This window comes from Peromyscus californicus, unplaced genomic scaffold (genome assembly GCF_007827085.1).
Source record: "Peromyscus californicus insignis strain IS unplaced genomic scaffold, ASM782708v3 Scaffold_19__1_contigs__length_69161282, whole genome shotgun sequence".
Taxonomy (NCBI): Eukaryota; Metazoa; Chordata; class Mammalia; order Rodentia; family Cricetidae; genus Peromyscus; species Peromyscus californicus.
Window position 1 is genome coordinate 28971874 of NW_026294491.1, and position 72089 is coordinate 29043962.

Sequence of the window (72089 nt, forward strand, 5' to 3'; positions counted from 1 at the left end):
GCCTCATACCTTTTATTCATTAATAATTATTATTTCTGGGTTTTAACTTGTTATTATTGTCTCACTGTCCTTTTCTCCTTAGCCCACATTTTTTGCTCCTAACAAAAATATCAACTTCATGAAGACAAGTATCCATTTATTTGTGTATCTTCAGATCCTGGAACAACACATGGCTGACATTCAATAAAAACTGTTGAACAAATAAGTAGAAAAACTTACGTAGAAACTGATGTAGCTTTTCAAGGGTTTGTGGGTCTTAGTTCAATTTAGCCTGGGGGCCAAATGTTTCAGAGTTGACTAGACTTATGCCAGCAAACTGGAAAGACCACCAGTTGTATAACGTGGAATTGTTCAATACTTTACATTTTGGAAAACTGACTAGGTAAGATGAAGGTGTGGTTATGGAAAGTCTTAGATATATGTTGCTATCATCAGCAGATAGTCGGAACATATAAACAGACAGACTACTCATTCATCTCTGATGATGGGAGGGTAGGGTGTGGAAAGAAGGGGTGGGTTTTATTTTCCTGGTGATGTCCCCCTCTTCTCCAAGGAGGAGTAATGGATCCTTACTTATAAAAGGGATGAGCATGAGAACACTTCAAATCATAGCAATAGTCAATGTGAGATTTCAGAATAATTCAATTTGTTCCAGTATGAATAACAATGTGTGTCTGGGCAGACATTCATATTGATCAGTGCATTTGTTAAATTTCAAGGCAGAAACACCTTAAAGATTATTTACAACATTTACAGAAAATTTGAAATCAAGATACATCAATTCACCATCAATGTCAAATAGTTAAGAGACAAAGCAGAACTGAGAGCAATATCTCCTAACACAGGAGCTAAAATAACAGAATTAGTCTTTTCAGAATCTGCTAATGGGCTAGTCAGATGAATGATAAAACCTGCTTTCATATTGGATATTGTTTTTAAAGATTTTAACTTTTAAAGCTTGAATTAGGAGGTAGAATTCATTCAAATTATGGATTTTAGTTTTTTCTCTTGGATAGCCATGTTTCTGAATAACTGTGATATCAGAATTGTTTTGCATGTAATAGACAAAAAAAAAAAAGAGTAAGAGTTTAGGCCAAAGTTGAGAGAGTCTTGGCTGGCCTCAAATTTGTGATACTCCTGCCTCTACCTCCTTCTGTAAATCCTACCAACGTGTGCCACCACAACTGGAAAAGTGAATATGTATGGATAAAGGGGTGTACTGTGTGACGCTCTGTGTCATATTGCAGCTTCCATGATGAGATTTTCCCCCTTCTTCCTTTTCTTCACCTTTTTTTTTCCTCTTAAATTTTATTTTGTTTTATTTTTGGAGGGGAAGGGAGGAGGGACATGGAGGGATCGGGAGGCATGATATGAAAGACACGAAAGAATAAATAAAAGTTTTTAAAAAAGATGAGAGGGTCCCAACTGTGCTTTTCCCTTCCTGAGACATTTGTGTATCTCCAGTTTTACAAGTGAACATTCTGGATTTTTTGGTGTTCTCTCCAAAAAGGAAAATGTGGGAAAAATCTTTGCTAAACATTTAACTATGTGAGTTGGAGTAAAATGACAAGAACTCTGCTGTAAAATGGACCCTATATAGGTTAGGTTTCTCCTAAGGGCTGATGTTGATTCAGACGCATGGTATCCACTGTGCGCTTTGGCTCCGTGAACACAAACAAATGGTTTAACACAGCAACATTCTCTCATTGGCTCAGCCCCCATTGTTCGCTGCACTTAATCACAGCTCACAGTTGATGCCGATGGCTATCTATGCCTGGGACATTTTAACCTATATAGAATTAGACAATTTGCAATATTTTCTTGATGTTATTTTTTTTTTTAAATTTCAAGTAATATTGTTTGGTTGCCATTAGCACTTGGCCCCACCCCTCCCTGTCACTCATGTGCTTTTTAAAGGCCAGATTTGGTTAGTTATCAAATTTTAAACTTTACAATATCAGTATCATATCACTTTTACAACTCTGTAAGATTCTTTGAGTAAGATATGGTGATGCATACCTATAATCCTAGTACTTGGAAGGTAGAAGCATGAGGTCATCCTCAGCTACATAGTGAATTTGAGGCCAGCCTGGGCTATGTGAGACCCATGTCTCAAATAAAAAAGAAAATTTAAAACATTATATGCTCTCATTCAAATAATCAGCAAAACATATGGCAACTAAACTAAACCTTTTCACTGCCATTTCCAAGGCTCCAAGGGCTTTTTTCAGTTTTTATTTCTTCCTTTGCACCCAAAGTACTCTTGGCTTGGCAGGTAGTATTTATCAAAAATCCAACATACACAGTGAGGTAAACTCAGCCTTCTTAGTTAAGGTCATTGTTATACATAGAGTTTAATTTGCATGCACATGGGGCAGCCTGAAAACTCTGTTCAGCTGTGTCTGTGAAGCAAATATGATCTGTAAGCCAGTGCATATTAAAACAGGACTTTAGCTTCTTCATCCATTATGTAGATCCATAATGACAATGATGATAAAGTAGATAGATGTCCCATTTTGTCACATTTTTCTCTGCTGGAGAACGGAGTTTATGATTCTATGTCTTCCTGTCTACCATATGAACTTGTATATATCTTATAGCTTACTAATAAGAGGGACATGCCATCCTTATCAGCAAGACTGAGACCCACACAAGTGTGTAAGTGGTAAAGGACACACAGCTGTCAATAAATACATGTGCCTTCCTCTGTAGGGCCAGCCTTAGTTGCTATTAAGTTATGCTGTACCCAACCGAATAGGATATAACCAAACTAGAGTGAGTCTTCTAGAGCATAAAGATGTTCAAATCAAAAGTACTGCATAGCTGAAACAGACCTCTATAGTTTCGATAATTCTAAAAATCTTCCTGTGACAGTAAGCATGATTCCTAGATCTTGTTTCTTGTGGGTTAATTCAGCTGCATCCTGTGCTATTAAAGCCTGTTTGCAGTTACTTCTTTTGCTGTATGCTCTACTCCAAATTCTGTCTTTAAATCCAAATCCTCCTTGGTTTATGTGTTTTATTGCTTTCAGATAACAAATGGTAAAATCAACACTCAAGCATGGCTTCAGGACACACAACATGATAGCTTTTAAACATAGGTCACTATAGCTTTCCAACTAAAAATCAAAACAGAATCATCATGATTTATTATTCATTTTGGAGAATCTGAATCTTATTTGAGAGACTACGAATAACATAAGACAGCATGGCTGTATTCACTGCGCTGTGTGGGACTTCATTTGCTGATGGTACACTCTTGGGAGGGGCATCATTTTCCTCTAGCTTCCTAGGTTTCTTTAGAATTTCCACTGCCATCCCCAATAACAGTGATTAAACCTGGGATTTCACACAGGCTAGGCAAGCATGCTACCCAGTGAACTATATCCCCAGCCAGTTTTTAAAAATCTTCCTCTTATAGATCAGCAGTTCTCAATCTGTGGGTCATGACCCCTTTGGGGATCAAATGACCCTTTTGCAGGGGTTGCTTTTAGGTATTTTTTCAAGGCTAAACAGATATATTTAGATAGATAGATAGATGGTTTTCAAACACTTCAAAGACCTACAGAATATGGCACTTAATATGTTTAATAACATAAGGCTTTTCACGACAGTGAGACAAGTCTGCTCCTGACAGCACCAATTTTCTTCAGAGAAGATAATGGGCATCAAAGAAACTCCATATGGAGTTTGTTTTCCTTATAGTAAAATCTAGCCATTTGGACAAAAAAACTGCCCTTGCCTCAATTGCTGACAGTATACTGTCCAAACTGAACCAGCAGGACTCAAAAGAAAGCAACTCCCAGACCTTGCCAAGAGAAGGTAGGACAGTCCTTCAAAATTCCCTGCTTCTCAAAAAAAGTCTGTCAGATATACTAGGCCTGTAGGCCAAAGATGGATGTCCCAACATTACAGAAGAACTTAGGGTGACTGTACAGGTAGTCAGATGTCCCTGGATATATTAATATTATTATTAATAATAATAATATAGATAATATTTCACCCTTCTGGGGTCTTTGTTGGAGTTAAAGACTAAATAATTAGATTTCAAGTTTTCCTTAGTTATGATAAGAGGTAAATTAGGTATAAAACTTTAGATTAACAAAGATAAAATAGATAATAGAACATTTTTCTCTAGTTTTGCCAAAGACAAATGGACTAGTATTATAACTGTAATTCTTACTTGTTAACTGTTTTTGTTGTATATAATTTTACTGTGCTAAAGTTAAAACCTTCTGTTTTAATTAGAGAAAATGTGGGAAATGTGGAATATTCCTTTACACTGTGTGAATGTATGTCACTGTGATTGGTTTAATAAAGAAGCTGACTGGCCAATATCTGAACAGGATAATGTTAGGTGGGAGAGCCAAACTGAGAACTCTGGGAGAAAGAAGGGTAGAGCTGGGGAGCTGCTAGCAGATGCAGAGAGAAGATGGGCATGCCATATTGAAAAAAGGTAAAGTATAGATAAAAATATGGGTTAACTTAAATGTAAGAGTTAGCTAGTAACAAGCCTGAGCTATTGGACAAACATTTGTAATAATAAAAAAAGACCATCAGAAAACATAAATATTTACATTATGATTCACAACAGTAGCAAAAATATTGTTATGGAGTAGTAATGAAAATAATTTTACAGTTGAGGGTCACCACAACATGAGGAACTATGTTAAAGGATCACAGCATTAGGAATGTTGAGAACCATTGATTTAGATAATGACTCACTAAATTGCCCAGGGTGGCCTTGGGCTCACTCTGCAGCCTGGGCAGACTTTGTGTTTCTAATTTAGTCCTGAAAAGGTGGAATTTCAGGCCTGTGCCACCAGTTTGACTATGCTCTTATGTTTTCTGTATTTTCATTTTTGTTAATTTCATTTCTAATAATTCCCAATTGTAGCATGTTTGAGATAAAGCAGAATTGTATGCCAATTATGGACATATGGAAGAATATCATCCAATGATGATGAATATGATATTCACCATATTTCCCTGTCAGACATACTTTTCATTCTTCCATAAACTTCCTCCTCCTTTTATATATCTACAGACATAATACTTATGTTTAAAGCATAACAGGTTCAAGTTCTTCTGAGGCTACATACAAATTTGATTTTAAAGACTCCCTGAAAGTGCTAGACAAGAAACAGGAAACTGTCCTTGGAGCATACTGAGAACCAGTTTGTCATTATGTATTGGCTGTATGTCCTGCATCAACAGTGATCAGGCAGCCTTGTTTTTTAAGATATATATTTTTATATTAATGGAATGGACAGTTTGTTGATTTATTTAATTCAAAAGAAGGACCTGTATATAATGTTTTATCTGAGAAAATATGAATCTTGTTATGAGGCAAGATGTATAGGTTGCCCCAAGACTTTATAAGCTGCAGTTTTCCCACTTGACATTTAAGTATCTTTCTATACATTGTTTATTTCACTTTCATTGTGTAATTGTCTTCAAGCACCATTTATATCTAAAGAGAGGCCCCCAAAACATCAAATATAGACATGATATCTTGAATTACAATGGCATAATTTAATACAATATCATCACATTTAAACACATACATATATACTTGTAAATCTACTTATTATGAGTATAATTCTGTATAATATTTTGACAGATAAAAATATAGGTTTTGGAACCATTATATGCATTTGTCTATGCAGTAGCAAACATACATTATGGCAAACTTAGAATAAATTATACATGATATCAGAGTAAATTTTGTAGAAGGATAAAAAGGAAAATGATGATTTATGTTTAAAATATAATGCTAATTCATTATTTACAAATAAAAATTTCTATACATATTATAGTAAATCCACTCATTTCAAGCTTACATTCATATGATATTCACATAAAATTCATTACTTTAAGTATAGCAATGAAATTGGATTTGGCACTGAGCACTTGACAGCTTGTTGAAATATCACTCCAGCTACAAGCCTGATGTTCTGAACATGTGGAGGGGAACACAATTTACCTAAGAAATATGGTGCAATCATTGGTAAAGTGTAGAAGTAAAACTCCTATCTTGTTCTGATGCTATGTAAGGGTATTACCTCCCAAGTGAGAGTGAAACACCTGGGCTATTTTGATTTCACTGGGGATGAATTTGAAAATGAGGTCAACTGCATGAGTCTGGAATAACTTACAGATGTCTCCATGCCAAAACAGAGCACACCTTCGGCAACTTGAATCTTATTCCCTTGCTTGGAAATCAGGGAGAAATCATGCCAGAGTGCATGATGAATGTCTTGGGATTCTTCATTCAACCTTTTGATATTTTAATACTTTAAATATCATCTTACTTCTCTTTAGCAAGTTTAATGGGTATGTGATTTTTGGTAACTGCTTTGATAGTGTGTACTGGTGCTTCAAAAACAAAACAAAAATACACTGTTTATTAGTTTATACTCTATTTAGCTTTAGTATTCTGAGGTAAGGCAAATGTTTCTCTCCTAATTACCATTAATATTATTTTTTCACTGTAATTACATAAGGTTATTTGGACAATTGTTGACTAAGAACATTACAATGTAATGTCTGTGAAAAGAGCCTACTTCGCTGTGGGCTCTACAGTACGAGTAAGGCTTAATGACATGCATAATGGAAGCACATACCTCAGCCATCTGAGGGAGGACATGTGATGATGAGGCAGGCAAAATTCACTCTTTTGTCTGTGCTGGGAGACCTGGTGGGTCTGAGATACCATATTCACCAGAAATTGCATCCCTGTCCTTAATACTTTTTTATGCTAAGTTTTATCTTTTTTGGTCTGTGTTTTCCTTGACTCTTTTCTCACCCCACATTGAGAATCTCAGACTCCACACTTGCAAGTACAAGACTGGTAGATGAAGGAATTCTCTATTCCTTAAGCGTATACATGATTCACTGAAGAGGCTCAAGTATTGAGATAACACTGAAAAAGAGAACATTCCAATATGTAAAATCATTTAACTTCACAGTTTGAAAATCACACTGGGATTTTAAGCCACATGTTTCAAACAAAGGAGGTCTGCCTGTTCATGATTTGAGACAGTTCCAATTGTAACCTATAGACAAGAGTTCTAGGGCTCGGAGCACAAGGTTTGTACTTAATGCTGAATACTACAAACAGGAACAGAATTACATTTAACCATTGACCTCTGGAAAGTCATGTGCACACAAGATATTAAAATGATGGCTTCTTCTCTTTAGGATTTGTTTTTACTTTTTTGTTTTCTATGACATTTTGAAATTCAGTATATACACTTGTGGGGATCTTTCCAGCCCCTAAAAGTGGCTTATGTGTAAAAGGGCCCGGAGCAGATCCTTAACACTAAACTATTCTATTCATGAATGTCCAGAAATGAGTGGGGTTTGTTGTCCAGTCTCTCTGTGAGTTGTTTGGGAATGGCTGGTAATAAATATGCAGTGAATGCAAGCTGTTGCAGTAATCATCACCTGCAACAGGTGTTAGACAATGGCCTTTCTTTACATATGGCTCAACTTTGTCTCCAGGACTGACTTGGAAAATAAGCCAAGACACTATATTTGTAAGGTGTGACAATACTTAATATACTAGAGCTGGAGATAGAAATATGTTTTTCCTCTTCCCCTTTTCTTAATTTTCTTCTAGACTTATTGCTGTAATGCTGCCCAATAACCTTCCATGCTTTGCTTCGGGCACTTTTCTTTGAGCATATGGCAATTGTGGACGTCCTCAAAGAGTTCAGTGCTTTTTTTTCCCATCCCAACATGGACTCTATTTTCCATCATTTACACATAAAATGTCTCTATTAAATAAATTTTTGTTTGTGTTGCTTGTGCTTAGAATAATATATGGCCTCACTGAAAAAAAAAACACAACAAATTGTGGAGCTGGGTGTGTAGCTCAGTAGGCGAGCCCTTACCTAGCATGTGAAAGGCCCTGTTGTGTTAGATCTCCAGCACCACACAAAAACAAAATTAGAAGAGAGAAAGAGAGGGAGAGTTTGGAAAGAGTGAGTGGAGAGAGGGAGGGAGAAACATGGAGAAGGGGACAGAGAGACGAAGGGATGGTTGGATGGAAGGATGGATGGAGAGAGAGAGAGAGAGAGAGAGAGAGAGAGAGAGAGAGAGAGAGAGAGAGAGAGAGATCATGCAGAAGAGCAAGAAAGGGTAAGTAAGTAAGAGAGTGCACACTGGAAACTGAGCAAATGTCACATTCAAATCATGGAAGAGCAGGCTAATCCATACATGGAGAGAAGTAAATTGATTAACTCACTGCATCGTTTACAGTAGTGGTTGCAAATCAATGCAGTCTATGTGTTGTAGCAATTAAACTGATGTCCAGAGCATTAGCCAGCAAAGATGATCAGAACCATTCAGTCTCCTTTCCATGGGCTCGTTAATAGATACTTCCTCTTTCCATAATAAAGATAAGTAATATTTGGCCATTTTCTTTGGCTGGGGCTTTACTCACTTTTATATGCTTAACAAAGCTATTTAAAACTAAAAGTCCTGTGATGAGAAATAAAACTGTTGCTTTCACACTTCCTTCCTTCTCACTGTGCAATTATTTTTTTTTCTGAACTCGTCCATTATAACTTCTTTATTCCTGCAAATATTTTCCCCTCTAAACATTTATATTTTTAATATGTGTTAGATATGCTCCAAACCTTCTTTCCAGGACTATCCTACAGCAACGCTCTGTTCTGTATGGTTTTGATGGGGTCATTGTAAGTTATCTTCAGTTCCAGATCCCTCTGGACTAGAATCAACATCAAGGAGGGCCTCTTTATTGGTGAAAGTTGAGCTGAGGGTTAGGCTCTGTCGAGGCTTCACAGGTGCAAGTTCATTTAATTTGATGTTCTCATTTCTGACTAGAATAGTCTTGTCCATGTTCTCTTCACTGTGCCTCGAGACGACGGCATCGAATACATCGAGTTTCGGAGGCAAGGTTCCACTTTCAAATAGGTATTTGGCTAGATAAGAAACGCAAATGTTGGTCAAGAATGAGGTAACCATAGAGAGTGTTTTAAAGGGGAATCTCTGATTGTATATACCATTCTTGTCAGAGTAATAACCAGGGTAGAAGATTAGGGGCTGCAAGTACAGATATGGCTCTCCTCCAGTGATTCTCAGGAAAAGTCCAAAAATGTAACCTGCAACAGCCCCGTAAGTGTTGGTTCCTTTGATGAAGAGGACACAGAGCAGCTGTGGGAAGATGATGATGTAGACGAGGTCAGAGCTCAGGTACCAGAGCCCATACACCGTCTTCGTCAGCAAGGCCATGGCTGTTGCAGATGCTCCAAACACAAACACCGTGATCCTCATGACCCACACAATTTCTTTGTCTGATGCCTGTGAGGAATCAGGGCAGGGTCAGCTTTGCAAACAATGTGCTGGCTCTTTAATTGATGAACAGGATAAATGTCTACGCTTTAAAAACTGATCTTATGCAGTCCCCCCCATCCCCAGGTTCAAAGCTGGTGTAATCTATGGCACTTGGGTACAAGGGCTTCTTGTACCATATGAATGAAGTGAGACTATGGAGCCTTTCTCTGAATGGACAGGCACAAACTGAGATGACCTAAGGTCAGATGTCACACATAAACTATGGCAAGGTAAGATCTCACTTACCCACATGAGGCACTGGGAGTATGACCACCTTTAAGGATTGTCTTTTGTAAGAGTCCTACCATTTTTAAAGATAACTAGTTTTTTGGTGCCTTAAACCAGGTACTTCTAGGGAATTCCCTTGGTGGTAAAACATCAAAGGGCCATTTTTTTTTCTACATTGCATTTGTATGTAAACACGTGTGTGTAAAGGCATATGCTATGCTGCTTATGAGGAGGTCAGAAGACAATTTACAAGAGTCAGTTCTGACTATTTGGGTTCCAGGGATGGAACTTGGGTCACCAAGCTTGGTGGCAAGCACATTCTCCCTACTGAGCCATCTCATTGGCTCCAGTGGACTTATTTTGCTGACTATGACCTAAGAAACCCGTTGAGAAGCCAAGCTTTATATGACAGAGGAACACTCTTGAGAGGGATTCATTATCCCCCAAGGACCACAGTAGCAAACTGTCCTAGAACCATTTGGCTCCATAAAGAAAATCAAATTGAAAGGCTACTGTGTGCTAGAGGTATCCTTCAGAATTCAAAGACCACAGCAGTTGTTACAAAAATAGTGTTAAGTAGCTCACCATGACTAATGGCTACCAGAACTCTCTAGGACCCTAGCATATTTAATCAGATTAAATGATTTTCTAAAATTTTTGAAGTTGTATTTTCTTTCACCAGAAAGACAAGAGGTTTAAGATATAGTAAAATGGCAATCTCTTATGAAATGGTTACACCAACATGTTCCCTTTAGTGTGAAAATAAACAATAGCATGCATTGCTATGATTCATTTACAGGATAAATAAATTCACTACATTTAAATATGTGTATTCAACCAAATATAAGGGCTGGATTGCAATATAGACTCAATGTGTATACACAGATTGAGTATCCTTTATCCAAAATGCCCGAGAGCTTAAGTGTTTTATATCCAGAGGGGTTTATTTTTATATTTTGTAATATTTGCATGTTCATAATGAGATACATTAGAAAGGAAACTCAAGTTTAAAACAGAAAACAATTTACATTTTATATATACCTTGTAGGTATGGGATGAAGGTAATTTTGTAAATGAAACAAGGTTTCATAGTATGGCACCTTCCACTTGTGACATCTAGCTGATTTTCAAAATGTTTGGGATTTGGGAACATTCCAAATTTGCCATTTCAGCTGATAGAGATTTAACTTGTTTTATATAAATATATAATATATATATATATATTATATTTGTTTATATATTATATATATATATATAATATGTATTACATCTAATGCAGTGGTAATGACAAAAAATAATAATGACAGATTAGAAGGCTGGTCTTACATTTTGTCTGAAGGAAAGCTGGTAGATATTCCGAGCAAACATGGAACTCGCAGATAGGATGGAAGAGTCGGCTGAGGACATCACAGCAGCAGAAACAGCCCCAAGCCCAAAGAAGGAAATGTACACAGGGCAGAGGTACTGCAGCACGATCGGGAGAATCATGTCTCCTTCCTCCTTGGTCTTGGGATCTGGAAACCCATACGCAGTCTGGTTCCAGTCTGTGGAGCAGAAACAACCATCACAACTGAGAGTCTCTGTGTCGTCTACTGAGGTGGGAAGTCCATATGCTGGTCATGTAAGATGTCTGACCTGCCTGGCTCCTGTGCATGTTGATAGCATTCAGGCTTAGTCACACCTGCTGGGCCCTGGCACGCAGATATTCTTTGTGTGCAGTGGGGCATACTTAGAATCACAGAAAACAAACTTTCCTAAACCAAACATTTCCTTTAGACCACTTGGAACTGAATGAATGCCTACAGTTCATTCTGTGAGGCCCAGGGACCTGTGCACACACAGAGATCACAGCAGATTTTTTTTTCCCACTCACCCTTTTCCTGAAGATACTGTAACAGCCTCTGAAGATAATGTAACAGCCTTGGAGCTGCTTTTGAGTTAATTTTCTCCCAAGTAATTCTATCTTACAGAGGGTTTTCTTTAGGGGGAAGGGGGCAGCTTCTTTTCATTCATGAGGCTCAGGTTTCTTGGAGGTCTTCAAATTTGGTCTAATAGAATGACTTAAAAATGTCAGGTTATATTTGAATACACTGCTTCCACTTTGTTATTTGTGTGTGTGTGTGTGTGTGTACATGTGTGCCCATGCATGTACAGCACTCAAGTCAGCTATAGCATACTAGTATGGAGGTCAAAAGACAATCTGTAGAAGTCAGTTCGCTCCTTCTACCATTGGTTCCAAGGATGGAACTTGGGTGACCAAGTTCAGTGTCAAGTGCCTTTACCCTTGGGCCATCTCACTGCCCCTGTGTTGTCTGGTTTGGTTGCAGCCTGTGTTGAAGAAGACAAGGGACTCGGATATGTACATTAGTTAGCTTCTTTGATACTTGGTGATCTTCCTTAACGTTGTAATGTCAGGACCAAGCCGTAGTGGGTTCCTTGGATGCTGCCATTCCCCCACTTCCCATTATAGTCATCATTAAAGCCATGGCCATATTCTAATAGGGCTAATGCTGCAACTGAGGGAGTTACTAAAGATCATTACCAAGAACATACACTAAATCCAAGAAAACAGTAGGCTGTATGCTGGTTTTGTTACCCTGCTTACACCTGCATAAACACACAGAGGAGGTGACTGAAGCAAATCATAGTTTCTTTTTACAGAAGCAGATACTGATGAGGACCTTCGCCAATGTTTTTATCATTTAGTTATTGTTTTATGTCATGTATGAATGTGGAAGGGGAAGATTATTATACAAATCATGACTTCTGTTTTAAAAATTAAAATCAAAATAAACCAAAATAATTCAATAAATGCCATTACTTTTATAAGAGACAACAGGGTGGATGGTGAACAAATTCAAATCTGTCTTAATTACCTCTGCTTAGAGAATGCTTCTCAATATGGGTTAATATTACATATTTTCATTCCATATGCTGAAAACTGCCTCCTAATCACACTTAAAACAGCCGTAACATAGTTCTGAAGTTCATAAAATGCTCTATTGACCACACATCTCAGCCTCTGCCATTATGCTTTTATGATCTTGTGTTTGTCCCTCCCCTGGGTCTTTGAAACCCCTATCCTCAAGGTGATGTTATTGATAGTAGGCAGGGAGATGTTTAGGATTCAAAGGTAGAACTCTCCTGACCATGGTCAGTGTCCTTACAGGGGCTCTTGCTTCCTCTTTCTACCATGGGAGAAACTTGAGAGACAGGAATGATTAAGTTCAAGAAAATTAAAGATAAGACTTCAGAAATGTTTCATAGAAGCCAACAGGGAAATAAACATTTTATATTGCTTTTTCTGTTGTCTTAGCATTTTGTTTATCTTTACCAATATATTTACTGTTTAGTTTCTGAAGGGAAAATAAATATCCCTCTGGGCGAGCCAACTATTGAAAAGGCTAAAATCTCAAGTTCACAGTGGTCCGTGGAGACCAAATATGATCAGGATTGTCTCCTAAGTCAGTGGCTTGCAATTTCTGCTTTTCTTTGTTTCACCGGGGGTCTGTAGAAAGTTTTCAGTGTCCGTTTTTACCATTTGTAGTTAGACGCACCATGGAGTAGCCAACAATGGAGTGGTATTTATAAGTCCCTCCCCATCCCTCAGGTTATGTACTACTGTGTGGATCACAGTTGATCTCCTGTTTGACAGAATACAGTTGCTGATACACCAAAGTTGGGTGTTTCCAAATGTTTCATCATTGAGTGAGCAACAAAAACCAAGTAGAGATCATGGAACTAGAATTCCATTTGCTGAATGATGTAACAAAGGCATAGTAGGGCCATGCAGAAAGAATTCATTTACTGTGCGGGGGTGGAGGGGGGGTGGGGGGTGGGGGGGTGGGGGGGTGGGGGGGAGGGAATGGGATGTGAGATAGAGAGAACAGCCTTTCGGGATTTGGGACACGCCCTTGCAAATGTGACAAGGTGCAGGAGGCTTACCTGTGGAGGCTCCAATGGCTCCTATGCATATGGCAGGTAGAGCCATCACCAGGCACCCAAACGCTGCGAGGAAGGACAGCACCTGAGCGTAGGTGGCTGAGGATGAAGACAGAACCCTCTGGAAGTAGGCTTGCCAAGGGATTCCACCCAGCATCTGCACGAGAACCCAGGGATTCAAAGTAAGCCAAATGAAGGAGGAGGCAAAGGAGAGGGTTCTCTTTTAGGAGCTTTGTAATACTGCATCCATCAACTGCATTTAGAATAGTTTTAGTAGAGTTGTGAAGTGTGGAACACACTCCACAGATGACAAACCCAACTGCTGCCACTGTGCTTGCTGAGTTGTGAAGTTTGGGCCACTTCCACATTTCTCAGGTTAAATTCTGGTCTTCTGGTTGAAGGAATCCGTGTCATTATTGCCTCTGGGTGAATTCATTGTATCATGAAAATGGAGTCAGCATGAATCTAGTTAGTATCCTTGTTAATAAAACAAAAGAGCAATAAAAAAGTGAAGGGAGGTTAATTGTCTTTTCTACTAAGTAAGGATATAGCAAAAATGTGTTGTCTATGAAGGACCAGCCCATACCAAGCACAGTCTGCCAGTGCCTCAGTTCTGGACTTTGGTTGGTTCCAAGCCATCCAAGTAATGGTAGCTTGTTAAAACAGCCAGAGAATATCAATGTGTGCCAATGGTGATTTTTTTTTTAAACACTGGAGTCCCTTTGTGACTATGCTAGCTGGTCTTGTCTTTTCCTTAATTTATCTGCTTTTAGTGCCTTAAAATTATACAGAAGTCTTCAGTTTATATTGGGATGGAAATCATGCAGCCCAATAATGTCTATAGACATTGAGCATGTTGTGGGCATAAGAGTGGAGTGGAAAGACACTGTTTTCACACTTCTCTGGGAGAATCAATGCACTGTGGCATTTTACTAAGAGGAGTGTACACAAAGCTCAATGATGCATTAAAGGGAGTATCAGAAATTTTGTCTATATTCATTTTTACTGAATACCTTACTGTGATGTGGTTTTTCAATTAAATGACATATATGTTAGCACAGAGTTTGTAAACAATTGGCAAATGTTCATAGGTACACCAGAAGTATGCTGAAAATTTTCACTGAAGACATAAAATCAAAAAGATTGGTGGCATTAAATTGCAGTATAATTGGCTACAAGACATCTGCATGGAAACAAAACTGAGAAACAATTATTTGGGGGTTGAGAGATAAGGAGATAAGTGGATGCCTACATATTGATGAGGAAAGCCTACAGAAATGACATCTGAGTTGGACCTTTAAGAAGATGAAAGTCCCTTGAAGAGATGTTAATATGAAAAAGAGTAAAAACACCATGATATCCAGGTACTGTGAGACCATTGCATACATCATCATGATACCCAAGCAGCTGTGGGACCACTGCACACATTACCATGATACCCAGGCAGCTGTGGGACCACTGCATACACCATCATGATACCCAGGAGATTCTATTGCTCTGCTTTAATTCCTAGCTCAGCACAAGGTTGATAGTCAACAAGATGCCTGCTTCTGCCTTTCATCATTCCATGGAACTATAAACACACTGGCAGGCAGTGTCATTTCACTTCTCACTCTTTATATTTATAAATATAAAGTACACCAGGAAAAAGAAAGCAAAGGAGTTATCTTCACAATTTTTAGGAGGGAAGCCACTATTGGGAACATAATTTTCCCCAAGTTTTCCTGCCTTTTATTGGGAAATTCTTACTGGGAAAAATGCACCCACTCTGAGGGTTGAGAAATTGCTAGTACTTAGCAAAGTGTCACACACATAAACTTATAAAATATTATCCATTCTCTAAAGAAGAAATAAAAATAACCAGTTTCCCCTTCACTGTGCTACAAGAAGTAACCAGATACTAGTCAGATTCGATGTGTTATTTTCATATATAATCTCTTTAGTTAGCAGAGGCATAAAATCTGGTAGAGTTTGCATAGTTTTCCACCCTTCCTTAGCATGCACTCTGCCACAATTTCCCCCATGCCCTTCTCTGATAGGGCTGTCACACCAGGGTTCTATGTGTTTTAAGCCACCTCTACTTCTTGAGGACTCCTCTTTTGGAGCAACTCCCTAGTGATGCTTCCCAACTTACCTCATGCACTGAGTGCCTAGACATGAGGCTCCAGCCTTGCAAGACAGGAGTCAATTCAGATATGGCATGAATCAGCAGGTGAAGCTTTAAGTATACATGTGAAAAATCCTAAAAATGTCTTTGATTTTATGAACAATGAGACCACATTTCTCAGATCACAGTGTCACTTACCAACAACAGAAAATTATCAAGCCAGGTGTAGACTTCAATTGGTTCAATGGTTCCCAGCCAAGGACTCTGGTATTTGGTGTGTACAGCAGTGAATCCAATGTCGGTGACTGCAGGATGTGACAGGGCAAAGGGCACACTGATCCACTGAAACAAAGAGTGACATTGGAGCATTAGCTATGAACTTAACTGTCCTAGATATGCACAAGTCATGTTCCTAGTTCATCTTTCTCAGAACTGGCACAGCTTGATAGTTTCTCTTTCTCAGACAGAGAAGGATCTAAAATTATGTTCTCTATAAAATGCCATGAAACAGGGGTTTAGAAAAACATGAAAAAAACCACATTGACTACTCATGTGTTTGACGATATCGGATCATATAAATCATAGAAGCAGTCAGCTGAATCTTTAGGGGAAAAAAGCACACACACACACACACACACACACACACACACACACACACACACTTTAGTTTTCTGTGAATTGGTCAAAGATATACATCCATTAATATGATAGGGAAAGAGGTGATTGAAAGATGTGCCACACATTGGTAGAAAGGGACAGAGTTGAAGGCGTCAGGGGGAAATGAGATAAGAAGTGTCCACACACTATTCAACTTATGGCAGGCTTTGTGGAGTGAAACCACTGTGAGCCAAAAATGCTTTTAACCCACAAGACCTACCAAACACTACTGCTCAGCAATAAAGAACACTGAAATATGTTGGTTGTTTCCCTGTGTGGTTGTGTGGTGGACTTGGAACTGCAGTTTTCTGTAACTGCTGAGAATCAGAGAGGGTTGAGCTGAGTTTTTCAAGTGCAGGAAAAGAGGCAATTTCAAACTTCAAATAGTGTTTTCTTTTGATTGTGCTTGGCTTTTGGACCATTGTAAAGTCAAATATCCTAAATGGAAATATCAATTAAAGTATCATTTACATATGGTGTGTGTGTGTGTGTGTGTGTGTGTGTGTGTGTGTGTGTGTGTGTGTGTGTGTTTGTGTGTTTGTGTTCAGATTTGTTGGGCAACAAGGTTTGCTTGTAGAGGGGTGGCTTCTGGAAATTAGAGACAAAGATAGACTCAAGAAGAAAACCCTGAGTTTCAAGCTAAAGGATTTTAATTTTGTTTTGTAGGTAACTGGAAGATCGAGGACATTCTCTAAAGCTTGACAAATATTTAGATGTAATGTCATGGATATTAACATGCGTTTCAACACAGAAACAAATAGGAGTGCCACAAGTGGTCTCTTCTACCTCCTGACAAAGGTCTGAAGGCCAACAGAGACACTGGCAATTGAAAGATGTTAGTAAGAACAGGGAGGTAGAGTCAACAGCCTCTGAGTTAGAACAGGGAACAGAAGCCAGAAAGGGAAAACTAAGTGAACCAAGTGTTCAGTTTCAGATCTCCAAGGATGATTACAAAACCCACAGAATCATGGAGTATGAGAAGGTATGGTTAAAGTATAAACTGATTATATATGCTTGTATAGGAATTAAAGCGGGAAAATAAACTATATTTAGACAGACAATTCTATAGTGCTTTAATTAAGAAACCCATAAGTATATAGTATTCTTTACTGAATAAAACACACATGATCTTGTTTAACCAAGGAATAAAAAGACTAGTTAACCCCCCATAACTTATCCACTTAGTTATGCCTTATGGCCAAAAAATTTCCAACATATATCCCTACATAGGTTTGCCCTTCCACTCCTACACCAACACACTTGACTCATGAGTCTGTATGGCTTAAGATCTGGTCTCATGCAAAGCAATGAGGCAGGATATATATCATTGGTAGACAGATTCATCCCCTGGGGTTGGGCTTCTTGAGATAACAAGTGCATCAATTATGAGAGCTGCCATCACCGCACTGACCTCGCCTCTGACACTCCTGGAGAACCGATTTTGTGTTCTCTGCTTTGTTTATGGATGGTTATAATGATGCTGAGTAAAAACCGGAATTCTGCACATCCACTTAATTTGGGCAATTTAAAAATAAGGAGTGGGAATTCCTGAGCAAATTAAATTTTCCTCAAATTTAATTTTACAATGTGTGAATGGCACTTTATAACACAAACAGTGTCTAGGAGATGAATGAGAAATGCAGGTTTTGTGACTAGATGGGAATTAATATTTACTGTGTAAGTCAGATTGCAGTCAATGGATTCCTCTGGGACATTGTTATTGATGATACAAAGTTACAATAAGAAGTTATAAGAGTCATTTTTTCATCTCCAAACATGGAGGGTAAAAACTAAAATGATCAGTAGAGATTTTTACTATAAGAAAAATAAATAACAGAGAAGAAAATGGGGATATTTTGATCCTGATTGGGAAAGTGAGTACATATGCTTTCTCTGTGGCTCTGTATAAGGACAGTTGACATGATGCTTGTATTTAATGAGACTGTGCACATGGACCCATATCAGCCCATGACATAGAATGAGCACACATTTGTATTTATTCTTCTTCTATATGAATTAGGTGTTGTATACTATCTTAAATGTAATTGTTATTTTGCATTTTAAGGTTTGAGGATGCAAAGTGTCAAAAGTAGACTAGAATGTATTTAACATGCCCAGAGTGCTTTCACTGTCGTCCTGATATTACTCATGGTGATTGTATTCTTTACCTAATAAGAGGAGTGTGATCTGATTTACCTAGAAATACTAGAAATAGTAAATCTTGCTAATCCCTTATGTAAGTAATCCCCTCATTTTTAGATCCCTGCCATAGCTTCCATGTCCTGCCAGTCACCCTATAGTAACTAATAGAAGATGAGGAGAAGTGTTTTGTCCACATTACCACTGAATTAATTTTGCTCATGAGAAGAAAGTGTTGCCGCTGAATACCAAAGAGGGTCACTAGTAAATCTGATCCAAACTAATAGGGGTGGAAAGCAGGACACAGATATTTGTAGCAGTTAGAGTTAGGGCATCCCTTTCTGTCAAACACTAACAAAAATAAGCAGGGCTTTTGATTTAGCCAGTTCATAGAGAAAAAAGTTAGTATTTCAAATAATATTAAATCTACTGTGTATTTTTCATGATGGAAAATTATATATCCACTGATTTTTTTCTGATTTACAATAAATATTATTTTTAAGCAGGAAATAAGGCACGCAGGGAGGGAGGGAAGGAGGAAGGGAGGGAAGAAAGGAGGGAGGGAGAAAGGGAGGAGAGGAGGGAGGGGGAAAGGGAGGAGAGGAGGGAGGGAGAAAGGGAGGAGAGGAGGGAGGGAGAAAGGGAGGAGAGGAGGGAGGGAGTGAGAGAGAGAGGGGGAGGGAGGGAGAGAGAGAGGGGGAGGGAGGGAGAGAGGAAGGAGATAAAATATGAGGGTGGTGTCACTTACCAGTCCTATAAAGATGCAGAAGAGTTGCACAACATCAGTATACGCCACAGAGTAGAGCCCGCCCACCAGGGTGTAAAGAATGGCAATGAGTGCAGAGACGATGACCGATGCGTTCACATCCACATCAATGATCACGCTGATGGTGGCTCCTAGAAGGAAATGACCGGGCATCTCAGTGGTCAAGGAACACACGTGATTCTGCCTCCAAAGTGAAGTCACAGCAGATATGTCCCAGGGGCTTGTAAGGTGCACAGGATGACACCAGTGGAAAAGAACTGTTGTACGGAAATTTTTAAGCCTTAGTAAATCAAGTGTATCTCTCTACACACAGCAGGATACACTTGGAGTTGGTGTTTTGCTAGTTAATCTATGTAAGGCATATCTAAAACACATGACAACTGAACAACTAGAAATATGGATAAATACAACTCCATTCTCAGAACTTGCAATGCTTTGACTGTATGAAATTCTGACTTACTTAAACATGTACAGCAGACCTCCTTACATCCATGAGAAGTCTTTCTGAGAGGCATGCGCACCCTTTTCTGTAATTTACAGTCAATTCTTATTTCTATTTTGCCTTCTGCTAGCCCACAACAACAGACAAACCCTACAAGATGCCAAAGAACTCGGCCAAATTTATAGGACAAAATAATAAAGTTGGTAAGTGGAATTACCATTTCTTTTCTTTCTCAAAGTCTCCAGAGATCTCTTTAAATTGTTTAGTTGGTAAATATGTGCCTTCTACTCAGAACATACTGAGAATCTTGGCTTTGAAAAATCATAGTTTAGGGACTGGAGAGATGGATCAGGGGTTAAGAGCACATTTTGCTCTTACAGAGGACCCTGGTTCAGTTCCCAGCACCCAAATGGTGGCTCACAACCATCCATAACTAAAGGTCCAGGAGATCTGGCACTCTCTTCTGACTTTCATCAGCACCAGGCACACAGTGCACATACATACATACATTCCGGAAAAAATATTCAAACACACAAAATAAACAAATCTAAAATAAAAAAGAGAAAACTCATAGTTTTAGTAGCTTTCATCTTCAATATTTTTGCTTTCTTGCCTTATGGCATTGTTTGTTGGTGCCTGTCTTTCCACTGAGAATTTTATGAATGGGCAGTTTGGAACACTGCTGGCTCTTCCTATTCCTTAACAGGAAAGCTCATAGTGTATACCAAATACCAGGGAGAAGCATGCATTATTTAAAGAGCAACTCAGGCTGTTCTAAAACAGCAATAGAAAATACTTTAAGCTTTGACCATGCTAATAGAACAATTTTCTTGAGTAAAAAGAGCAATATAATAAAGACCTATTACTCAAGTACAAAAGAGGTCAATTATTTATTAGTGCTTTTAACAAATGGTGGAAATATTGTATGGACATTTAATGGGGTGTGTTTTCTTTTTCTGAAGTTTGTTTTCCATGTTGGAATTTTTATTGCAAATCTCTGTCATTCTTTTGGTGAAGTTTTCTGCTTTCATAACATTTCCAAGTTATAATGCCATAATTATAAGCAATTTAATCACAGGCAAAGTGATTAACTAGTCTTTGGAGATGCTACTTTGGTTGCAACTTATTGACTTTAGAGCAGTCATCTGACTTTCTATCAAAACTATATTTGGGTTGATTTTTTCTCTGAAAATATTTTCTATATGATTACATTAATTGTAGTGAGGAAAAACTGCATCTACCAACCTGTTGGTGTAAAGTTATGAAACAAATTGTTGAATTTAGCTACTAGAAATACAAGCATACATTTCATTCAAGCATCCTAAGGTGTTATCAACAGTTTTGATTCATTCCTGACTCAAAATTATGATGAGCCGGGCAGTGGTTGTGTACACCTTTAATCCCAGCACTCGGGAGGCAGAGGCAGGCAGATCTCTGTGGGTTTGAGGCCAGCCTGTCTACAGAGTGAGATCCAGGACAGGCACCAAAACTACACAGAGAAACCTTGTCTCATAAAACAAACAAACAAACAAACAAAATTATAATCAGACATAGCCTGGCAGCACCAGGCTCGTATTAACTGGTATTGACTGGTATTGGCTGGTATCCCAGTGGAGTATGATTCAGCAATTTAATGTCAAATCAGAGGACACAGTAAGCAAGGAAGAAGATGTAGCAGAAGTCACATGATTCAGAGAACTTTCACAATGTCAGTGTTACCCATCCAGTGACTGATGCACTGTTCCATGAGGCCACAAGTCTTGCTTAATGTAGTAAACAGAACGTGAGAAGGATAAATGCTTGGGTCATGTCTGGAAGAGGTTATTTAGGAAAGAAAAGTGAGTGAATACCAGACAAAGGAGTGACGGTATAGGTGAAACCTGTGAATGCAACCATCCTCAAGGGGTTCTGTGGAGCTACTTACACCTGGTATGTACAGTGAGAATGATCTCTTTGATAGCTATATTACCTTAAATAAATGTTTATTGTAATTACAGAGAAAAGATTCTCCTATGTTTTCATTCCCCATGCCCATTCATAGTGAGGTGGAAATGAATACAGATAGAGTTTATATTTGTTCTTAAGTGTCCCAAGATTATTTCTTGCAAACACTACTTTTGAAATATAGCCAGCAATTATACCTAAAGAACAGAGGCAATAACTTTATAATACACATACACTGCTAGAATGTAGATTTCTACCAAGGACAGTAGCATATGTATATTTGTTGCTTATAGTGCGTGTGTGTGTGTGTGTGTGTGTGTGTGTGTGTGTGTGTGTGTGTCTATCTGTTACTTCATATGTGTGTCTCTAAAGAGAGACTGTTAACATGTTTTCATACATCCTGAAATATATATATATATATATATATATATATATATATATATATACATAGACAAACATCTATCTAATTATATCTAATTACAGAGTTTATCTGCTGTTGTTTTGTATTTGTAAAATGCCATAGAAACTCCAGCTCATTAATTCTATTTACCTTTCGGGACTGTTGTTCAGGATCTCTATTCAGCCAGAGTGAGCATTTTGTATTCTGTTGTTCAGCCCACTCTTTCCTGTCATACCTCAGCAGGTAGGCTGTTCTTAAACCCCAAATTTCTAATGCCAAAACCCGTGGCAAACAAAATTCCCTTGTTTCTCAGCTAATGAGAGTGAGGTTGTGGGGACTGTTCTTTTTATACATTATGTCATTAGACTTTAAGTCGTCCAGCACAGGGGAGTGACATTTTTCACCAGGTTATTGGTGTATTTTATGAACTAGCAAACTGCCTTCCTTTTCTCACTATTACTTCTTTCCTTCCATAGTTAGAGATCAAGAACATGACCTCATATCATATAGGCATTTGAGAGGGTAGGGCGACAAAGTAGGTGTGAACTAATCTCAGATAGTACAGAGGCTATCTATATAAGATAATACTGGAACCAGGAGACAAATTTGCGGTCTGGCATATGTAACACAGAAGGAAATTTCTTTTGCTCTAACCACCTAGCACCTGGCTATAGACTTAAGCCTTTCCCTTTCATTTGGAGAAGAGATGGTAATCCTGTGTAGGAGAGTGCCCGGGGCGTGGCCACCTTGCCCATTGAAGAGGGCTGTGGGGGTCCAGCTCTGCAGCTGCTCACTAGCTCCACACTCAGTGGGTTGGGACAGGCCTGTCTTTGATCTAAAGGCAGTGGACTGAGACTGAAGATCTTCCATAATCCCACTGAAAACACAGGAGAGAGTCCAAAGTCCTGGCAACTGGATTTGTAAATTGTCAGAGGCAAGATGGAAGGGTCACCATTGAGGAGGAGAAATTGTAGAGGGGCATGATGAGGAAGAAGCAAAGGCTCTGTCATGTCTATAGATTCTGTTGAAAATATTGGTTTTAAAAGAAAAGAGGGTGATGAAGCTTGAATTTCGAAAGAGTTGGCTACCAGAGGAGAGCAGAACTGTAAGCAGGGAGATCTCTGCACTGACTCCAATCAGGAAGGTCTGGCTGAGGCAGGGAGGAGGGACAGGTGGACAGAGATGAGGAAGGTGATTGACAACCAGGAGAGGGACTGAACAGTTAAGAATGGTCCGAGAGCTGAGGTGAGACTGTCAGAATGCAGGTAATGCGGCACACAGCTTCTCCAGGGTGTGTGTCTCCAGCTGCCTCAACAGCCTTTGGCTGTCCACATTTTAGCAACCGGCTGTGCTTGTTTTCACCTCTAAATCTGCATCTCCAAGAGTAGACTGGGGCGAAGAGAAGCTGGGGACTGAAAACTTCATAAGTTAAACAAAAAGCACTTAAACTTGTCAGAGAATCCTTGCTGTGTCCTCTCATCCTCAGTTTTACCATTAATTGACCATAGTATTATGCTTCCACAAAAATTTATGTTGACGTGTCAAGTTAGATGGCTCTGCTTGAATGCCTGTCAGTTCTGTCCACAGGCCATGAGATTCCATTTCTCTGCAAATGTTATTTACTTTTTATTTATTTAAGACCAAGGATTCCTCTTAATCTTTGGCTCATGAACATTTTTTTAAAAGTTCTGGTTCAAACTGTACCTTTTAATTGTGCTTAATTAACTTAATTAAGTTGTGCTTAATTGTGTTCTAAATCTAAGTGTCATACAAAAGCAACTCCTGAACTTTATAACTCATGGCCACACTGTAATGATGGGAATCAGGTTCAAGACAAATGAAGCCAAGATTAGTTTTACCTCTACAGCTGTGCTTTCCTAAGTACAGAATTTCTATTGAGAGTTAATAAGATTAAATATGGATCTGGGCAGGATTTTAAAGATTTTTTTATGAGGCAAACTCTACATTCAGGAATTGGAGACCCAGTAGAACCATCTTCTTCAATCCTTACCTAACGCAGAGAAAATTGCTGCAGCCCAGAACATCTCTCCCATCAGTGCAGGAATGAACAGCAGCCCACCCATGCGCTTTCCGTAGATCTGCTGAAACGGGTCTAACATGGTCACATATCCCTTGGAACGCATAGGTTTTGCAAAGAACAGACCGCCTGAAACAAACAAGCTCTTGTGAAAAGAAAGTCACAATAGATAGCTTTTTATTATGTATCTTCCCCCCCTCGACGCCCCAGGAAAGTGAATCTTTAAGATATCCATATGCACTAAGAAACCTATTTTACATGTCCTACCAAGAAATATTTAGCAACCTAATGTAAATTCCTTAGTACATCTAACACTGCTGTGTCCAATGGGCAACTGGATAACATAAATGAAGCATGTGAATTGAAAGACATGGACCAGGTCACTGTGCATTAAAATACTTTGATGCATTTGTGTCACACAATCCAACATTTAGACACTTTGAGTAAGCACAAAATCCAATAAAAGCATTTTTGTATAGCAGGCACTCTCTTAAATAATATTCAAACTTTTAAGTAGTTTCACTTACCAAAAGGAACAAAGGGGGAATGGGGTTGATTAGGTTTTAATGATACATACATACTCTTTTTTGAAAGAAATAAATCACAGTTGTTTAAGAAATTCACTGTTCTAGTGGCCACAAGATCAAAGAAATTTTCACACAATCAGGAGATTAAGCATCAGTGTTGCTACATAACAATTTCTGGTAATTGCTGCTTAGAAATTTTCTCCACAATAGTTGTTCACGTCATTTGACTTATTATTTGTACTTTATGCTGAGTACCGAATGAGTCACTGGGATCTCAACACCCACTTACCTAAAATCAGACTCAGAGAATATCCAATGGGTGCCTGAGCCCATGCTAGACCACAGCCCGGTCCATAAACTGCTTCAGCTGTCCCATTGATGTAACCTCCTCCAACCCAGGTGGCTGAAATGGAACAAACAATGGGGTTATAACACTCTCCTCACCTGCTGTGCCCTGAGCCTAACTGTCCAACACAGTGGCCACTGGCTTCATGTGTCCATAAACTATTCCGTTAGATGTGGGCTTTTTCTTTCGGATATATAAAACTTCTGTACACAATTACTGAATGAAAGCAGTTAAAGAACTAAAGAAAACAGTCTTTGACTAAGCTAACTCAAGCCAAAACTGACTGACAAGCTAGTACTTTTCCTCATGATAACAAATATGATTCATTTTTTATTATAATACTTTATTAATTCTTTGAGAATTACATATAATACATTTTTGTCATATTCAGCCCTAATACCCTCCCCTAATGCTTCTCAGACCCATAATACTTTGTTCTTTCTGGACAGAACAAAGTTAACAGATCTCTAAGGTTTTGTAGTTTATGTACTTCTAAGAGCATAACAGAAAGATTCACAGTGATCAATGTGCACAGTGTATGTGGGGTGATGAAAGTCCCAGGCTCTTAATACTCTTATCAGACAGGAGACTGAATCATCCCATTAAGAATGCAACATAAAAGAATACATCTCTATGTATAAAAACCTTGTCTATACCACTAGGATGTGATTGGCTGTTTTCATGCCAGAATTTGTTCCTCTTTTAATCCAACAGGCAAAGAAGAATGTGCTAGAATTAACATTATTTAAATGTGTGTGTGTGTGTATGTGTGTGTGTGTGTGTGTGTGTAACAACAATTAAAGAAAAAAGAAGCCATGCATTTGAAAGAGAACAAGGAAGGGGGCATGGGAATGTTTGGAGTGAGGAAAGTGGAAGGGAGAAATGATATAATCGGATAATTGTAATACAATCTCAAAAATAAGAGAAAAAAACATTAACTTAGAAGACTTTCCTGATTAGAAATTTTAGGCACATTTAATGTGAAATGTAGGTACTAAATCCTGAAGGGAGCAGGAAATGTGTAGCAGCCACTCCCTTCTTCACACAAGCTTTTCACACCTGGTGTGCATACAACTACGTGCTGCCATTCATTGATGTTCTCATTCTAAATTCTGTTGAAATTTTAGAATTTTTCTGCTCTATCCAGCACACGGAGTAACAAGGAGCAGAAGAAATCTGTGTTTACAAGGTTCAGAACCTGAGACTTCATCTTCAAGCTAAGATGGCTGAAAGCAATACCTTGGCGCAGAATGAAGATGGCTCCAAGATCTTAGGAGCACAAAGCTTGTTAGCAATTGCTTTTCACTGTGTGGCATCGCAGTCCCTCTCCTAAAATCAAATCTGTGCCTGAGTGATTTCATTTATTATGATATAAAACTAAAAACTTGGTCACTTACCATAATTAAAGTCTTGCCATTTTTTATTGGTTTAGTAATTTCTCAGCCACAATTTGTTCCCCACATTTACATATATTTGTGTCAAATAGAGAGCAAGAACACGACTTCTTTTAAACTATATATTTTTAAGGAATCTACACATTCACTCTCAATTTCTTATGAAATGCATGCAAGCAGCCTGAATCTGGTGAGGCTCAAATAATATGGTTCAAATTTTAAATGAGTGGTCATTATTGATTAATAGTCTTCTGAGCTTGGAGAAAGAACTGTTAACACGTTAGCTAGACTATGATAACACTTTATAAGAAACAGCCTCATTTGACTATTTTTACATACTTTAATGGTGTGCCATATTTTTAAGAAATTGCATATGATGAAAGAACAAATTCTGCAACATTGTATGACTATATGAAATAGATTATTATAGAGTAGTAGAATGGTATAATAATCAGCAGTGAATAAAATGCTTAGACATTCAACAGCTCATTTATTCTTATGATTTTTGGAAACAAAGTGCTTTTCTAAATAGCCATAGCACACCAGTGAGAGAGCTGCACACAGCACAGCATGGAGATCTTGAGTGTAGTCAGCTTGGCCCTGATCTTCGCTAACTAATCAACTCTGGAGATTCCCTTAACTCTGAAACCCTTTCACAGGGTCTGCTGTACAGAGCACATGAATCCGTCTATAGCTGTTGAGTGAATGCCTGAATTCATAAAGGAAATACTTGACAGATAAAAATCTACAATCCATATAGGATAGTGTTTATTTCAGATAGCCAAAATGAAAACGTTCAGAACATGGAGACCACCTTATGGGATAGTTATGTCCCTAGATGACACACAGGGTAAACTGTCTTTAAATAGCCTTCTGCACAGAAATGGATATTTTATTTGGTTATGATTTCTAGTAAGATATTTTTTTCTAATGAGATGTCAAGAGTTCCAGCTAGAATAGATTATGGTCACAGGTGTTAAATATTCACTAAGCAAGGCTCAGACCTAAGGGTTACCAATCATCTACAAGACATAAGTTTATACTGTTTTCTGAATTATTTTCAGTGACCAAGACAAATACAAAAAACTAAAGAAATCACTCTGAGTTCAAAGGAAGAAAGATCAAGGCCCCTCCTAACACAAAGAAAATTATAAAGGAAGAGAAATGCAGATGCTGGCCTGCGGATTTCTTTGGGTACACACCCTGACTTTTCCCTTTCTATACCAAGGATCAGGAAAGCTTCCTTTTAGTGTTGTAGGCTGCTTCCTTTAAGGGAAATGGTTATTAAGTGAAAAGGTAGGCATCTGACAGGCATTAATTAGGTTGGAATTGTAGTACCTCTAAAATAATTTACTCAGGCTAAAAAGTTCAACTAGTTAGTATTCATTTATCGTTTAAGAAAACTCAGTCACAAGCCCATGCTTGTATTAATGGATGCATTGAGACACCATGACGTTAAACCACAGATTCACAACTTGAAAGACTATGACTCTGCATTCCTGCACCCCTTTGTTTTTACAGTTCCCACCCACTGACCAGTTAAGAGACTATTTGTTTCGCTAGTATTTAGTCCAGTGATTTATTGTTAAATTCATTTTTCATCAAGTACTATTAAAGTTAAACCTTTTTCTTTCAAATTAAATACAAAATTACTTTAAACTATAGTCATCGTGGGCTGAAAGAACTCCAAAGGACAAAGAGCAATGTTTGCTTTCTCACTCAGAGCACAAGCCAGCAGGAGAAGCAAGCATGGGATCACCTACCTGTCATGGTAAAGCCACCAACCAACAAACCAATGTCTCGACCCCCGACTATGATGGCTTCGCTGCGCTCTTCTGCATTGCCGCTGTTTTTGGTTTTCCAGGCAGCCCATATTCCAACCAGAAATATAAGGAGGTAGAACAGGATGATTGCCACCAGTCCTTCTACATGGAAAGCCATTTTTATTTAAGGTAATGTGCAGGTCCTTCCACAGTAGGTTACTTCATCAAGCCTTCTGTAGAGAATACAGCAATGCATTATTAAGCAGCCAAGCACTATGCCTACACAGGCTGCCAAGAATAAGCAGCTGGCTCCAGACATCCCTTAAAAAAAAAAAAAAAAAGCCTGCATTGAAATTCCCGTGAAACTAGTCATGGCCAACAAGTGTCCACTACACTGATCTGCTTCTACTGAATAAGTTAATGCTTCGAATTTTGAAGAAACAGGGAAAAAAAAAAGGAATGAACATAAACACAATTATAATAATTTTTGTATTTTATAAGTTCTTTCAAGTTAAAATTAAGTCTGATTTGTATTATAACTCCTTCTGTCAAGAGATCATTTGCTATTATTCCTGTATTTGCCATTTGAAACTAAGTCGATATTTCATAACTGTTTATTAATTTAAATGTATCCTAAAGGAATACTCTAATAACGTGTGTGTGTGTGTGTGTGTGTGTGTGTGTGTGTGTGTGTGTGTGTGTTCATTATTCATCCGCTACTTATCCTTTCAGACGACTTCAGGAAACAGGTCCAAAAGTAACCCAATATGCTGGGGGTGGGGCAGGGTGGTACTAGGAAAATTTATTTAAAATGCATCAGCTGTGGTTTAATTTACTAAGTATGTGTTCGTTGTTTAAATGAATGACCCTCGGCTCTCTCAATCTTCCTTTGTCCTCAGTTCATATCATGCCCCACCCCACCCCCCTACCCCCGGCCGCCCCTTCCTGGTCTCTATGAGAAAAGGATTTAAAATAAGGTAATGTCTAAACCACAGTCACGGATAGGAAGAGCGAAGAGGCAAGCGAAGAGGACTGGTGTCAAGTTCTAAATTAAAGATTCATCTTATGGAATTCTTGTTCTTTCATTCCGCGCTCTACCTGGGATATTTCCTGCACCCAGTTCCCACGCTTAAGTTTCTGTGGGAGCCTGCGCTTTGCAAGTGGGTGATGAGGCACTGGATGCAAGCCCTCACCTCCAGGATACAAGGGAGCTGGGACCCCGAGGACTCTGCCTTTGTGAGCGCAGAGCCACCAAATTCCCCCTCCACCCAAACTCCCAGGCGCTCAGCTGCCCTGGACCCCGCGCCCCGGCTCTCCAGAACCCAGAGTCTGCAGCCTCTGGCAGCCCCAGAGCCACAAGTGCCTTTCAGCTGAGCAGAGGGTGCATCCCCACCAGGCAGAGTCCGTCCCTCCTCTCAGGCCCCCGAGGGCGCGGCCACAGCTCTTATTCTGGGCTCTTACCTGGGCGTCACCCGGAGCTGCTCTGGGGGTCCGGGCGCCCCCTGATCCCGCGGCTGTGCGGGGCAGCGAGGTTGGGAGGTTCAGGGTGAGTGGAGGGGGTCGATGGGGAGCCCGGCGAGGGCTGCGAGGGGCAAGGAGTATTGGGAAAAGTCTCTATATAAGCGTGGCGGGCGGGGGCGATCGTCAGAGCTCTGGAGACGGACGTCAGAGCAAAGTGGTGCTGGGCGGGAGCTGCGGACTGTGCCTTAGCGTGGCGCCGGTGCAAGGGAGATGCCTGGCTCAAAGCCAGCACTTGCCCAAGTCAAGTCACCTGCTCCTCTAAAATGGAGGGCTCCAGACCCTAAGGTCGTTACCAAGTCTAATTGCCCACTTTTTCTATCCCCCTGGGGTGCAAAAGACAGCGATGGACTCAGAGGATTTCACCTGGAGATAGAGGGGAGGCTTCTCAGACCCGCCTTCAGGTGTCTCCAGGAAAGCTCTGTCTGGGCAGTTGACCCCCGCCCCTCCCCCTGTCTTATGTGGGCCTCAGTGGGGGTGATTTCAAGCCCTTGTTGATGGGCTTCACATAGAGGACTTGTTCAGAAGATTTAGACTAGACAGTGCTTTCCCTTTTCTTTTATATCCATACTCCCTTCACTTAAAAAGTGGGTTACAACAAAAGTCTCTCACAGTTGCATAGTTGTTTAAAACAAAGTTGCTGTGTATACCCTGGAAACATCGTTTCCAGCCAAGGAAGCCAGGTGCATCTTTGCTTAAATATTATATTCTAGTTTTACAAAAGCACTCAGCCTATCACTTCAAACACATCTACAGCGTTAGTGCACACCTATATATCCGGTATTTTGTGACTGGATTGCTTATATGTCTGTTGTACCTGTCTGTAGACGGCTTTATCTTGTAACAGCTGCACATATTGTAGACAGAGATAGCTGCACATCATTTTAAGTGTATGCGTGTTGCAGGAGGGTTGTTATGGAGAGGGTATGAGAAAAAGAATAAAACACTGAAAGCCACAAAGTCTCAGCCCTGGGGCCACGTTCTCACTTCTTTCTACATCCCACCAAGCCAGTCTATTAAACAGTGAAACAGTGCATATGATAGTTAATGGGGTGAACTCAATACTTAGCTGCTATCCACCTCTCTAGGCCAAGCTGCAGATCAGCAACCATCCTAGACTGGATTTAGAAAAGGCCTTTCAGATGTACATATCCCCTGTTCCTTTGTTCTCTGTGTAAACAATAACTTCCCCCAGCTGCCTTACCTAGGTGAGGAGGTTCAATGGAATCCAGACAGTAATGAGGGCAGGGCAGAGGCCTATGTCAACAGTTGTCACAGCTAAGGTTGATGGTCAGCTGACTGAGTTTCTGGAACAGACATCATTTGAGCTCAGAAAGGGCATTTTGAAACATTTTAAAGGAACTGTCGGAAGACAGATGTGCAGTTTCATATAACCACTCAGTGTTTTTATGTGAGATCCATTCATTCATTTGTTGTTTTATTTTTGATAGATACAAATCAATTTCTGATTTTGGACTTAGGCCACAGATTATTCCACAGTTTTCCTTCTGGAATGTTCTTTAAGGCAATGGCACAAATAGTTCAGCTGCAGCAGGGCAGGCATCAGGAATTCAGTGCCAGTTCATGGGACGTAAGTTCAGAGAGTGTGACTCAGGCCCAGAGAGACAGGAAAAGTAGCTGTCCTCAGAGAACATCACCAGGGCTTAGGGATAAGAATCTGGAGTGCAGCCAGGGCTCACACTCCAGGGGAGGTGGGGCTAGGGGGACCTAATTAACTTTGAGAAGCCAGGCATGCCAGGATCTAGACTGACTGGCAGATCTCAGTAGTGACAGTGACCTTGAAAGTGGGGGGAAAAAAGCCTGGAAGAGAAACTGTCCTTCATGACGAAGAGCACCAGTTGAAAATGACAACTACTGATGTATTGAGTCTAGCTAGCTCTGGGCAGACATGTCCTCATCTCCCCAGTCCGGTGAGCAACATTGTCTGACCAGAGAGTGATGTTGCACATGTATTTCTGTTGAAGCATTTTCTTCATGACACACATTTGTCTTTTGTTTTCACTGTATACCTCTTCACTACTTTCCTGAGAGTATGTGTTCATACCTGGAGCAAGGGAATTACATGCCCGTGCGAGATCAATTAGGAGCTGGAAAGCAGTTTTGCATTGCAAATCATTTATTTAGTTATCATACGTTTCCTATGTACCTTTTACACTCCAAACAGTGTTCTAAGAACTGAGAATATATGTAGCAAATGATATATGGTGCCCTGCCCTAAAAACCTTCTTGTCCTTAACAGGAAAATAAAAGGAATCCAGATAAATGCCTCATTTAGCCTCTTATTTTCATTGCTGAGGAGGACACAGCATTTCTTTCCACACACAGATTTTAAGGGCAGCACAGACATACCTTCATGACTGACACATTGTTCTTGGAGGAGTGGACACTGTTCACACAGCAGAGGCTGCTATGTACTAAGATTGTGAGAGGTGCTGGATCCTTGTCCTCAGTGAGTTTGAAGTAGCTAGCCTTGCCACCCACACCATCATTCATGGCTAAGAGGCATCAGAAGCACTTATTTTTAAAAAAATCATTTGTTTTAGAATCAATGGCTATGACTTGAAGTGCACATTTGAACATGATGAGAATATTAATCTAGATGCATTAGTGAGATTCTGTGTGCCCCTTTCCCACAAGTCCATAACTTCCTGGGCTTCCCACATATCTTTAGCTTGACCCTTTTATAAGTTTTAATTTGCTACATTTTCAATTGCAATTGGCCAATCATTTTAAACCACAGTGAATAGTATAATCATAGAATGCTTTAGAAATTATACACGAGTAATAATTCTGATTTTGTAAGTCCTAGAGGAAGGTTTGGGAGAATCTTTCCTTGTGATTCTTCCCCAGCATGGTGGTTTAAGTGAGAATGGCCCCCATAGACTCATATGTTTGAATGTTTGGTCCCCAGTTGGTAGACTGTATAGGAAGGATTAGGAGGTGTGGCTATGTTGGAGGGGGTTTCATTGGGAGTCGGTTTTTAGGTTTCAAAAGCCCACTCCTGGCCTGGTCTTGTTCTCTCTCTGCCTGCAACTTGTGGATCAGGTGTGGGCTCTCAGCTACTGCTTTAGTACTGGCTCAACTCAATACTTTCAAGTTTTACAATGGCATGAAAGCATTCATATTTAGTAGAACTTTTTAATTTCAAACTTGGATGTTTCCATGGGCTACTGATAAGTCACAAGACATTCTTTCCTGATGGCCAGTAGCAGAGAGAGCCATGGCTTCTACTGTCACAGGGGCAGATAACCAGCACACTATGCTCTTTGTATTCTTTAAACCACGTGGGATATTCAAACCTCCATGATAACATGGGCTTTCTGCTAGATGACATGGCTCAACTGGATTCTGAGTATGTTTAAGGTTAATTAGGTTCAGCTACAATGTGCAGTGGGTTAAGTGCATGGCATTTTTAATTTATGATATTTTCAACTTCCAATGGGTTTACTGGGATAGAACTCCAAGGTAAGTCATAGGCTATCTGCCCAGTACTTAAAAGCACTTAGTGCAATGAATATTTTTCTTTTGGTGCTCAATAACATGTATCAAGCAGAGGACATTTTGACAGCCTTTTATTGTTCTTAGACTTTTTTTTTGTTTGAATTCCTGATGCCTTAGCCTTGAGTGGCAGTTTATTACATTGCATGTGTGGTAGACAAATTCTCCTTCCTCCTTCTTAATGAATATATACATATATGTATATATATATATATAATGAATATATATAATGAATATATATAATGAATATATAATGAATATATATATAATGAATATATATATATAATGAATATATATATAATGAATATATATATAATGAATATATATATATATATATATATATATATTTACAAGGTGTTTCAGGGTCCTCTCTGCCAATTGCCTACCAAATCTATTTTGTGTCATTGGAGGTACAGCTGGGAGGGAGAGTAGAAATAATGTTCTTGGGAAAGATGTGTGTAGAAGAAAGCAACGGATCCTTCTGTCTGACCTCTTCTGCCTCCTCTGCCTGACACTCAGGCTGCGGTGGTTTGAATAAGAATGCCCCCATAAACTCAAATATTGAACTTCTTCGTCATCTTGGAGTCAAACTGTTTTGAGAAGGATTAGGAGGTGATACCTTAGTTATCATGGCCTTGTTGGTGGAACTGTGTCACTGGGAGTGGGCTTTTAAAAAGCCCATGTCAGGCCCATTCTCTCTTCCTCTACCTGCTGCCTGTGGATCAGGATATAATGTTCTCAGCTACTTCTCTAGTGCCATGATGATCATGGGCTAAGCTTCTGAAACGGTAAGCAAGCCCCCAATTTAATACTTTCTTTTTATAAGAATTGTCTTGGTCATGATGTCTCCTCACAGCAATAGAATGGTAACTAAGACACAGTCTTTGCCGAAAGTTTCATCTCCAGTTGAATGACCACTTCTCGTGAAGCTAACTCTCCTTTTTGCTTCAGCCTCATTCTAGATGTGGAAGAGAACCTTCTATGAGCTCCATCAGTGTCAGGCTGGGTTTTACATTACGTCATTATTTTGTGAACATGAAAAGGGGGGTATGTTTCATTCTTTACATATTAGGCTCTTAGTACCATGCCTGGAATAAAATAGTGAAAACTAGCAGAATCAAGTCAATTCCTTTCAACAGAAGGAAAAATGTTAGACCTAGTGTTTGGGAAAAACTGGAAAATTATTTAATCTGAAGCTAAATGAGAAAACTGATGTTTGGAAAAGGCAAATGTGGCCATTATAGTAGCTATGTACACATACACCATTGAGAATATCATTGTGAATTCAATTGAAAAATGTCCTTATTAATTATTGTAAAGGCATGAGCTGTGTTTTGCCTGCTAGCTAATGTTCGTTTGTGTATATGTGTCTGTGTGTAAACCTGTGTGTATATACACCAGTATGTGTAGAGACCAGAGGTCAATGCTGGGTGTCTTCCTCAGTCACTCTCCATCTAATGTTCTGGACAGGATCTCTCACTGAACCTGGAGCTCACCAATTCTGGAAGACCAGCTAACCAGCAGTTGAAAGACCCCCCTTTTGTCTCCCCAATGCTGAGATTATAGGTACATACTGTCATGTGTAGCTCTTTACATGGGTTCCGGGCATGCAAACTCAGGTCCTCATGTTTCTGCAGCAGTCACCTTGATCACTGAGCCATCTGTCCAACCCTGATAGCTAATGTTTGACAGGTTTTCTTGAATGCCAAATAGCTAAAACAAAAATAGAGATATGAATTGTTTAGAAATATTTCCTAGGCAAATAACACACACCCCATTCACCAGAGAAAGGAATCCATTATAAACCAAAGTAATAATTGCTCCAAAGTCCAGCTTGGTGAACCAATGAATTTTTACAGTGGTTTAGAGTCTCTAACAGGAATATAGAAGGGTTACTTTTATGAACAAAGGTAATTCTAAAGGAATTTCATCGCTAAAAAGCCCACCCTATCATTTTCATTACTTCATAGTTTCCCATTGTATGCTTACATCTAGTGTTGTTCATTCATTCATCTTTTTATGGGCATTTAGTTGTTTCTACTTTTAAGCTATTCTAAATAATATTGCCATATATATTTATGTATATGTATGTATGTATGTATGTATGTATGTATGTATGTATGTATGTATTTCTCTGTATAGAAACCTATTTCTATTTCCTTTAGACAGAAACCTAAATGTGACATGGACTGCATTATTTGTTATGGTTTTTAGAGCTTTTAAAATAATGTCAAACTATTTTGGGGGGGTCATTTTACATCCCTGCTAACATTTCATGAAAGCCACATTTTCTACATGCCCTTGCCTCACTTTTTGCTGTTTGTCTTTTTGGAATTATATCCACATCAGTACTCATAGCTTCTGTGAGACTGTAAATTGCATTGCTCAAAGGATACACTTAAAAAAGCATCTTTTCATGGGTTTACCCTCAAGCCTTTGCTGAAATGTCTCTTCAAATATTCAAAAAGTTTTCCAGTTAATAACTGTCATTGAAATTCGTATTAAGACAATTTTAGGTTCACACGCAGTTATTGGGTATGACATACAAAGATCCTATTTTTTACTGGTTTACTCCTCTGATCACATCTGGAAAAACTAGGATATATGCTATAGTACCACCATCTCCATAAGACAGTGACGCCAGTAAAGGTGTAACCTTACACAGACTTACCCTTCCCTAGTTGTTCATATCTGTACATACTAATACAACCTGCTAACCTCACTCAGACTTACTCATTCACCTATATGTTTATCGGTGCACATGTATTTGTGCACATTTATCGGCCATGTTATCACGTGTGAAGGTCTGCACACTTATCAACAGAATCAAGATAAGGGAATGTTCCATGCAAGTATTCCTCCTGTGGCCTTTGAGCAACAGCTATCTTACCTCTTCTCACGCCATGCTGTGGCAATCTCTGCTCCGTTTGCATTTCAAAAGTTTTATTACTGAAATATGTAATGGAAGGTGCTGGAGAGTTGACTCAGCAGTTAAGAGTACTTATTGCTCTTGCAGAGGATATGAGTTCAATTCCCAACATCCACATGGTGGCTCACAAACATCTTTAATTTTGGTTCTAGGGGGAATCTGAAATTTTTTTCTGACCTTTATGGGCACCAGGTATGCACTTGGCATGCATTTATGCTGTCTAGTTTTATGTCAACTTTAAGTTATAGTCATCTGAGAGAAGTGAACTTCAACTGAGAAAATGCTTCGATTGGACCAGACTGTAGGCAAACCTGTGGGGCATTTTCTTAATAAGCAGTTGATGTGGGAGGGCCCAGCCCATTGCGGGTGGTACCACTATGGACTGGTGGTACTAGTTTCTATAATAAAACAGGCTGAGCGAGCCATGAAAAGCAAGCCAGTAACTGTAGCACTGCACCATGGCCTCTGTATCAGATTCTGCCTCCAGGTATCCACCAGGTTTTTTTTTTTTTTTTTCGAGACAGGGTTTCTCTGTGTAGTTTTGCGCCTTTCCTGGAACTCGCTTTGGAGACCAGGCTGGCCTCGAACTCACAGAGATCCGCCTGCCTCTGCCTCCCAAGTGCTGGGACTAAAAGCATGCGCCACCACCGCCCGGCCTCCACCAGGTTTTAGTACCTGCCTTGGCTTCCCTCAGTGGGATCAGGATATGTAAACCAAATAAACCCTTTCCTCCTAAGTTGCTTTTGGTCATGGTGTTTCATCACAGCAATAGTAATTCTAATTAAGACAATATATGTGCTATCTATCTATCTATCTATCTATCTATCTATCTATCTATCTATCTATCTATCTATGCAGGCAAAACACTCGCATAAAAATAAATAAATCTAAAAGAAAAAGTGTGATAGAAATTAAATATTTCAAGTAAACTCTAAAGGATTGGCTTCATTCCTTATAAAAAATCCTTGGAAATTCACCCAATTTGCTTCATTTATTATCATTTCCTTCTTTTGAGGATGATGGAGACTGAATCCAGGCCTGACGCTTGCTAAGCAAGCACTCTACTCTCTCAGCCATAACCTTTTTCAATATTGACTACAATACTATTGTGGAATTGATGTGTTATAGTTGGTTTATACATTTGTCCATTCACAGAAATCTAGACTATTTCTAGTTTAGGCATGCTATAAAGTTATTGTGAAAATTCTTGTATACTTTAAGTTTTTATATGCATATATTAATTATACAGTAAGTTTCATTATGACATAATACACACATACAATGCATGTTTTCATTTTACAATCAATTTAGTTTATTTAACAATTTCCTCCATATATTTAATGTATTCTGGTTACATTATCTCCCCACACTCTCCTATCTTCTTCCTTCTTCCACCAATACTCCTTTCCCTAATTCTACCAATCACTTTCCCAGAGTTATGACTTTTGGTTTTGTTTTTTGACTCATTAACTTTAGCCAAGGACATTTGGGAGAGCGTTTGGATTGGAACTATCAATTGAGACCTGGTGGGGTCACTGGTGAATAAGACTCTGAAGGCGATGACTCCCTCTCTCCTTGAATCTATCAGTAGCAAATGGTTTAGCAGTGAACTCCACCTCCATCTATGGCTGCTGCTGCTGGGCCCATTCTCCTGCAGACCAAGTACAAGCACCTGAAGTTGCTGTAAGTTTGTAATTGCAAAGGCTGTCTTGCCCAGAAGTGGCATTTGGAGCTCTTCTCTCTATCTTCCAGCTCTTACATCCCTCTTTTGCATCCACAGTGTTTGCTAAATCTTGAAGGACCCATACAAAAGCTGACCTTGCACTTATTCTCACATCTTATGCAGGTATAAGTTTCTGTATTTACTCCTGTTCACTGAAGAGATGCTTCTTTGATTAAGGCTGAGCAACGTTTGGGCTGTCTATGGTAAACTATATCTCAGTCATACTCCCACTCAAGTTAGATATAAGATTAATATAAAAAGTTTCTTCTGGAGTAAAAGCTTGAGAGTGCACATATCTAACTTTTTGGTAATACACTCATATATACACACACATACATAGACACAACATACACATATACACACAAATACACACACATATAAACAGATACACATATACACAGACACATGCACACATACAGCTGCACATGATCACACAGAAACACACCTACACGTGGACACACAAATATCTACACAGACACTGACATACATGCAAACACAAATACACACACATTCACTTACACACATATACATAAACAGATAAACACATTGACAAACATGCAGACATACACAAACATACAGATAAATACATTCAGACACAGACACACATACACATATATACACACAGATATACACAGAAACACATACATACACAGACACTCAAGCACACACCCACATACACCCACAGACATATAAAAACGCAGACACAGACACCCAAACACAGATACAAACAAACACACAGAGAGACACAGACAAACATAGGATAGCATATCTAAACCTTTTCACTGGTTTTAAGTTTTGCATGAGGGCTCCAGTTTATTTTACTTCATTTAAGGCAAAGATGATAATGTTATGGGGTGAGTGAAGAGAAAAACTCCTGGGATACCTGGCTAAGTGATATGGACTCTTTACTTACCACCACTGGGGCTGTTCCAGGCAGCATAGTGGGAAGCAGCCGAGACCTCCAGTTTGTTAGAGTATTTAAGGCAAAATCTGTAAATGTGATAGAGACAAAAAGGCAGCTGTGAACATCTGCAGCAAGTAAGCCTGTGTACAGAAGCAGGGAGATAGCGGTTCAGTAGTCAGGTATTTCTCATAGCCTTGAGGCCAGGGACACATTGTATAGGAATTTATGGCTGCTCCAAGGGACCAGAGACCAGTGTACCCAATTACCAGTTTCAGCACCTAACAGCATTCTTAGGAATACTTTCACAAGATGTCATAACTATAGCTCAGTCACCCACTATAATGACAGATACAAGTATTTTGATAACAATTATTTAATGCTTTTTAAAAAAATCATAGCACAGTCAATAAATCTACAATGCAATTGGCTATAGTATGAAGAAAAAAATGGGCATTGGACAAAGTATGTGCTTGCTATTTAGTGTTTAAGATAAATACCCAGAGCTTTTTCTGACATAATCTATTTCTACCCTTACTACAAAAAATGGATTTTCTTGGTGCTTTTACAGTAAATGATTATTTGTCATTTTCTTTTTCAGTTAAAATATAAGCATAAAATTGACTTTTTATAGTTTATAAGAATATTGGTTTCACCTCAAGTATATGTGAATATATTTTATTGTATTGTGTGACTGTTACTTTAAAGAGAGAAGGCTCTTACTTGTTAAAAGTAGAATAGTATTTTCCTTTGACTGTCTTTGGGAACACTCTCCCCCTTAAATTTAAATTAGGCTTTTGTAAAAGACTAGTTATTTATGCATGTGTCTTTTATTGATTGTGTAAGATTTCATTTAGAGAATACAGTTTTCTACGATACATAATGGATGAGTTGTCAAAAGAATTAAATAAGTGATTGCTAAAACAGAATAGCCAGTGAGATGCCTGAACACAATATGGCATTGATTGGGATTGTTAGGATTGTGGTACTGGATTTTTTAAGAGCTTACATTTCAGACAAGTTCTAAGTTTACAGAAAAACAAAAGGCAGAAAAGCACACAAATTGCCATATTCTCTATGTTCCATCCATCTATCACCTCCCTGTGTTCAATGTCTCTCATCTGAGTGGTACATTTCTTGTAACTGACAAAACTACATTGATTTATTATCATTTAAACCTCACAGCAATGTTAGCATTCATTCTTGGTGTGGTGTGCTTTCTTGTGTTTAGAAAAAGGTTTAATGATGTCTTTGGTCCCATACGGAGCAGTTTCAATGCTCTGAATGTCCTAGACATGCTACCTATTGGTGATGACTTCCTCTTAGCCACTATTTAGGCCCTGATGTCTTCATTATTGCTCTAGTTTTCCCTACAGGATATCAAATAGTTTCCTTTGTCACACATAGACTTTTGTACTGGCTGCTACCACTTAATAATATATATATTTGATATTTTTCCATGGTTTCTCATGGCTTGAGAAAATATCTCATCACACCATATTGATAACTTACTTTATACTGGGTCATAAAGTTGGAAAACATTTAGCTTCTGAATGTCTTGTCCTTCAATACTGAGTTTTCTATTCTGAATATTTTGCATTCCAACACAAACTTTAGACTATGCTGTTATTCACAACCTCACTATTGGTTTTTGTTAGTTTGTTTTTAAGATTATAATTCAATTACAACATTTTCCCTTCTCTTTTCTTTCTCCAAAGCCTCCCATATACCCCTCCCTGGTCTTCGTCAAATTCATGGCCTCTTTTTTTGTCAAATGTTATTGAATGCATATCTGTATTCATATATACATTGTATATTCATAAATATAACTTGTTGGGTCCATATAATGTTGCCTATATATACATTTTCAGCATTGGCCATTTGGTTATCTCATAAAATTTATAGTTAAACTAGGTAATAAATTAGCAGCTTGATGATACTGAGACTTCCTGTCTGTGAGCATGGAATCTGCCCCCCCATTTGTTAATTTCTTCTTTCATTTCTTTTTCAAATTGTAGTAATTTGCCTTATACATATTTGTGAAATATATATATATATATATATATATATGTGTGTATTTAGATTTATTAGATGAGAATATAAATGTTATTATGTTTTAAATGTCAAATTCTATCTCATCATTGCTGATGTAGAAAGACTGAACTTTTGTACATTAACTTTATGCCATTCAATTTTTCTAAAATTGATTTTTAGTTTGAAGAGCTTTCTTGGTAAATTTTGAGATTATATTACAAATATTACTGTGTCCTCTGGAATCAAAGACTGTTTGATTTGCTTCTTCTCACTCTGTGTATTATTTAATAACTTTTCTTATTGCTTCGTCTAAGACTTCTAGCATGATACTAAAACACAATGGTGAGAATGCAGCTCCTTGTCTCTGATAAATTACATTAAATTTGGTTTAAAGCATCCTCAATTCTTTGAATTTGTATGGAATGAACTATGACCCAATGTAGATGTAAATAAGCTACAACCTAACTTAATAGTCTTATAACAAAAAGCTGTGTCTCAGCTTACAACAGAAATTAAGCTTCAACTAATTGCAGACTGCAAACTTGTCAGAACCTTCCTGTTTAAGATAAATGATACCAACACCATCTCCAAATAAAGAACATAACTGCCTATAACCAATGAATTTGTTTCTATATCTGCTTTTCTGTAAATCCTTTCTGCACATACTGTTGGCTGGACCCCTTTGAATCTTTACTGAGTCAAGGTATTGTATGATTCATGAATCACTCTTTGATCAAATAATATATACTCTGCTAAGTATAATTTGTCTTCAGTTTCTACATTAGCACAGTTTTCCTGGTCTTACATAGAAACCCTGGCCCTTCTGACCACTGAGTTTAATATTAACCAGAAAACAGCCATAGCTATTCTATAGAAGTTTGCCTCTACTACCAGTTAACTGAGTTTTTGCTGTTTTAAAAACAAATATTGGTTTTCCTCAAATACCTTTTCTGTATTAGTTTAATGTATCATGTGACTTACATCAGTTATTATTCAGATGTTGAACCAGCCTTGAGCATTTTGTAGAAAGCCTACACTGAATGGTTGTAAACTATTCTAATATTTTTTATTCAATTTGCCTATATTTTATTGAAGATTTTTGCATATATGCCATTAAATCTATTGAATCATAATTTACCATTAAGAAATATCTATTTGATTTTGATATTGGAGAATTTATGGCCTTTTGAATGAATTAGGAAGTATTTATTCTACATATTTGTTTGGAGAGAGATTAAGAAAATTGATCCAATCTCTTCTTTAAATATTGGTAGTATTTCCCAGTAATTCATGCAGGCCTAGAGTTTTGTTATAGAAAGTTATAAGCTGTCAATTCAGTTTCATTAATAGATACAGATCTTCTCAGATTGTTTATTACTCTTGTATGGTTTTTGGCAGAACGTCTTTGAAAGGACTAGTTCATCTCATCTAGGTTACCATCTTTGTATAAAGTTTTTTACAGCTTTCCTTGTTATCTTATGTCTATAGGCTCCACACTTGTGTGTATTGTTTCATTTATGAGTTACAAATTTTGTTCTTTCATCTTTTCTCTTGGTTCACCTGTGTGGTTTTTTTTTACCTTCTCCCAAATAATCAGCTTTGAATTTCTCTCTTTATTTCTTCTTTTCAATTTCATTTGTTTCGGTTATGATCTCTTTTTTCCACCTTGCTTGTGACTTATTTTTTCCTTCCCTGGCTTTCTAAGTCTTTTATATATTTTATTTATATATGTATTTATTTTCTTCAATCAAAAAGCATGTGATATCCCACAACTATAGGTAGATTATCTCTTCATTTCATTTAGATGAAGCTATTTAATAATTATTTTGGATTTTTTTCTTTAACAGTTGTCCTGTGTAAAGATATTTTAAGTCAGACATGGGGACACCTGCTTGGCAGTTAGCTCTTGACACATAGAGGGTCAAGTACATCAAGGTCATCTTGATCATGCAAGAATGTGTTATTTACTCTCCATTCTATACTATATTTCACATTTTCTTAGTTTTTTCCTAACATTCTTTTTCTTCCTTATAATATCATCCAGGAAATGGCATTGCATTGAGTCAACATATTTGTTTAGGCCCTGTAGACCGTAGAAGTGTTGACCAGTTCTCCACACTTCCAGTACTGGTTATTGAACCTAGGGCCTTGTGTGTATGTTAAGCAAGCATTCTACCACTGAACTCAACCCACTTTTTTACTTTTCATTTGACAATGTGGTTTAAATGGGAATGGGCCCTTAGGCTCAAATCAAATGTTTGAACACTTGGTCCCCAGTTGATGGAACTGCTTGGGAAGGATTAGAAAATGTGGCCTTATTGGAGGAGGAGTTTTACTGGGGGTGGGCTTTGAGGTTCTGAAGGCCTCATGCCACTCTCAGTGTGGTCTCCTGCTTATGGATCCATGTGTGATCCTCAGCTGCTCCTGCTGTCATGCCTTAGCTCCTCTATCATGAAATCTAACCCTCTGAAACCCTAAGCCCGACTAAATACTTTCTTTTCTAAGTTACCTTCATCATGATGTCTCATCAAAACACTAAAAAGCTAAGAAAAATAGACAGAGTCTAATTAACTGCTTGGGCTAGACTTGAACTTACTCAACTGTAGCTGGTTTCCCTGTGTCCCGCCTGGCCCGTGGTAAGGACAAAGCTCTCTCACCCGCCAGTCCTGCAGCCACTCAAATCCAAGTAAACACACAGAGGCTCATATTATTTACGAACTGTATGGCCATTAGCTCAGGCTTATTACTGATTAGCTCTTACATTTAAATTAACCCATAATTCTTATTTATGTTTAGCCACGTGTACCTTTTCTCAGTTCTACCTTCACATCTTGCTTCTTTTGTGTCTGGCTGGTGACTCCTGACTCAGCTTTCCTCTTTCCAGAATTCTCCTTGTCTGCTTATTCTGCTGATACTTCCTGCTTGGCTACTGGCCAATCAGCATTTTACTTGTCAACCAATCAGAGCAACATGTTCACAGCATGCAGAGCAACATCACCCATCCCTCAATAGTTCAGGCAGGCCTTCCACTAGCAATCCCTCTATCTCAGTCTCCTGAGTAGCTGGAACTAGTCTATACCAAAAGACTCAATGCCTGTTATTATTTTTGATGACATCATCAGTTTTAAGGACAATGGTGAGGTTTTTTTTTTTGTAGAATGTCTCTCAATGGGAGTTTAATAATTTTCACATGTTTGGTCTCTGATCAGGTGTCTGAAGAAGAAAAATACTTTTAAAGGGAGGTAAAATGTCATAACACAATAACATAAGAATATGCTGTCATCTATACAATTTATCAATGTTCAAGCTGAACTAGGCTGAGGTAATATTTTTCATGTTTCTCAACTGAAAATTTACTCTCATATTCTGCTTTTCATACTGCTGCTTTTGCAAGAAAGTCACTATATGCAATCCTTACTTGAAGGGATACACATCCTCTTAAAAATGGGGTATCTACATAAATTACTTGCAATTCTTTTGTTTAGACAGTTTGCTTATGTCTCTCATTAATTCATTAATTAATGAATTGATTCACTAACATTAATATTTTCATAGACATTGATTTTATGCTTTTTAATCAGAATCCAAATTGAATTACTTATATTATTATATCTCTAGAATTATGAGCTTTCAGATTTGGCTATTTTGTACCACTGACTATTATAGCATTTTGTTTGTTCTGTTGACTGTTAAACATTCCTTCTACTAAAAGTAGATATTTCAGGCTCATCCTGTTCATTCTCTTGCCCTTTCATAGAATGAGACATAAAATTCTACTCTTGCTTTTGTAGAAAATGGAATTACTAAGCAAGCTACTGCAGCTTTTCAATGTTCTTGATGTTGCTGATAGATGACTGCTCAGAGTTCCCATCAGAAAAGAATGCGAAGACAAAGTGAATTTATATTTTTGTCTACAATGCTAATCCACTGTAAAATTAATTATTAGAACCTCTCCTCACTTATTTGCAATTTTCCCTCATTTTAGTAGTAGAGCTTGTTTGATTATTCAGTCCCAAAAGACTTTGTGGTGATTTCAGAATCCTGAGATCAATTTTAAAAATAAACCAAGTAATCTTAATGCAGGGCCATTATTAAATCTTTAGTATTTTTCTATAGTAGGATAAAGATCTCTGTTCTATCTACTCATAGGACATATATTCTGCACTTAAGGAAATTAAAATCCAGCTAAGATAGCTATATGAGAAGTAAACATGATTTATTTTTAACATTTTGTACACATGAATCATTAGTTTCTGAAGGGAAGAGGTAATTAGGAGAAAATACATCAGCCAATTTCTTACTCACTGTTGTGGTGGCCAAAAAGAAATAGTGTTCCTAGTTCCTAGTGATAGAAGGATGCTAAGACATTTTTACAGTTGTCCCAGGAAAACTCAAGCTGAATGTGGTGATGTAATCTATTGTCTCAACAAATGCATGTTGAGCTCCTACTCTCTGTAGGCCGATGTGTGTAATAGCTTTAACTTTTTCACTTGTCATGTAAACTGTATCACAAAACTATAACTCAGGGATGAGCAGTTTCTCATGTCATGCTGTCAACCCAGTAAGGAGAGCAAACGAATTTTTTTTCCCCTTGACTTTGCCACAAAGAGTCGGAGCTTTCTATTCCTGTAACACATGGGCTACAGACCATCAAATTAACTGTATATTTCTAATTCTTGGCCAAATATTATAAATGAACCTTTCTCTTTCCCATAAAATTTCCAATTTAAGAATATATTTCAAATAAAAACATAATTGGGCTTGATGCCATAAACCTGTAGTTCCAGCTACTTGGGGGAGCTTGGAGGCAAGAGAATCAAAAGTTGAAGCCCTACCTGGACTACGGTCAAAATAAAACAATCCATGGCAGGATTGGGCTAATAGTTCAAAGGTAGTGAGCTTGTCCAAAGTGCCCATCATGTGCAAGTCCCTACTCAATCCCCAGGACTAGAAAAGAAAAACAAAGAAACAAACAAAGGAAGAAAACCACAAGGTATTATGGCATTACTTATAGAAAGGACTTTTGTTTGGGACAGTAAATGATTCAGTAACTATTCAATTCTATATTCTGCATTGACAGGCTGTCATTAACACCATATAGGCCTCAATTGTGCCCCACATTTTTGTTTATCTTTGGTTCACCTCTCAAAGGCAGATCCTTCTATGTGTGCAATCCTAGGTGGACAAATATGATCCTTTTTCCTTTATCTAAACCAATAATTTATGCTAACTATGTGAATATAATTTTGTATTGTTTGTTATTAATTATAGTTAAGGGGACATGCTTTTAGTAAGTGTCCATTTCATTATTGCTCCATGCTGTAACATTGGCTTTCTTGGAAGTAAAGTGACATTCCATAGCCTAGAGCCAGTGTGCAGATCTATTTTGCTTAGGTCAGGAGTCTGGTAAACCCAAACATCTTTTTTTTTTTTTTGGTTTTTCGAGATAGGGTTTCTTTGTGTAGCTTTGCGCCTTTCCTGGATCTCGCTCTGTAGACCAGGCTGGCCTCGAACTCACAGAGATCCGCCTGGCTCTGCCTCCCGAGTGCTGGGATTAAAGGCATGCGCCACCACCGCCCGGCTACCCAAACATCTTAAAATCAAATTTCACATAAAAAAAAAAACCCTCAAATTTCTCAGAAAAGTTGAAAAAATGGTATATTAGAGTTTTCTAGAGAAACAGAACTGATAGAAAACACACACACACACACACACACACACACACACACGCACACACACACATACACACACACACACACACACACACACACACACACACACACACACACACAAATCCACAAACAAAGGGAATTTATTAGAATGGTTTACCAGCTACAGGGTCTTGGGTAGGCAAACAATGGCCATGAATATGAACTTGGTAGTTTCTCAGTTCATGAAGCTGAATGGCTCAGCAATCCCAGTATGGTGCTAAGGGCCTGGAGGAATCCTGTGGAGAGCTGTTCATCTTTCCTGTATCCTGGAAAAACCAGAAGCTGGATTCTGGTGTCAGTGAAGGACTGTGGCTCTGGCAGCAGCTACAGCACTCACCAGCAAGTAGAACCTGAATGGTGCTGCTCAGATTTCCATGAGTGTACATCAGTCGACTGAAGTAGGGGCAACCTGAGCTACACCCGGAAGGGAAAACCACTCTCTCTCCATCTTAGTTAGGATTACTATTGTGATGAAACACCATGACGATGACGCAACTTGGGTAGGAAAGGTTTTGTTTGTCTTACACCTCTACATCATGAAAAGAACTCAGGACAGGAACTCAAACAGGGCAGAAACCTCAAGGCAGGAGCTGATACAGAGGCTGTGGAGGGGTGCTGCTGACTGGCTTGCTCCCCATGGCTTGTTGAGCCTGATTTCATATAAAACCCAGGACCATCAGTCCAGGGATGGCACCATCCACAAAGGCCTGCTCCCTCCCCCCTGTTAAACACTAAGAAAGTTCCCTCCAGGCTTGCCTACAGCCTGATACTGTGGAGGCATTTTTAATTGTAGTTCCTTCCTCTCAGATGACTCTAGCTTGTATCAAGTTGACATAAAACTATCCAGTGTACTCCCCAAGCAGCCATCAGCTGTCCATAGCTCCTCAGCTAGGAGTGGACTCTTAAGAGTCCTTCTCCCATCCAAGCTAAAGTAGTGACTAGTTTGATGTGGTGCAGGTTTTGTGTGTGATGGGAGTTTCTGAGCACAAGGGCCATGCCATGTCCAGAAGACAGCATCTCACAGTGGCCCTCCCCAGATTCTGGCTCTTACATGCTTTCCTCCCCTTTTCCTCAGTAAATTTCTCTGAGCTTAGGAGATGTTGCCACACCTTTCCCATTTAGCACTGAGTGCAACAGTCACAAACTCTCAGCACTTTGACCAGTTACTGTCTGCACTAGGTATTGCCCACTGCAAAAAAAGAAATTCCTTTGAAGAAGGCTGAGAAAAGCAGTAATCTACGGTTTTAAATGTAAGTATTTAAAATGCAGTTTGGTAACATGCATTTGGTCCTCTTTACATATGGCAGCCCACCAGAAGGTACCATCCCCTCTGGGAGAGAGTCTTTGCTGCTCAGGAAATCCTTCCCGAAAATGCCCTCACAGACTTGCACAAAGATTCATTGCTCAGAGGACTGCAGATCAAGATCAAGTTGACCAGATGAAATATCAAAGCTTGCCCAGGTGGGTGTTGGTTTCCACAGGTGAATGGTGAGGTAGACTATGTAATCACTACCTCACTTGTGTGTGGCCATAGACCTTACCACCTGCTCTTGATTGCTGAGGGTGGGAGCAGATAGTACTCTTCAGTTTTACTTTGTTTACCCGTAGAGTGGGGTCAGTTGGTGACTTCCATAGTTTTCTTGCTTCTCTAACATAATAACTGACAAGACAGCTTTAGAGAAGAAAAATTTATTTCAGCTCAGTGCTCAGGGAACACTGTCCATTATGGACAGAAAATCAGATTTATGGGAGTGGTCTTCAGCTATAGGAGTGAGCATAACATTTCTAGTAGAGGCAGAAAAGAGGGTACTCAATTAGGCTGTGGCTAGGCTGTAGCCATAAGTCCTTCAGTGACCCCCTTCTTTCAGCTAGGCTCTGTTTCCTGAAAGTTCCTCAGCCTACTAAGTCAGTGCTATCTTGAGGACCAAATGTTCAAACACATGAGCTTGTGGGGGGCATTTGTATTTAAATAACACCTGAAGGAAAGAGAAGATTAATTTCTCTGTCAAACTGGAAAAATAAAAGGCAAAAAGGATCAATCATTTTATCATTTCTACTTTGTTTAATCCATTACCTGATGGAACTCCACCCACATGTAAGTGTGTGACATCTGTTACATTTGGAAATTTTGCTCAAATTAATGTGTGTGTATGTGTGTGTTCTGTTGGTTAACTTCAGCACACTTGAGCTGCTGTAGCAAGCTGTCAGCATTTTACCAGAAACTGAGAATCAGAACAAAGGAGACATTGGACTGTTAGAAAAAGGTACTTGGTCCTGCAAATTCTTGCTGCGTGGTTTTTTTTTTTAAATACATTTTACATGATTTAAATACAGTTGTTTTTATCATGGCCTTTACCACAATCCTCTAATTGTTAGTACAAAAATACACTAATTTTTGATGAACCCCTCCCCTTGAAAAACAAGACTTCCAGTTCAAAAGTTGTTTTCATTTAAATCTCTGCCAATTAGCTAATACTTGTTGATAATTAAATGTCTTAATAATTGATTTGTTAAGGATAAGTATATTTCTATTGGAGAAAAGTAATCCCTGGTAAGAGTTACAAGTAAAATCTAGTTGAGAGGAACACTTATATCAGAAAAAATAGAACAATTCATCTCTTGTTATTTGAACATCAGTCATAGGCAATAATTTTACCAGTGGTGGATTTATAACACTGCTAGGGACAGATTTTTTTTTTAAATGTGAGCATCTGTCTTTTCAAGCAGGCTTTACCATGACTAACTTTCAACAGCTTCATTATACACACCAGGGATTCACAAAATGATGGGTTTCTACTTCTTAATCCTGCCTGAAAGAGCTCGCTGGAGAGAAGTCAATTCATAAGTCACAATGGCAATGGCCTTAGCTGTTGTTCTAAGAATTTACAGCCATAAATGATAGCTGTGTGGAGAGTGCGGTAATCCTCAAGGTGATGGTCGATTGGTTGGCACACTGATAAAGGTGAGGCTGGAGAGTCTCCCTTATGAAGAAGCAGACTGAAGCTAAGGAAAAATTCTACAGCTTCATTTGAAGACTAGTTGTTAAGTAATGACACAGGAAATCAGAAAAGGAAGTCCTCAAGAAAATGACCAGAAGTCTGCTTTCCCTGCATCATGCCTCCATTTTTTTTCTTTCATCTGTTTTTCTTAAAGTCGACTCTCTTTAAAAGCGATCACCAAAGCCAACTGTAACAATGTGGGGTCAGTTGAAAAAAAGCAAATGTTCAGAGTGTTGCCTCTTGTGCCTTGGTTGTGGATGGATTTCTTTTTACCAGGGGTGGCCTTTTTCCGTTTAGAACACAGGCTAATATGTGTTTAAACTGTCTGATTGAAGTACCATCTGTTAGGCACACAATTGGCAAATATTAACTACCATACAACATTTTTGTAATTTATTGTAGAAAAATCTTTTTTTTTTTCAGACTACTCCAATCAGACCTGTGAGTGGTTTCTTTTACATCTCCTCAGGCAAATGATCTTTACAAGTAATTCTCTTTTATACTCAGGCTCATATATAAATTATGTTCATTTCACAGTAACATTAATTATTAGATTTCAGAGCATGACCTAAAGGTACTGCCTGGATAAAATATTGCATCGCAGGCTAAACAATTGCCGCTCAAAGACAATACACCATCATGATTTATTCTCTCTTCTCTTATGATATTAAAAGTTCTTTGAAGGTTCAACATCTTTAAAAAATATCTTTGGATTTCAATGTTCTATCATTGCTTCTGGATTGCATTAGCTCAATTGCCCTAGTGAATGAACTAAGACATATGCTGAACTCACTATTATTTAATGTTCTACCTGAGTAGGTAAAATTAGAAGAAAATAGAAGGAAAGAATATTATATACCAGTTTCTTATATTCATAAATATTGTAGGTCACCCAAATTACCATATGGCCATATCATTGAAAATCTTTTTTATTTTCAATGAACAATTGAGACTCTCTCGAAAATTAAGTAATTTGCTTAAAGTCATGCAGGTTGGTGATAACAGAACCAGACTGAGAGAAGTCCTCCAGTTCTCAACCCCCATTCTCTTTCTATTCTGATAGTCTTTGCACAGCCAGTTCAGATTCTACCTACCTTATTCCTGAATTCAGACATGGTTTTTCATGGGGTCCTCCTTACACACATGAACAGTGTCTGAAAAGCTACTGATCCAGCTCTGGGACATCTGTAAATATTGTGTTCATGTATTTACCAAATCTCCAGGGTAAGACTTTTGGATAGTATTATAAGGCACTGCCTCATACAACATCATCTAAGATAAACACATCTTATGAAATACAATTGAGTGGAACATTCTAATGTACATCATTGAATTGAGAATAAATATAAATCTAGGAAAAAGAGATGGTTTTAAGTAACAATAGAGTACCACTTGTTAAGCCTTAAAAATAAAAAAATAAATAAATGAATGCTGATTTTCTACAAATTAGTAGGTGTTGCTAGAAAATAAGACTCCTGCAGAAAATGAAGCTTGTCTGGGTAGGATAACTGAGGACCCTTGATGAGTTGAATTCATTGTGAGACTTCTAAGTATAGCTTTTCAGATAACCCTGGATTTCAATTTCCTTCAGAATGCTTTTGCTATCTAGTCACTCTTTGGGAGGCAACAGTTTGTTACTGGAAATTCTGGTGAGCTACACCTAGGGTACCACCTGTTACTGGGGACCTCTCCCTAAAAGAACCTAAGAATGGACTCAGAAAGAAAAAATGGGAGATGATTTTATTACCATTTAGAAGAAAATCCTTAAAATAGGTAAGCTATAAATCTCATCAGCACATGGAGGAGGAAGATGGGGAGAAGAAAGAGACAAGGTCATTCATTACATTTGTAAGCAGCCATATGGCAGAAGTGTGCATGTGATGTGAGTAACTTAGAAAGAGAGAGGAAGCCCCGAGTTTCTTGGAAAGCATGATCAAACTTTGGCAAGGATCCAAAAGAAAGGAAAAGATACAAAGAAGGAAAAAGGAAAACTGATACTTTTCTGAGTGAAGAGACGGAAGTAGACAGGCTTAACAAAGGAGCAAGGTTATGGCCCATAAGTGACGGCACAAAGGGTGGAGATTTGGGAGGGAAAAGCACATATCTCATTAAAGGCATAATTTTCTCTCCATGTCTTCAGCATGGCTTAAGGTGACCCTACCTTCTGGAGGGGTCCTCCTTTGGCCAAGTAATTGACCCAGATGGATTAATTCTAAAGGGAGGAGACAATGGCATATCTCCACTCAGAGGTAGAATCTATTCTTCTGGCGAGGAGGCAATAGCTTTCTCTTAATGGGTCTCGAATGCTACCATAACCAGTTCATGCTAACAAAAGACAAAACGTGTGCTTTAGTATCTCTTTTTTGATAGGCCATGATGCTGTTAAGGAGAATCACTGCCTTTCCAGTTCCTTTGTGGCTCTAATCTGCAACTTTCTCATGGTTTCTTTTCAGAAGAAAGGAACATCTGGGTCTCAACTCAAGTTTTCTTTAATAAATTGTCTTTTGACAGATTTCAGGAGGTTGCATATTACCAGTGAGGCTCTGAATGCTACCAGTAAAGCCAATTTTATGTGTATATATCTCCCCTCTTTTTGCTGCTGTGCTCTTATGTGGATTAAGTATGATCCAGGCTTAGATGACCGCTTTGTTTGTTGAGTAATGATGTCTGAGGATAATCCCCTTGAAAATGAGCTGTTGAAGAAGCTGCAAAGCTCGATAGGCCCATCACTATGTCTTCCTGGTAGAGTTCTGTGACAATGGATAAAGGATTTACTTAAGGTTAAAGACACTTACTCTGTCTTTTTCCCAAAACGCTCTGTCTTCTGGGTTTCAGAACTGGCTAGCATGTTTCAAGATGTGTGTTTAGGGAAAATGTTTTCTCTGTACAATCTAAAATCTTTGTAGTATCATTTATATTACTATTCTCACAGCTAAACTTTGCATGCAAATACTTTAGAAATAAGCTCTTTTTTCTGAAAAATTTTCATCTTACATATTTTACCTATAAGGATCAACTAATAACCATCAGTGTATAAATAGCCATTTTGGTAATAACTATCTCAGTAAGATTACAGTTCTAGGGGTAGAGAAGCTAGAAGCAGGACCCTGGCAGGTGTCTAACATCTCATCAGAGCTTTGTGACGGCATCAGAGCATGATAGAAGGTGGAGGGCATCACAACGTGGAACAGCAAGCCTGCTATCTTAAGTTCCCCTTCTTTTGTCCTGGAAGCAACTGCAGCTATCATGGGGCCTTACTTTCAACCTTGTCCAGTCTTAATTCCATCTCAAAGGTCCCACCTCCAAGTACTATTAAAAGGGTTAGGCTGTTCATGTAGATCTCATTCCATTTCTCTGTCATTGGGCGATCCCTGTGTCTTTCTTGGGGTCCTGTTTTCCGGGTAGCCTCCCTGGTGATGTGAGTAGCAGACAATTCATCCTTGTTTCATGTCTAGTATCCTGCTATGAGTGAGTACATACCATGTTTGTCTTTCTGAGTCTGGGTTACCTCACTCAGGATGATTTTTTCTAGATCCATCCATTTGTCTGCAAACCTCATGATGCCATTGTTTTTTTCTGCTGAGTAGTATTCCATTGTGTATATGTACCACATTTTGTTTATCCATTCTTCAGTTGAAGGGCATCTGGGTTGTTTCCATGTTCTGGCTATTACAAACAATGCTGATATGAACATAGCTGAACAAGTGCTCTTATGGTGTGGTTGAGCATTTCTTGGGTATATGCCCAAGAGTGGTATAGCTGGATCTTGGGGGAGATTGATTCCCAATTTTCTAAGAAAGCGCCATATTGATTTCCAAAGTGGTTGTACAAGCTTGCATTCCCACCAGCAGTGGAGGAGAGTTCCCCTAGCTCCACATCCTCTCCAGCATAATCGAGGGTCGAGGGAAAGAGAGCTTGGGGGAGCGGGAGATTCCAGCTGGATCAACAACAGAGAGGGAGAACAAGGAATAGGAGACCATGGTAAATGAAGACCACATGAGAACAGGAAGAAGCAAAGTGCTAGAGAGGCCCACAGAAATCCACAAAGATACCCACACAACAGACTGCTGGCAATGGTCGAGAGACAGCCCGAACTGACCTACTCTGGTGATGGGATGGCCAAACACCCTAATTGTTGTGCTAGAAACCTCATCCAACTACTGAGGGATCTGGATGCAGAGATCCATGACTAGGCCCTGGGTGGATCTCTGGGAGTCCAATCAACGAGAATGAGGAGGGTTTATATGAGCGAGAATTGTTGAGACCAAGGTTGGATAAAGCACAGGGACAAATAGCCAAATGAATGGAAACACATGAACTATGAACCAATGGCTGAGGGGTCCACACTGGATCAGGCCCTCCGAATGGGTGAGACAGTTGATTGGCTTGATCTGTTTGGGAGGCATCCAGGCAGTGGGACCAGATCTTGTGCTCATTGCATGAGTTGGCTGTTTGAAACCTGGGGCCTATGCAGGATTGTTTGGCTTGGCCTGGGAGGAGGGGACTAGACCTACCTGGACTGAGTCTACCAGGTTGACCTCAGTCTGTGGGGAAGGCTTTGCCCTGGAGGAGATGGGAATGGGGGGGGGCGTTGGGGGGAAGGTGAGGGGGACGGGAGGGGGGAGAACAAGGGAATCCGTGACCGATATGTAGAACTGAATTGTATTGCAAAATAAATTAAAATAAATTAAAAAAAAAAAAAAAGGGTTAGTATAGGGATTAAGCTTCCAACAAAAGAACTTTGTGAAAACTCATTTAAACTACAAGGGGTATGAATAATAAGAACAGACCCTTAACTCCACATCTTTGCATAAGGGATGGCTCAATTTGCATCCTAAAAGTTAATGTACTTTTCCTGTTTTTCTTTTTTTTAAACGTATCTATTTATTATGTATATAATGTTCTGCCTGCATGTATGCCTACATGCCAGAAGAGGGCACCGTGCTGTTGCTGGGAATTGAACTCATGACCTCTGGAAGAGCAGCCAGTGCTCTTAACCTCTGAGTCATCTCTCCAGCCCTCCTGGTTGTTTTTTAATCCCATTCCATCCATATATATATATATATCCTGGCAAGGCCATGTTCACCTGGAGAGACCATAACAATGGTTTTCTGGTTGAAGTGAGGGTATAGGACATAGGGTGAGAAAGCAAGCATCCCTGAGAAACATAAACTTGTTCCCTGCCTCAGAGCCTCACTTCAGCACCTCCCTCCATGGTCCTGAGGGCTAAAATAAGGCAGTTTGAAACCTCATGAAAAGACTTTCTTCTAAGTGTGTTATTTGGATATATCTAGAATCACACTCATGTACTGAAGAATCATCATGTCTAGTGATTAATTCAATAAGTATAGAATATGCCCTTAGACTCTAATTTATTATCTAGAGACAACAAGGACCTATGTGCTTTACAGATTTAGTGTTAAAAACTTTCAATTAAAAGGGTACTACCACCAATCAGTGTGTGAGGAAACCTATATCTCCCCATCCTTGTTAATACCTGTTACTGACTTTTTGATTACAGCCATTTTAAGTATGTACAGTGAAGTATGATCCTAATTAGTCTTAACAATAAAAACCCAGAGTCAGATATCGAGAGTGCAAGCTGAAAGATCAGAGAAGCAGAGCAGCAGCCACTAGAAACTTCTTAATTCTTAGACTGAATAGGGGAAGCTCCTATCTCCACCCACTTATACTCCTGTCTCCACCTCCCTAGTGCTGGGATGAAAGGTGTGCACCACCACCGCCTTACTCTGTTTCTCTTTTAGACTGGTTTAATCTCATGTAGCCCAGGGTGGCCTTGAACTCCTGATCTTCCTGTTTCCTCCTCCCAAGTGTTGGGATTAAAGGTGTATGCCACCAGTGCCTGGCCTCTATGGTTAACTAGTGGCTGACTTTGCCCTCTGATCTCTAGGCAAGCTTTATTTTTCAGAACACAAACAAAATACCACACAGCAGTATAGTGATATCTCATGGTGGTTTTAACTTTCATTTGATGATGATGAACTTTTTTTTAGTGTCATTGTATATTCTCTTCAGTTAAAAATCTCCTAAAATATTTTGTACATTTTAAAATTAGATGTTTATCATTATAGATTTCTAGGGATTATTTATATATCCTAAATACAAATCTTTAATGAGATGTATAATTTTCAATTTTTTTATTGAGCATAAAGTTATTTTCATACAATATATTTTGATCATGGTTTTCCTTCTCTTATTTCCTCCCAAATCTTCCCCACATCCCTACCTTCCAACTCTATGCCATCTTTCTCTCTCTTAAGAAAACAGACAGGAAAATATAAAAGACAAATAAATAAGGATAAAACAAGGGAAACAAACCAAAAAACAAACAAAGAAAAAACAAAGAAAGAGCATAAGAAATGCACACACACAAAAAAACAAACACTACCACCACCAACAGCAAAATCTCCAAAAACACAAAACTGGAAGCCATAATATACAAGAAAAAGACCAGTAAGGTTAAAAAACACAACCTCAAACAAAGCAATATCAGCAAAAAAAATCTCTAAAAATACCTTTCGAGTTCATTTTGTGTTGGCCATCTACTGCTGGGTATGGGGCCTGTCCATATGTTTGTACACCCAGTGCAACCAACTCCCTTGGAGAAACACATTTTTTCCTTTGTGAGCAGTTACTAATTAGAGATACCTTCCTGGTTGGGAATGGGAGCTTGTGTCTACTTCCCTGTCTCAGTGCTGGGGCCCCATCTGGTGTGGAGCTGTGCAGGTCCTTTGCAGGTTGCCAGAGTCTCTGTGAGCTCATATATACATCAGTTCTGTTGTTTCTGGATGACACTGTTTCCTTGGTGTCTTATATCCCCTCTGGCTCTAACAATCTTTCCTCCTCCTCCTCCTCCTCCTCCTCCTCCTCCTCCTCCTCCTCCTCCTCCTCCTCCTCCTCCTCCACATATTTCCTTGAGTCCTGAGGGGAGGGTTTGATGAAAATATCCCATTTAAGACTGAGTGTTCCAAGATCTCTCATTCTCTGCCCATTGTCCAGTTGTGGGTCTCTGTATTAGTTCCCATCCACTACAGGAGGAAGCTTCTCTGATGTTGGCTAAGTGAGACAATTATCTATGGGTACAGCAGAATGTCATTAGGAGACATTTTACTGCTAGATTCCTTTAGCAGTATTTGGTTTTCCCCAGGTCTCAGGCTCTTGACCACTGCATGGGTTTCATCGCATGGAGTTGGCCTTAACAATAATCAGATGGTGGCTGCTTAATCACGCGATGTTTATGTCACGATTGCGGCAGCATATCATGCAGTCAGGCCACTGTTGAAGGCTGCAGGGGTTGTAGCAGGGTTGGCATTTGTCTTTCTCTTCTTGTAGCGTGCTGGGTACCTTCCAGTACCAGGGACCTTAGTTGGTAGGGTGAAGTCTCCAGTTAGCGACCAGCTCTACTTCTCTGTGTTCAATGGGATATATAGGTGCGGTCTTTAGCAATGAGGCTTTATCACTATGAAAAGTACAGCATCGTTATGCTCTTCAAGACACAGAGATCTCCTATGTTTTATTTTTATTGAGAAGGTCTTGCTATAATGTCCAGTTTGGTACTGAACTTGCTTCATAGTCCAGTCTTGAATTTTATATAGGATTCCTCTACCAAAATCCCTATTAGCATTCAGGCATCACGCTGGCCTGCTCAGGGTCCTCAGCTAAAAACACATAGAACGCCCCTGTGCACATGCACTTGGCAGGATTCAGGCAAATACACTGGCCAGCTCAGGGTCCTATGGCCACTACATTGGTTTTTTTGTTTGTTTGTTTGTTTTTGTTTTTTGAGACAGGGTTTCTCTGTGTAGCTTTGTGCAACTCGCTTTGTAGACCAGGTTGGCCTCGAACTCACAGAGATCCGCCTGCCTCTGCTTCCCGAGTGCTGGGATTAAAGGCGTGCGCCACCACTACATTGTTACATAGTCCCAGTGCACATGGTCTATGACCCCTTTAAAAGCAATCTCCACCCACCTCCCATCCCTCTTCCCTCAGCTTCTCCCAGAGGCAGGCTTCTGTGCCTTCCTCTCTGCCCCATTCCTCCAATAAATCTCTTACATGAGTTTGTTGTATGGTGTGACTTCATCTCCCGTTGTAAATTACAACAATTTATAAGCAACTGCTAAGATTATAAGCAAGTGCCAACACACCTGGCTTCCTAGGTTTTCTGCTAAGATTTTATAGTTTTTACTATAACGTTTAGGTCTCTGACTCATCTGAGTTCATATGTACATACATTATAAATTAAGTTTCAAATTCATTAGTATTCCATTTTTTCAAAATACTACCTGCCATATTTTGTTCTTTGAAGTCCTCCCTAAAGACTCATACATAAATAATTGATCTCGGGGAGGTACAACTGGGAGGGGCTGAGATTTTTAAGAGAAGGGAACAGTACTATTCTGTTATCCTGGTCTACTTTTCATTCCCTTTTTCCTTCTCTAAATGATACGGAAAGTTTTTCTCCATTACACATTCCAGCCATGATGTGTCATCTTACCAAACACCATAGTCTCAAAACAGTAAGAACAAATGACTGTGAACTAAAAATATCAAAATAATTAGCCATATATATATATATATATATTAGATAATATATATTATATTATATAGCCATATATATATATATATATATATATATATATATATATTAGATAATCTTGCAAGCTGATTCTTTTAGATATAGTGATATAGTAAGTCAAGGTAAGAACACTATTCTGTTTCCTATTCATTGCCTTGGCGGCTCTGTGGAAAATCAAGTAAGCATATATTCAAGTCAGCTTATGTGCTCTCTTGCATCAGTGCAGCGCTGTCTTGACTCTTGCAGCCTTGGAAGTTTGTAATTGGATAGAAAATTTGCTAAATATTATTCATCTCTTAAAACTTATTTTGGCCTTTCATGGGTTTGTGTTATTATTTAAGTTTCAAATGAGAATATTGTTAAGCTTTAATTGAATCAATGGATCAACTTAGGATATATATTGGCATCTGAGAGATGAGTATTCATGTGTAGAATCATTGATAATCTCCCCTTACTTTGTATAAGTTTTATGGCTAGTTTTATGTCAACTTGACATAAGTTAGAGTCATCAGAGAGTAGTGAGCATCAACTGAGAAATTGCCTCTAATAAGGACATACTCCTTGCCATGATGGTGATGGACTCACCCTCTGAAACTGTAAGCAAGGCCCCAATTAAATGCTTTCTTTTAAATTTTTAAATACAATTACATTACTTTCTCCATTCCCTCCAACATCTCCCATGTTTTCTCCCTCCAACCCCATATCTGTTCCCTTCAAGTGAATAGCCTCTCTATATTATCATCACACACACACACACACACACACACACACACACACACACACACACATTAATCATCTCTATTGGATCAGCCATTTTTCTTCTTCTCTCAAGATTTTTTATGTCTTTCATTTTTAATATTTTGACTATGGTACATCTAAGTTTGCTTCTTCATATAATTATCAAAGAAGTTGGTCTCTGAGCTACTTAGAGGTATATATTAACGATTTTATCTATGCTGAGGAAATTTTAAGTCATTATTTCTTCAGATATTATTTTCTTCCCCTTCTCTTTTGTTGTAGTACCATAAAAGCTCTAAAGGTCTATTACATTTCTTTAATTTTTTACTCTATCTATCCTATAGTTGAGTAATTTCTTTTGAATTATCTTCAAAATGATTCTTTTGTCTGCTATCTTGAATCTCCAAGTCAACCTTTCTGGTGAATTTTTTTTCAGTTATTATTTAGCTCAATTCCAGAACTTCTACTTTATTTTTTTTATTACAAATTTTCATTTATTTTTTCATACTGACCAGAGTTTCCCTTCCCTCCTCTCCTCCCATTCCCCCCCCCCACCTCCTATCAACCCCCCACCCAGCGATATCTCCTCCATCTCCATTCAGAAAGGCTCATGCCACCTATGGGAGTAAACAAAGCATGGCACATCAAATTGAGGCAAGACCAAGCTCCTCCCCCTGCATCAAGGCTGGGCTAGGCAACCCAGCATGCAGAAGAGGTTCCCAAAAGCCAGCTCAAGCATCAAGGACAGGTCCTGATCCCACTGCTAGGAGCTTCACAAACAGACTAAGCTACACAACTGTCATGTACATGCAAAAGGCCTTGGTTGATCCCATGCAGGCCCCCACTTCATTCTTTAGTCACCTAATTGTTGACAAAGAAGCCAAAAGTGCACCCAGGAGCAAAGGCAGCCTCTTCAACAAAAAATTTTAAAAATTGGATGTCTCCATGCAGAAAAATGAAGCCAAATCCTTACCTTTAAGCCTCCATAAAAACCAGCTTTAGATGCTTCAAAAACCTCAGCATTAAACCTGAAACCCTGGAACTGCCCGAGGAAAAGAAAGGGAATACTAGCCTGTAAGATGCAGGCATAGGTAAAGACTTTCTCAGTAGGACTCTGGGTGCTCAGGAAAAAAAAAGCCGATATTTGATCAGTGGGACCTCATGAAACTGCAAAGCTTCTGTGCAACAAAGGCTAACAGTCAAGTGAAGCAGGTTTCAGATCGGGATAAAGCTTTTGCTAACTGTACATTTGACAGGATTAATAACTAGACTACACAAATAACTCAATAAACTAAATATCAAGAAAAAAACAACCCAACAAGAAAGTGGGCTCTGGAACTTGAAAGAAACACAAGTGGCTAATAAAAATTTCAAAGTGTTCAGCATCATTATCCACCAAGAGAATGCAAATTGAAAGGACTTTAAAACTCCACCTCACCGCAGTCAAAATGGCTGTCACTAGAAAATCAAACAATCGGGCAGGAGAGATGGCTTAGTGGTTAAGAGCCTTTGCTGTTCTTCCACAGTCCCAGAGTTTGACTTCTGGCACCCACTGCTGGTAGCTCACAACCTTCTGAAACTCCAGCTCCAGTTCATCCTTTTTATCTTTATACCTCGATGGGTACACACACACACACACACACACACACACACACACACACACACACACACACACACACAGAGGCACACACACGTGTGTATAGATGAATTTCTAAATGGTCTTATTAAATAAAAAACGTGGAGCCAAATATAGGGGTGAAAGCCTTAGATCAGGGAAATAGGGAAAGCCACCAGCCAACCTTACCTCACCAACTCTGCAGCTTCCAAATGTGAGTTACTTCCTGTCTACCCATGCCTTTATTGCCTTGCTGTTCTGCCCTCTCATTGGCTCTCTTAGCCCAGCTACCTCACTTCCTTCTCCTACACAGCTCTGTCACTTTCTGTCTGTCGGTACAGACCTCTAGGCTTTTATGTTCGGTACTGGGATTAAAGGTGTGTGTCACCACGCTTGGCTCTGTTCCCTAGTGTGGTTTTGAACACACAGAGATCCTACCTGCCAAGTGATAGGATTAAGGGCGTGTGCTACCACTGTCTGACTTCTTTGTTTACTTAAAATGGCTTGCTATTTCCTCTGAGCGCAAAATATCACCACATTTCAGCACAAATAAAATATCACCGTATTTCCCCTTTTTTGTCTAATCAAAAAATAAAAAATTTAAAAAAGTTATAACTAATATAAGAAAAACTATATACAATAAGTACAATAACTATATATAATAAATACAAGCAATAAATACATCAACAATGTCTAGTCCATTTGCATTTGACAAATTCAGAGAAAATATTCCATTATCTACCCTATTTTGGTGAGTCCAAAATGTACCTAATTCACTTTCTATCCTATCTTGTATTCCCAACAAAAAGCTATCTTATAATGTCTTTCAAACATGTACACTTAACACCTCCTTAGTGAGTTTCTTTTCTGAATTTCTTAACAAGAAAAATTGTCACTACAACTATCTAATCTTCGACTCCCTCAGAGACCCAAGAAGGAAATAATATTATCTAGTAAAACACGAAGTGCAAACAAGTGACTTCCAAAAAAAATGTGAATTGACAGAAACAGTCAGCTGCCTGGACAATCATCTGAGGTTTCTCTGCAATGTTAGGGCATCATCTTTGGCTTACAGGCTTAGAATATCTGATGGACTAATTTGTGAAGTAGGATATACACAAGGCCTACAGCTTGATCTCACATTCAGTTCGAGTATTCCATGTACCAGATAAACTTGAATTCCACCAGTGTCCTGTCATGATTCAGGATTCGAAATTCTGGAAATTGCTGGTGTTTTGGGGATTCAGCTTCCCATTCTTCTTGACTTGTGGGTGGCTTCATCTCCTTTATTAAATGCCAGTCTATCATTGAGAGGTTGGACTCCATCAGCCTAGTTACTCCTTCAAGAATAACTGTTTCAGCTACTGTTCCACTGCACACCAGAAGCCATCAGTCCACTGCCTGTTCAGTTGCCTTTGAAGAAAGGGGCACTGTATCTTTTTGGGATTGCAAAGCCATTTCAGTGATGGTGCCATATTGTCCTGGCCTCAAAGGATACCTGTTGCCAAAGCTGCCACCACCTTATCTTGGCAAGGATCAGTAGTTCTTTGTTTTGTGTCCTGTTTGTCCATTTTGGATAGTGTACTGTTGGCAGTCGATGCGAGGGCACTTTGTTGCCCAGTGACTAACTTTTGCCACAATGAAAGTTAACTCCATATGCATTTTCTTCAATGCCCATATCTTCTCTGAAATAGATTGGTGCTGCCAGGAACAGACATGTCTCACAGTCATAAAAAAAAGAAAAAAAAATCTATGTTATTAAAACATTTTAAATGCCATATTCTGTAGATCTCTGAAGGGTTTGAAGATGACCTGTCTATCTAAAATATATCTCTGCTTGACCTTGAAAACATACCAATATGACTACAAGTTCGATTGTAATGTCTAACTACTAACTTTCATTTCTTTATATCCTAATAGTTGGCAATAATAACATTCAAGGATTAGCAAATTTCATTATATTGCTAAATGAACTGTATAGGTACAATATCTTGAATAAGATTAGAAATATATGTACAGCATTTTCTAACAAAATCAATCTCAAATTTGTATCAATATATATAATTTGTATACAATATATAAAAATCCAATCCAATGTAAAATATTTAAAACTAGTAGTTGTCTATTAAAAATTCAATAATCTACCTTTTTATCTTTATCATGTCTATATCCTTTCTTTTTTCTTTTCAGAGTAGATTTAATAATCTACCATTTATTCTATCATTTCTGTATTTTTCAGAGTAGATTCAATAACCTACCTCTTATCTATATTCTCTTTTTTCTTTTCTCTTTTATTCAAACAAGATCCTTAGATCTGATCTCCTTTGTTTAGCTTCTTTCCTGACTATTAACAATAGCAACTTGTAACCAACCATCCTAAACAATGACAATTATCCCATTGATACAAACCCAAAACCAATTGAAAGACCAAAAACCACCTGTACTACCTCTTGAGAATGTGGGTGTTGTGTTCTTAAAATTGCTTCCTGCTGTTTGTGGGCAAAGGTATCTTTAGGGGATCCTGAAAAGAAAAATTTTGGGTTAATATTCTAGTCCTAGGAAAGGTGGCTGTATCATTTGTTGTCCAGTCTCTGCATAATGCAAAAGTGCAGGGCTTATCTCAAGTCCTTGTTCCAGTAGTCTGTGAAGCTGGATCATCTCAGCTAGCCATCTTGAAATTGTCCTGAGCAGTTTGTAGTCCAAAGCTGATCTTTTGATGATGTTTGCCAGCTTAGTGGTATTATTATTGCCCATGTGGAATCCTCATTGTGGGGCACCATCATCTTTCTGGAGACTTCAGTTTTGCTGTTCTGCCTGGTCTTGATTCCCTGCAGAAAACAAATAGAGACTCCAACACAAAAACATGTATAGGCAGCTCAATGAAGCCTTTTTTTCTAAATTAGTTAGTACTCTATATGACCATTAATATCATAACACATGTGCATATACACACATATAAAATTTTAAAAGAAATTAAATGTCTAGCACTTTCTGGAGAGATGAGAGGAGTGGGGGGAGGGGAAACTGTGGTCAGGATGTATTGTATGAAAGAAGAATCTACTTTCAATAAAACAGACATTTCCATAAAAATTTAAATGTCAAAAATGCTAGAGAAGAAGCAAAATGGGAGCAGTTATCAACTGTTTGTGGGAATGTAAACTGGGCAGCCACTGTGGAAATCAATGTAGTGGTCTTCAAAATCGAGAACTAAAACTACCATAAGACCTAGCAGTACCACTCCTAGGCATATCCCAAAAGATTCTGTATTTTACAGAGATACTTGCTCACCCAAGTTCACTACTATTCTGTTCACAATAGCCAGGAAATGGAATTCACCTAATTCCATCAACTGATGAATGGAAAATGAAAATGTATATATATATTTCAGCTGTAATGAAAAATGAAATTTTGAAATTTAAACTTAATGGAACTAGAAAATAGTATAGTGAGAGAGGTAAACTAGACACAGAAAGACCTCTCTTATATGTGGGTACTAATAATGAATTTTCAGATTTCCATATTTAACTTGGAGAAACTGCAGTGGTCAGTAAGCTAGAAAGGGAAAATGTTGAGGATGAGGGCTTTTGTAAGGGAGAAGAGATAGTATAATATAGGTGAAATGAAAGCAGAGTGGAAAAATACTGGGAGTGGAAACTTTTTAAGTATGGATTGCGGTTGAGGGATGGAGAAGATGAGGAAGTTGAGGGATAGAATTAAGCAAAGAGTATGCCTTTTTTGTTATGTTTTGTTTTAGCCCATGGAAGCCTAGTATTTTGCAAGGTTTTTTGGTTACTTTTCTGTTGCTATTATAAAACACTATGACCAAGATAAATTATTAAAAAAGACATTTAATTTGGGCTTATGATTTTAGAGGGTGGGAGTCTGTGACCATCATGGTGGGGAGCGTGACAAGAGGTATGGTGCTGGAGCAGTACTGAGGGCTCACATCTTGAATTACAACCAGGATGAAGAGAGAGCTAACTGGAAATGACATAGTATAAGATTTGAAATCTCAAAGTCTGCCCCTAGTGACATTAGTGACATACTTCCATCAACAAGGCCATATCTCCTAATCCTTCTGAAACACTTCTAACAACTGGGGGCTAAGTATTCAAGTGTATGAGCCTATGGGGACCATTTTTGCTCAAACTGCCATGTAGGGCAGTTCAAACAAACAAACAAACAAACAAACAAACAAACATTTGTTTTAAAGGAATTTGAAATGAGATAGCCTGCATGGATGTTCCATACTGCTTTTAGAGGCCATGGGTTACTAAACAAAAGTCCTATGTTTAGGATACCTCCTTATGAGTTGTTGGTCAACAAGGCCCTAGACATCATCATAACAATGCAAACTAGTGCCACTCATCTTGGTTGCACACCATGACTACGTGATAAAACCCTACTTAAGAACTACACACTGTTTTGATACAGAGAAACTAAGCTGGAGCTGAGCTGAAAGCTTCTTCCTTGTTGACTAATTTTCATAGTGCTAGAAGGTACTATGCATGCTGTCAGGAAGGAACACTCATCAACTGCCGTATCCTCCAAGACTCAGAGAACATTACAGAATAGTGGGCAGAAAGGATGTAAAAGATGGGCATAGGTGCTGTAGGGTGCTCCCTTATGGATGTGACATCAATGATACACTCACAGCAGTGGTGGCTACTTTCACAATGCTAGGTCCATCAACATTCCATCCTAGATAGAAGAGGAGCTTGGAAGAGGAGTTCTATACCAGAGGAGTTATACAATCAGTTAAAGGTTGCAGGAAAAGGAGACCCGTTTTCCTTAGTGCTGGAACCACTGGCATATTGCTCCACTCAAGCAAATGACTCCCACCCATTCTCATTGAAGTAACTCTAATTAAATGTAGCAGTAGCTCACACACAACACAGATACAAAAGTATTGAAAGAGATCTGGGAAGAAGAAAGGATTTAGAGATCACTGGGAAGAGTGTAAGAGAGAGTAATGGGTGGGGATTGAAGACATTGCTTAAAGAACATGTATCATTGTAAAAGAATAAAATAAATACATTTCTTCACATCATGAACAATTCTCCACTGGGATAGGTATTGTTGAGACTTTTCATCTTTTCCTTCAATTCTTTGAACATAAATTCTGTGGTGGTTTGAATGAGAAATCCCCCGCCCAATAGGCTAATATATTTGAATACTTGATCTCCCAGTTAGTGGAGATATTTGGAAATGATTAGGTGGTGTGTCCCTGTTGGTGGAGGTGTGACACTGGAGGTGGGCTTTGAGGTTTCAAAAGCCTATGCCAATCTCTGTTTCTCTCCCTCCCTCCCTCTCCCACTCCTTCTTCCCTTCTCTCTTTTTCTCCCTCCCACCCCCACCTGAAACCTGCATTACAAAGGTGAGCCTTGTCTTTTCTGTTATCCTGGTAATCCCACCTCTTGTTTTATCATGAAAGCAGGGAAGGGGAGTGAAGTCAGGTATGTAAATAACATTTATTCTTTGTGAATGCTATATGAAGTGTAGTGCTTTCTTCAACACAGTGTAAATAAATTTACCTCCAGATACATAACCCACCAGTGTCACTATTTTATTCCCTACCCCTTATGCTCAGCTGGAATCCCAAAGTCCCATCACTCCATCAATGAATGAATTAGTTTGCTTTTTGTTTCTGCACTGAAATACCCAAGACAGGCTACTCATGAAGGAAAGAGAGATCTCCTTGGGCTCATTTCAGAAGTCTGCTGAGGGTGGCACCTCATAGCAAGAGTCAAAGTAAACAATCACATCTTGAGCCAAGAAGGAGAGAAAATGAGGGATGATTTCTTTATCATTTTGTGAGACATGCCCTCAGTGATCTGTACACTTCCTATCAGGTCTCACCTCTTCAAGCACCTCCTAATATTGACACCTTGGAGACCAGGCTTTTACATATAGAGTTTTAGGGACACTCACTCGAAACATTATTGTAGGCACGGTGGCTCACATAATTTTTTTTATCTTTTAATTTACACTGCTCAGTTGTCTTCTAGAAAAAAATTAATTTAAAGCTCCATTAATAATCTGTTTTACTATGTTTATTACATCGATAACTTAATATTACAATGTTAACTTAATAGGACAATCATCTGTTTTATTTCTCTTTTGTTGATTGATATTGAAGTTGACTTTTAAATATTTTTTATCCCATTAAATTCCTCTTTTATAATTTTCATGACAGAAGCTAGTGTTTTATTGGAACTTTGAATTCTGATTGACTACTTCATCTTCTTTTATATGAAGCATACCAACTATCTGTCAAAATTAATGATACCTTATTTTCCCAATTTTTGTGGCAATATTATTTTAGTATTTTTGTACTAAATTTCTACTACTGTATTCATGATTGAAATTTTTTTAAGTTTGACTAAATAGTTAATTTTGTCTACATTTTAGTTATTTACTATCATATTTGTTATTCCACACTTAGATGTGTTTTTTATTTTATAAACATATGCAATTTTTATCCAAGTTATTAGCTAATTAGTTTCTATCTTCATAGACTTCTTGTTGCTGTCTGTCTCTCTATCAGTCTATAGTCTATCAATTATCTATCATCACTATTGTCCAGTCTTCTACCTCATCTGAATTTTTGTATTAGCTATATGACATAATGCTCTCTCTTGAGAGAGAGGGAGAGGAGAGATAGCAAGAGCATTATGTCATATATTTAATACATATATGTATGCACATATACACACACACATATATATATATCACCAAGGAAAGCTAATACCTTTTAAAATTAACTTTTCTCCCTTTGCTTGACTATTATGTCAGAGAAATTTTGAACTAATAAAAATTACAGAAGTAAGAAAAATTCTCAAATTGAATAAGAGTTTGCTAAACAAAGCAGTGTTACAAAATGTTGAAATCTCCATATTTCTTCACCCATTTTCCATTTTTTTCCTTAAAGTGCTTGCAGACTCATTCCTAGTGTTTCTCTTTTCTCTCTCTCTCTCTCTTCAAAGGGAAGGTTTTGTTTTATTTTTCTGGAATCATGTCTTTACTAAGAAAGACAATGTTGTCCTTACAGTAATACTCAAACTGTAAAGTAGCTATGATTTATCAAGATCACAGAGTCTTCTCCACAGATTCAAAGGTGTCTCATGAGCAGAGCACCATTTTAATAATGTGCGGGCATTGGAAAGAACTCTTTCTCCTAGCAATATGCAAGAACGAGGGTTAGCTGATATGAGTGGGAGGCACTTGTAGTCCATTATCATCTATTTGCATCACCTGTCCAATTCTAGGGAAGAAATTCTTCACAAGCCACAGCTACTTAAACAGTTATGAGTCTCAATCTTTCACTCTTGTTAATTGCTTTTTCCTTTTACATATATCCTGCCTGTTAAATTTACTATTTAAAACAGCCTCCAAATAGAGTTCCTATCTCCAATATTTTTTCACATAGCCACGTTGTTCAAATCCATCATTTTTGTATATAAATGATAGTAATTTTTCAAGGCTTAACTAAAATAATGAGTTATCTATTGAGTCTTTTTCCCCCTAACATAAAATGCTATCCTCTAGGATTTCACCATACTCTGTCTTGTGTTTTGGTGTCAACTAGACGTGTTGGTTGGGTGCAACAGAATCTGCTTCTACTTTATTCTACTTTAGGTCAAAAGTAAAAGATATCAAGTGTTTAGAGACTCAACAGGGAGGAGAAGAAGCAGTCTGCTCTGGGCAGCTAAGCTGCACAAAGGACAAGTGAACAAAACTAGCAATCGTCTCTCCTAAATACAAAAAAGATAAACTCACATTGGGTTAAAGACCTGTATATAAGCCCAAGAAGCCATAGAAGTATTACATGTTTCAGGACATGGGAAGAAAAAAATGTTTTTGACAAGACCTCAAATGCACAAGGGGCAAATAAAAAATGGATAAATGGGGTTGCATGAAACTAAAATCATTCAAAGCAATGGAAACAATCACTAGGGTGAAAGACAAATATATAGAATAGGGAAAAGTTTTGAAGTATAGCCTTGACACAGCGTTGATATTCAAGACACCCAAAACTCAATAGCAAAATTCAGAATCACCCAATTAAGAGATCTGTAATTGTTCTAAATAGATATTGTTCAAGGGAAGATATACACATGGTCAAAATGTGAATAAAAAGTCCAGCACTACTCATATGGGAATTGTTACAGAACAATCTTTTTGTATACCATGAAGATATGTCTTTGTCAAGGCATCTTTTGATTGGTTTAATAAAGAGCTAATGGCCAATATCTAGGCAGGAAGTATAGGTGGGACTTCCAGGCACCGAGAGTACTCTGGGAAGAATAGAAGTAGAAAAGCCAACGAGACTTGGGAGGAGTCAGAATGTGATAGAAATAAAAACTACGTGGTAAAACATAGATGAATAAAAACACGTGTTAATTTAAATTATAAAAACTAGTTAGAAACAAGCCTAAGCTATAGGCTGAGCTTTCATAATTAATAAGAAGGCTCTATGTCATTATTTGGGAGCTGGCTGGTGGGACAGAGAAAGACTCCCTACAGGAATGCAGATCAAAACCACCATAGAATATCACCCCATTCCAGTAAGAATGCATTATGAAAACAGTGTCCATGATACCAAGTGCTACTGAGCATGTGGAGAAGGGGTCCTTTCTCACTGCAGTGAGAACTGTGCACTTATGGAAAAATAAGAAAATACTTCAGTTCTTCAAAAGCTTAAATGGAACTACCAAGCTGTCTGGAAATCTCACCGCTAGGTATACATCCAATGGAAGTGAAAGTGGTGTGTAAGGGAGACATCTCTACTCTGTTGCAGCTTATTCACCATAGCCAGGGAACAGAAGGAACCCAAGACCCTACCAAATATCCATCCATCTATCTGTCTGTCTGTATTTTCATCCATAGTGCTCTTTTTAAAGATTTGCTCTCTAAATGCACACACACACACACACACACACACACACACACACACACACACACACAAGATGGGGCGGGGGAGAGAATGGACTGGGTGTGTGTATGTACTCTTAAAGACAGCAGCCAGATGTGGGCATCAGACCACCTAGAGATGCAATTACAGGTGGCACTAGTAACTGAACTTGGGTCCTCTGGAAGAGCAGCAAGGGCTCTTTAAACACTGAGCCATCTCACTAGCCCCCATCGTGCTATCATTTTTTTAATGGCCAAATAGTATTCAATGCTATCATTTACAGCAGCCTATAGAACTGAAGTTAAGTGAAGCAAACAGGCACAGAAAGACCAGTGTTTTCTAATCCCAGTGATGTGTCGCTTGTATGAAAATATTAATGATCCTGTACTCAATGACTTATTTCATATATATATATATTACATATATATAATATATATGGATGTATTTATTGATGATCCAAATTAGCATTGGCAAAAGGTAGAAATATCATAGGAAAGATCTGATTTCCATTAGCCCGGAGATAACATCAGGTAAAATGGAAGAGCTTTCCCTTTCAGATAAAAATGGTGAAGAAAGAGAGTGACTTTGAGCATCCTGCTGAGAAAGGAGGAGCAAATGGAGTCTGGATGCCCACAGCTCCTCTTCCAGCATCCCAAGATTCTCCTTGCCCATGTGAGTTTCCTAAGGGATCTAGACAGCTGAACGGCCTCTGATGCTTCCGCGTGCTTTCTGTATTTACCAACACAATATCGTACAGAGCACAGAACTTAACTTTCTTTAATTCACATGTGGAAACTGCAATGCTTTCCCATGGAGAAGTCAGCAGAAACTCTGCTCACCTTTAAAATACTTGGAGATTCAAGGACCGGTTGCTATTACACGTATTACACACGAGAAACTTATTACACACGAAGACACCATATGCAACACACACTGTAATGGTACAGAATTTCCTGGACCAGTGAGATGGTTCAGCAGACAAAGGGGTCTGCCACCATGGCTGAGAACCCCAGCTTGATCCCTGAGTCCCAATGATAGGAGAGAACAGACTCTGGAAATTTTCTCCTATCTCCACATGCTTGCTTGTAGCCACTGGGATCCCCAATCCACCCTACACAAAAGAAAGAGATAAAATGTGATAAAAGATCTTAAAAATTCAAAAATTTCAGTTGAAAGTAGGCTGGGAATTAACAGCATTTATTAACTGATTTTTCTTCTTTGACCAAAAGTCATGTGAAAGCACAACTCTGGATTCTCCAACTTGATAAAAGATGAAATTTCCAGGTTTAGCCAATACAGAAGTCAGGTGGCTTTAAACACTGGGTACTTGAGCCCTCTGGTATTTGTATTTCTTTTAATGTTAATTGTGAAACATAATTTACTAGTTTTTTTTCCCTTCATCTTTTCCTCTTTCTTTGCGTATGCATGTGCTTGCAGTATCAAAACACCACCAAATGTAGTATAACTTTTCCGGCCTCTTTAAATTTTGAAATGGAGAGAAGAAAGATGGTATCAGGGCGTCCTCTGCTGGTGAATCCAGATATGACATGAAAATTGCTTAAGCATTTAAAAGGGAAGGCTATTAAAATTATTTATTAAATCAAACTTATTCACGTTATCATTTAATAATGAAAGGATGATTTTATAGTGCGGTATTGTTTTATTCCATTCATTTTAAATTGTATTTGCTAATCTTTTAATTGCTTGTTTCCAATGAAAACAAACACATCTCTTACAAACTCTGCCCCAGTGGCGTATTTCGGTAGATGGTGAATGGGAGGGAAGCTTCCTGTTTCATCTCAGGTCACATGTTCTGGTTTTGTAGCTCATATAAGCTTTTATGGATTTCCACACTGACTCTCACCACTCAGAGGGTGAAGGACATTACCCAACACTGTGCCTCCAACAGGGGACTCCATCTGTCTCCATGTGATTACAGCAAATTGCTCATCTCTTGGTCTACATCTTTTCACATTAGAGGGCCCGGTACATCTTTTGGTTTTAAAATGCTGAACAGCCATTCCTTCAGTGTTTCCTTAAGTGAATAATGTTTAGTGAAAACTGGCTTTTACTTGATTGTTTATTTGTAGGGACGGTCCCTCTTTGATCATCTTTAACTGGGAACAGCTAGGGTCACTTGCTCATTAGCCAGCCACCAACCAGGACTCCTAGCTGAGACTGAGACCCTGAGCCAGTCAGTGGTACAGGAAATCCCCTCTGGGCCTGTAACCTCACCCCCACCCCCACCCCAAGAATGGATGCTGAAGGCCCACTGTGATTTATTGCCAACTCCTTCTTCCTCCCACACTGAGTGTTTTTGCTATGCTATGAAACTGGAGTAGAAGTCGCTGCCTATCTTCTCCATACCTGTCTTAATGCTCTTTTAAAAATTCATTATTTAAAAAGAAAGTCCCTCCCCCCCCCCCGAAGAAAAAAAATATCCCTAACTAGGTGACCTCCTAAGGTCCAAAGAACCAACTTGGATTAATTGTCTCTAATCCATATCTGCTCTGTCAGCAAATCCCATTGATCCTGCAATGATCTGTCTTTCAAACTCATCCACCTGCATTTCCACAACCAGTGTCTTTGCCCAAGTGACCAGAGAGGCTACTCGGATGTTCCTGGTGGTCATGACCCACTTTCCACCTACCTGAAGCTGTGGGGCTGTCTTCAAAGATGAACCAAGACTTGTCCTCTAATGTTTAACCCCTTCCCTGGGCTTCATTGCACTAACCACTCTTCCAACTCCTCAACCCCTACTGGTCCCCACTGACATATCCAGTCTGTTGCCTGCACCAGCACACCCCTGACTGTGCATATCTTGACCAGGCCGCCTT

At 38.7% G+C, this 72089-nt stretch overlaps 1 protein-coding gene across 4 annotated transcripts; it reads right to left on the bottom strand.

The window, feature by feature from the left end:
* Positions 1 to 5514: 5514 nt before the first annotated feature.
* Slc5a7 (solute carrier family 5 member 7) lies at positions 5515 to 29735 on the bottom strand. 4 transcript variants are annotated; one of them, XR_008219874.1, is made up of 10 exons: positions 29517 to 29735; positions 28056 to 28288; positions 24842 to 24955; positions 23999 to 24154; positions 19184 to 19332; positions 15838 to 15981; positions 13536 to 13689; positions 10917 to 11134; positions 8645 to 9329; positions 5515 to 6924 (listed from the first exon to the last, which is right to left on the bottom strand). XR_008219874.1 is itself a non-coding variant. In XM_052744966.1 (9 exons), exons 2-9 carry the CDS (start codon positions 28231 to 28233, stop codon positions 8700 to 8702), a joined length of 1743 nt encoding a protein of 580 aa, XP_052600926.1. In that variant the 5' UTR covers positions 28234 to 28288; positions 29517 to 29735; the 3' UTR covers positions 5515 to 8699. The 4 variants fall into 4 exon arrangements, 3 of the variants coding, with proteins under 3 accessions (XP_052600926.1, XP_052600927.1, XP_052600928.1); XM_052744966.1 differs by having other exon boundaries at positions 5515 to 9329; XM_052744967.1 differs by lacking the exon at positions 29517 to 29735 and adding an exon at positions 29249 to 29346 and having other exon boundaries at positions 5515 to 9329.
* Positions 29736 to 72089: the final 42354 nt, after the last annotated feature.

What these genes read in the sequence shown, in the direction of transcription:
- Slc5a7 (XM_052744966.1), bottom strand. Translation starts at nt 28,233, where the DNA reads ATGGCTTTCCATGTAGAAGGACTGGTGGCAATCATCCTGTTCTACCTC. An exon ending in AGCAATTTTCTCTGCGTTAG is followed by an intron (nt 19,333 to 23,998) that starts GTAAGGATTGAA and finishes ATTTCCTTCTAG; the next exon opens with GAGCCACCATCAGCGTGATC. An exon ending in AGCTTTCCTTCAGACAAAAT is followed by an intron (nt 9,330 to 10,916) that starts GTAAGACCAGCC and finishes GATTCCTCACAG; the next exon opens with GCATCAGACAAAGAAATTGT.